A 65,807-nucleotide genomic window follows, 5' to 3' on the forward strand; every position below is an offset into this window, starting at 1 on the left:
ATGGCACCATTATACCTCAAAGAGCCGATAGTACCTTATCAACCCACTAGAGCACTGCGCTCCCAGAATTCAGGCGTACTTGTCGTCCCTAAAGTCACTAAAAGTAGAGTAGGAGCCAGAGCTTTCAGCTATCAAGCTCCTCTCCTATGGAATCATCTCCCACTTTCAGTTCGGGAGGTGGACACCATCTGTACGTTTAAGAGTAGGCTTAAAACCTTCCTTTTTGATAAAGCTTATAGTTAGAGCTGGTCCAGGCTTGTCTTAGACCTGCTCTTAGTTAGGCTGCTATAGGTCTAGAAGGTCGGGGGACACATGACACACGGAGCTTCTCTTTCCAGCTTCTCCTTCCTCTTCTCAATCGTTATCACATCAAAGTAATTCATATCCCATCAATACATGTTACTGACTTGACTTCTTCCCCGGAGTCCCTTTGCCTTATCGTCCGCAGATCCAGGGCCGCGGCTGTGGCCACATCATGGATTAGGATCTGTGGATCACGTATCAGAGGTCGTAATGGTGGATCCAGTATGGCGGATTCTGCATCGTGCTGGCTGATCGTGATAATAAAGGCAGATCCTTTATCGTGTTGGCATCAGATACTGGTGGTGGACCACGACCGAGGTGGCAGCTGATGATGGATCCTAATGGCGGCAGTGGACAATGACTGTGGACTATAGTGGCAACCGATCTTGATGGTGGATCATGATCTTGCTGGCTGCTGACCATAGACTATGATTGCAGCAGGACTGCTCGATACATAGTATTTCTCCTCAGACACTTGACCATTAATGACATTAATCCACCAATTCACTGACCTTCAGTTATACTTCAAAATGTTTACCCTTATCAATGCTGCTAAAACCTTTATCTTGATGATGTTCTCCTTTACACTTGACATCTATTGCACTTCTGTCCGTCCTGGGAGAGGGATCCCTCACATGTGGCTCTCTCTGAGGTTTCTACCTTCTTTTTACCCTGTTAAAAGGGTTTTTAGTAGTTTTTCCTTACTCTTGTTGAGGGTTAAGGGCAGAGGATGTCACACCATGTTAAAGCCCTATGAGACAAATTGTGATTTGTGAATATGGGCTATACAAATAAAATTTGATTGATTGATTGATTAAAAATCGCATTACTGCCATGCATCATGACAGTTCAAGAAGAACATATTGAAAACGACTTCTGCACTTGTTTAATGTTAATGTATGTATACACGTGGTGTGTTTGCACGTGTTGATTGGACATTTATTTTGCACTTGTTCTAGTTTCCAGTGCTTGTTTTTATTGAGCGTGCCTTTAGAGGCCAAGCATACATAAAGAACATACATATTGTTTGCAAACAGTTACAAACAGTTAAGCTGAATATATAACCACTTGTATTAGAAAGTACATGTCATCATGTCATCTGAGAATGGGAGTTGTAGATGTGACTTTGTCACTATTGTTATGCATAGATGATGCGAAACGTTAATAAAGTTATTGTTATTAACTAAAAGAATGTATGTCGGTCATCATACTTCAAGAAAACTGGAACTTTTTAAGCAACCTGAGCAACTGGACTGTTGTTCTTTCTGGTTCTATCCATGTTGCAGACCTGCCCGCCTGTACATGTACCGGTCATCAAAATACATAGGTGCGATTTGTCACTCTACAGTCTGCAAAAAGCTGGTGCCACCTTGGTAATTTGACCAATTATGCAGTCCTCAAGCCTATTTCAATGAGCGTGTATATCAATGGCAGTCCTCTGACTGAGCTTTAGCATTCCTGGCTTAATGTCGTCGAATTTTTGTTCTACCCTACTTGGAGAAATATGTGTTGTGTGTGCTCCTCCCTCCTGTATACAGAAGTTCTGCATCAGGTAGTTCATAATAATTTACAATCTTTTCTCCCATTTTGGAACGCAGGTCTGGTGTTTGTCATACCTGTTGAATATCAATTGGGAAACCAGTATTCAATTTTAAAATTATCTTTATTACAACATGCATTCAATCATCATCATCAAGTGAAAGAGCAGCAGCAAATACAATTAATGTAAAAGCAGTTGCAAATTCCACTTGGACCAATACATATAAAATGTCTGTAAATACATAAATGAATATATACACAAAATCATAATTCTCAACTTTTAGCGATCAGAATGATCTTGAATATGGATGCATTGTGTAGATGGACTGTGTGGGATTTTTAAGGCCTCAGTGGGCTGGACTGGAGAGGAGATGTGTGAATGTGTGCAGGAGAAGCAGCAAGCCTAATGTCTTAAAGCATGGTAATCATCCATTATGTTTATTGACTATTTAATCCTTTATTTGCCCAGCAACTATATTTTAGAATCGAAATCAGATCTATTTCAAAGGAAAGTTTACACCTGGGAGTCTGGATTATTATATTTAATGTTAATGCAATGTTAAAAACAATCTTGTCAGCAACACTAATCAACAGTGGTGATGTGTGTGTGTGAGAGACACTGTGTATCTGCGTGTGTGGTGTAGCACACCTCTTTCATAAGCCTCCTCCCCTTGCCACCATCAGTTAACAGTCAGACAGTAGCTTCACCTGGATTCTTTTGGTTAACTGTGGATAGTTGGACATTTCTCCAGTCATGATTACAGTTTCTTCACCCGTGTTTGCGCTGCTACTGTTTGTGGTAAGTGCTGAAGGAGTCTCCTGTGTCTTTGTGTTTTCCCAGTAATATAATTTGAAATGTGAGTTTAGAAACTGTAAGTTTATTTTGTCTGGTGGTATATCAGGTCTCTGTGGAAAAATCGTGTTAATGTTTCTAAATTAACACACTCAGAAATGAACAACTCTACTTATTTTAGGCCATGGTTCATGTAGGCTCATGGGCAGTTTAGACATATTAGATTTAGCCATAAGACTAGAAATGATTTGCAATTGTTGTTGTTCCTGCTTGTTCTCATTGTTCCTGGATGTTTAATCATGATTTCTAATATTTCAATGTCAGGCAGATCATAAACCTGTTCAAACATAATCTTATGATAAAACACAGAGTTTGGGGTTGTTTACCCTTCGCACCATAGGTCAAGTATCTTCTTTATGTCGATCCTAACAAATATATGGCTGGTATGACAACACAGCCGCCTGTACTGTTGGACACACGGCAAAATATATCATCCCATAATGTCCCATGCCCCATTTTAAATGCGAGTAATATATTTAATCATCAGTTTAACAAAAAATATTTAAAAAAATCATAAAATGTTAATATATAAAAGATCATATTATATAATTTTCATCCGCATATTAAATATAAGCCTCCTTGTACTCTTGGTTTTAAATCATATTGCATTATGCATTAAGACATTGTTATAAACAATGTCATTGAGTAATTATTAACAATAGGTTATGACTTCTGAGTTCTGAATTCTGAGGATATTAGGTCAGCTTGTGTTGTAAATTGTGTAAATGTCTCAGTTGGATTTCGTATGCAGATTACAATTCATTATCAAGTCTGATTAAGTTGTTCCACCTTTCTTATATGACCAACCAGTTCTTCAGGAACTCAATGGATGATTCTAACCAGAACAAGTCAGGACAGCAACTTTGTTGCCCAAGGCCTTATTTCTGAGCTAAACTGGCTCTCAGCCATGTTCTTCTTCAACTTAATTTTACTTCCTTTCAATGATTCATCACTGAATAACTATTCAAGTGAGAGAAGGGTAGCAACAACCATATTTTCTCAGATGAAGAGTGAAGACAAAAAGTATCTATCACTAGTGTTGACATTACATTCTTTGTGCTCAGCAGTTTTTAATTAATGTGGTTGTGAGTCATACTGCGTTATTTTAGAGACGCCACTCCCTTTTCTCTTCTTCTCTACATAGCTCCTTTGTTATTTTGGCATGCCCATAGATACATGTCCTAGGAGTGGTAGGGTGTGACCATAAGCAGCTACACAGTACCAGACAGGTGGCTGCTTTCACACACGCCCTAGCAGTATCTGTTCTGGTAGAAAAGAAAGAAACACTTCCTTAATTTCAGCCTCCCATCTGAAATTACAGGGGTACATTTATTTCTGATACCCTTTTCCCACGGGAGTCCCCGTAAGCAGTTCAGTAAAAATAAAATGCAGTTGAACACTATGGCTAAATCTAATATCTCTAATATGACACAGGTTGAAAAACATAATTTGCTGCTCAGGTTAAAATTCTTAGATTTTTTTGTATAACTGAATTATTATGGAAAATAAAAACAGCAGAGTAGGAAGGCTGCTGCATGACACCAAAACCCTCCAGTCTGCATCCTGAAGTATCTTTGGCAAGATACTGAGCCCTAAATTGCCCGTCAGAATGTGAATAATGTTTGATAGAAAAGCAATGCTTATAGAATGGCTGTATGAATGTTTGTTTTTGAAAGTGACTTATAGCACTTTGAGTGGTTGTTCTAATAACACAAAAACAGCATCTAAATGCAATCCATACTGATGACAACAACAGCTCAGTGTTTGATAAAAGTGCATGTATGCTAATTTTGACATGCCAATCTCAGTTTAGCAGCTCATGCGACTCTGCTCTTGGTGACCATCAATTCTAGGTTACACTTCTGCAGGTACTACATGGTGGTGGAGTAGACAGTAAAGTCAGAAATTTGCTTTGCATTACATAAAGGTTCTGGAGACAAGTATTGGCCTAAACTAAATTATTTGATAATTCAAATAATCAAATCAACCAATAGACATTAATCAAACTTTGAAGATCTCTAATGGTTCCAAAAACCTCAACTGTTATGTTACTTAAAAATCCCAAATCCCTGAAAAATGAGAGCAAAACCTTTAGGGATTCCCTCTACACTTGCTAAAAAGGTATTATATTAAATTGTTATATTATCCAAACCATACGATAACATTTGGCTCTTTTATATGTCATGGAACCTTATACTTAACCACTATTACATCCCTCAGTAGTTCTTAATTTTTTTATTTGAGCATGGAAACTGTTCTCAAATAATACTGATAATGTACTTTTCTGGAAACAAAGTCAAATAATTTACTCAGTCAAATAGAAACCTATCCAATTTTTGTATTATGTATGTATTGTTCCAGGTTGTTCCTGTGGTGAGGGCCAACTCTGGAGACAATCTGGCAAGAAAAAGAAGAGAATGGATTCTCCCTCCAAAGCCTCTGAAAGAAAATGTAAACTACACTCATCAGGAATCTATAGTCAAGGTGAGTTGCTGATCTCCAGTTAATTTTAACTCTACCCATTAACACTGAAGCAGAAGATGACAAACAAAACAGGCTGACATTGAGAATCACAATGTCTTCAGTGAGTGACACACAAATTCACTGGATTTTGCACGAGGGTTAGTCATTTAGAGCCATTGTTTATTACTTTTATTTCTACTATTGATTTATTTAGTATTGATAAGCACCAACAATGTATTTGATTATGAAAGGCAGATGATAAAAGGTGTAACAATTTGTTAAGAATGATATTATTATTATTATTATTATCATTATTACATGGAGGGGCAGCTAATTCAATCAATCAGTCAGAAAATGCACTGCATAACAGTTCATTTAGATTCTAAAGATGTCATTACCCTCTGCACTCCAAAAATGAAAACAGACATCAGTTCCATTTGTCTTCAGGAAATTGTGTCACTACATTTTGGTGAGCAAATATTAAATAACCATCATCAGCCACTAGAGAGAAGTATTGCAACAGCAAAGAGTGGTCATTATTTTGTTAGTTTTTCTTAGTAAGTATTTCTTGAGCAATGAAGTCATCAGGTGTTCTGCTTTGTTGGTTTGTTCTGTTTCTTGTTTCAGATCCGATCAGATGTACTTGATTCAGGCATTTTGTACTCCCTTGAGGGCATTGGTGCAAACCAATTTCCCTTCAATGTATTTGTCGTTAACCCTAAAACTGGATTCATTCGTGTGACCCAAGTGCTTGACAGGGAGTATATTGATACATACAATGTGAGTGATCTTTGACTTTATTCTATTTTCATGTACTTTATGAATTTCATGTCACGTTTCCTGTGTTCAATTCAATTTCTGTTTTTCATATTTGGTACCAAAATCTTTAGCAATATTTGCTACACAGCAATGACAAAGGTGATCATGTTTGTGAACATAACTCTTGTTTCAGCTGTCAGGTGTTGCTACAAAAAGTAATGGCCTTGACGCAGAAAGAAAAATCGACATACGAATCAAGGTTGTAGATGAAAATGACAATGCTCCAAAGTTTGGAGTGATCAAGAACGGGGAGGTGGATGAGCTCAGTCTTGCAGGTTAGTCTTCCTTCTTTTGTGATTAGTTTAAAACTTTTAGAATTGCTGCCTTCACTCCCCACCTCAATCACAAGAATAGTGGTGCATGAAGGGGTGAATGACACGTCCCATTTGGAGTCTTAGCAAAAAACAATTTTAATCTCCTATTTAATGTTTTAAATGACTTTGGGAAGTTTTTATTTATTGCTGGTCTCATTCCCACACTTGGTTGTGGAGCTGAGTCTTTTTAAATTTAAATAGCTGCACGCCAACACAGCCCCTCACATCCCTCTATTAGTTCCTAAATTACAGTTCATTTTATACCATTCAAAGAAGCTCACAAAATGATTTACCTGACACAAGAAAACTGAACAAAACCAAATGACACATATCATTGTATTTTCTCAACATACTGGATTTAATCGTTTTTTTTTTTTTAATATGTTTGTTTTAGATTATTTGGTATCTTTGTTGAGATTGTTCCATAAACTGATTCCTTTCACTATAATGCAACGTCCAATCAACTTGTTTCTGAATCTCGTTTTTTTAAAGAGCTCTGTTCTTTTTTTAAGTTAAAATGGCTTTCTCTTTTTTCAGATATTTTCTGGATGTTGGTAGGCAAAGTTTTCTTATGAGCTTTATACATAATTTGCAGAATACTGTAGTCTAATAGTTCCTGAAATTTTAACAACTTTAACTAAATGAATAATGGTTTTGATGGATCTATATATCGACTTCTACAGATGATTCTTATGGCTCTTTTGTGTAAAATGAAAAATAAATATATATATGTTTTGCAAGCACTTCCCCAACCTTCAACACATTAGGTCAGATAGGGATGCTTGATTATCTTATGAATCATTTACTTTGTGTAACAGAGCTATTGTTTTAGATATTTTCACCTTTGTGTAATTTCTATGTGATTTCCAGTTCAAATTCTCATCTATCATGACAGCTAGAAACATAGTTTCCCCTTGTTGTAGGCGTGTTCGCTTTACATTCGTTACTCTTTAACTGAGTTCATCCACTCCCGCCCTCCACGGCTTTATTATATGGACTTCCCCTTGCTGTATATTGCGGTATATACAATAACTGTCTTTTTATTCCAAAAGTCATACAGAAAGCAAGGGGAAGTCCATATAATAAAGCCGTAGAAAGCGGGAGTGGATGAAAGAGTAACCGCCCGCACGGGAGGCTCTGAACATACTTGAAAACTCACAAAACTTCGCGGGCGCGGGCGCTATTGTGGAGTATTTGGAAATGGGCGTGGAAAAATAACAGCGCCCCCTAAAACGCAGCAATTCCTAATGGTTTAACCGATCTAAACAAAATTCAGTACACACAAATAGTCAACGCCACCAATTTGATTAACGCAACAGGAAGTTGGCCATTTTGGATTTAGTGGTCATATTGGCCAATTTACAAGTTGTATATTTTAACGAACTCCTCCTAAAGCTTTTATCAGATCAACTTCAACCTCGGTGAGTGTCATTTTGACTCCTTGGAGATTAAAACTAACTCAAATTGAGAGTGTTTTTGTCACACGATGTGGCCATGGCTTGATGTCAAATTTGTACGATTCGCCATCATTCTGCTTTACAAAATACAGCTCAAATGAGCTCAGACAAGTCATGAGACCTTCATGGTCAGAATTATGAAGTTTTTCAAACTGTGTCAACATTCCGGTGCGGTGAAGGTTGACCCTTCGCCCAAAGCAGGCAAAGTTGTCATAACTCCACTGTGTATTGTCCAATCAGCACCAAAAAATATGTCGCATGATCAGAGTCCAGGCCCGAACAGCTCAATATGACAATATCAACTCAAAGTCATAGCACCACCTACTGATTACCCTGAAAATTAACTTGTTTTTAACTCCATTGTGCATTCTCCAGACAACCCCAAAATTCTGACCTAAAAGACCTATTAGTTTGTATGTAGTGATTGTGATAGCACCACCTACTGATAAGTGTCAAAATTAAGTTGTTGTAACTCCACTGTTTATTGTCAAATCGGCCCCAAATTGCTCACGCTTCATCAGAACCCCGACCTGAATAGATCTATTAGTCTGTATGTTGAGATAGTCATAGTGCCACCTACTGACAAAAGGAACTTTTACTTCACTTTAACCATTTTTTATGATGCATCATTTAAGTGGTTTGAGGACTGTGCATAGATGCCTTAGGGCTAAATTCAGAGGTTTTACGATAAAAAGAAAATGTGTACCACAATGCTTTATTCTAGGGCAGTTGTTGTTTACATTGTAAATTAATAATTGATGATGATACAAACTGTGTCATTTCTTAGGTATACATTTGACTGTGTGCAAAAATTCAGATCTGAAAGATCAAAAGTTTGTCTTAAATGAGTCAAAAACTGAATTTATGCTATTTACAAGAGTGAAGCTACCTAGAAGAAACAGAGACAAGCATGAGTATCAAAATAAAACAGGGAGTGACGTAGAACATGCAGCAGGAAATGGTGAGTGTGTGTGTGTGTAACCATGACAGTGTGTCTCCAATTACAAATATCTAGGTATTTGGCTGGATGATGAACTTTCATTAAAAACACGTGCTTGAGCTCACAAAGAAGGTGAGAATTAAACTTGGTGCCCTTGCAGGATTCAGTCTTACTTCTCATTTGAGAACAGGGTAACGATTCTCAAATCAACCATCATGTCAGTCTTAGATTATGATGATATAGTGTATATGCATGCAGCCTCATCCACATTGAAATCACAGTGTCTTACATTTTATTACTGGGGATGGTTTAGAACTCATCACTGTAAATTATACAAGGATCTTGGATGGTCTTCCCACAGTGATCGAAGGGAAAGACACTGCTTCTTACTTAATTACAAGGCGGAAATCCGTGTATCATCATACATGCTCAGGAATTTATATCCCTTGAAACTCCTCTGAATAAAACTAAACTCGGAAAACTAGCATTTAGGTTTTTTGCACCAAACAAATAGAATAAAGTGCAGGAAGTAATGAAATTAGACAGGTAAGTCAGTGAATAGTTGTAAGGGTCTACTCGACAAGCTGGTTGTTTTACATTGTTCCGGCTGTGGTTGATCTGTAGACAGGGTTGTTATTTATTGTTTTTAGTTAACCTTGTGTATTGTTTTACTATTGCTATAAATCTTTTTATTTGATCCATCTGTTATTGATGTTTCATTGACATTTTACATATTTTACTGTTATATCATTGTTTTATATCTTTCTTGGCAGACTTGCTTGTTATTACTTTTGTGACTTTTCATTCTTTTACTGCTCTTACTATTATATATCATTCTTGCTAGTCATGTCTGCTTTTAATTGTTTTCTGTTTGATTTTCATTTATCTTCCTGCTTGTGTGAATGTAATCTCAGGGCATTGCTGAAAGAGAGCTTAATAATCAGTCAATTTCCCTCAATACATATTGGTATATATATAGTTTTCACAAATCCTCATCCTGATATGTGATGGCTAAATAATCCTACCTGGATTCATCATGTATAGAGCAAAACAATCATAGTTTTGTATCTGCAAGGGAGTCAATTTTAAATAGTTTTCATCGTAAAAGACCTATAGGAGCAAACAAGATAAAGTTTAAAGCCAATAATATCTCCATGTTTTCTGCTGGTTTTTGTCTCCTGTCTTAACATCCCGAAACAATTTTTTGCATTTTCTTAAACTAGCATTTCTCCATGTAAGAATGACAGGAATACATAGCTGTTATTTTGAGTTACTCAGAGGCTCTGAAATGAAACTGTGTGCATAGCCTTGACATTGCTTGCTCTTCGATCGTGTGGAGCTGGGCAATAGTAAATGCTTATAATAGTATAGTATAGTAATTACACCACATTCTTTGAGTACAGCCTTTGTCATAAGTTATTTTGAATGCAGTAGGCTCTACCTGCATTCACTATTCAGTTTGATGACCGTTTCACTTTATCCTGTTTTTACAGGGACATCAGTAATGAAAATCACTGCAACTGATGCTGATGAACCAGGGAATCCAAACTCTCAGATTGCCTATAGCATCATAGATCAGAATCCACCCAATGACATGTTTCACATTACCAAAGATGGGACAATCCTCGTTAACAACCCCCTGGATCGAGAGGTGCTGTATCAACGACAGCAACAGTGTCTATTTTTAACATAGCCTGACTGACTTCAACTTGGTTTTATGATTTTGTTATGATTATTAATTTCAGAAAGCGGATCAGTACACTTTGACGGTGAAAGGTCAAGACCTAAATGGCCAATCAGAGGGAAAAAGTGCAACTAGTACTGTTACCATTAATGTGCGGGACGTGAATGACAATCTTCCGACTCTGGAAAAAGAGGAGGTAGTTTTCTTTCTCTCAGTCTTCAATACAAGCATATCATGGGTGATATGGGCAAGAATGAAATGTGTTCTTGATGGTTTCCATAGTTTTTAGTGTTGATAAGAAAAAAAAAGGAATACGTTGACATATAGATGAGCTCATGTCAAGGATGACTACTCAACTTTGAAATTAGCAATGTTATTTTCATTTCATCTGTTTTACTTGCAGTATGAGGGCAGCATTGAGGAGAACACAGAAGGCGTGGAGGTGATGAGAATCAAAGCAAAGGACCTAGACCAGGAAGCCACAGACAACTGGGAAGCTGTGTTTGATATTATTAAAGGCAATGAGGCTGAATACTTTAGCATTAGAACAGACCCCAAGACCAATGAGGGCATCCTAATGCTTGACAAGGTAGGTTTTTGTTTGTATTTCACGGCATACAGTGAGATAGCGAGCAGATCCTTGGCTCAAATTCGTGTGTCACATTCTACAGCTCACTTCAGCAGTCCACTTGCTTAAGTGTTGGGCAAGTCTGAACTGCACATCATTCACTGTTGTGCACTGTCAGATTGCTGCACGATTGCCCCCCCCCATTGTTCATATTCTTATCCCAAATTTCTCCTTCATTTGTTTGTACAGTGTTTTTTGGGTGATCTTACACTGGCATGTTTTCTGCTGGTGCTGTATCAGTACACCTTCCATTGTCATATCATACAATATGCAGCAGGCAAAAATAATCTAGCGTGTAGAGTAACCACCAGCAGTATCAAGGCACATCAAATTGACCATTACACGCGTTTACATTGTACGATTGTGCATATGAGTTTCTCTCAGCTGGAGATGGTTTAGTGAATAGCGAATAGTAGTAAAAATAGTGCATTGTAGGTAAATGATCTGAAAATAGCTTACATTGTGACAGTTAACATATGCGAAGTCCAGCCACCCATCTCTGTGTGCACCTTGTGCAAGATGCAACTGTACAATTTTGCTGTTGTTGTTTGTAATGTGTTTGTTTGTGCCATTTTACAGGCAGTGGACTATGAAGATGTGAAGGACCTTGACCTAGGACTAGTTGTAAGAAACAAGGCTCCATTTTTTAATGGATCAGGGGTCAATACTGGAGCTGGTATAGGTTTCTCAGGTGGAGGAGGAGAAGCTGGTGGAGCAGGTGGGGGAGGTGGGGGAGGGGCAGGTGGGGGAGGTGGGGGAGGTGCAGGTGGGGGAGGTGGGGGAGGGTCAGGTGGGGGAGGTGCAGGTGGGGGAGGTGGGGGAGGGTCAGGTGGTGGAGGCGGGGGAGGGGGAGGGGGAGGGGGGGCAGGTGGCTCTGGTGCAGGAGGTGTGTCTGGAGGATCATCATGGCAAAGTGGGTCTACATTTAAAACTTATCCAATCAAAATCAATGTGAAGGATAAGCAGGAGGGGCCACATTTTCACCCTAAAGTCAAAGCCATCCCAATCTCAGAGGAAGGCCACTCCATTAACATGAAAGATGCTATTGCCCACTACTTTGCATTAGATGGAGACACTGGGAAACCTGCTGAGAATGTCAGGTCAGTGCATACGCAAACACATGCACATTAAAGGTTCTCCAGTTAAATCGACAAAATCAGCTTAATAATAACTGACACAATGTATTCCTTGGATAGGTATGCCAAAGGCTCAGACCCTGACAACTGGCTAAACATCGACCCAGAAACAGCCAAGATCACACTAAACAAGATACCTGACAGAGAATCTCCATACTTGGTCAATGGGACATACATTGCTAAAGTACTCTGCATTACAAATGGTACACTTGATCTTCTATTATATATAATTGCCCCAGTGTCAGATGCTTTATGTGTTAAACTAGTAGTCTTCATGAAAAGTAGATGTGAATAGATCCTAAACATAAAAGCCCATGTTTACCCCATACATCCTAACAAGGATATCATATGAAACAACACTGGGAATTATTTTGGTAATCATTCAGTCTTGCCAACAGAGGAGCTGAAAAGTAAAGTTGTGCTTTAAGGATGGCTTTTTCATGGCCGGAATTTTTTACATGAAATAGGAGGTAAACACAGGTGTTACTTAACACATTTATTAATCCTCTATCTAAATAGAGCACAACCTTAATTGATGTGATTAGTAACACCTGTGTTTGCCTACTATTTCATGTCAAAATGGCTTCTGTGAAAAGGCTCTATTGAACAAAACTAGGCAAGTAAAGTAAGGTAGGGTACTGGGAGTGCTTTTCATGCATTGTCTAAGGAGAGGCCCACAGTCTGAATTATTCATTCCTGAATAATAATAATCTTCCAGGAAGAAAGAGATAACATGTTTTACAGTTATCCCTTTACATAATCAGTTTTGGTTTACTGTTCACATTTCCAGCAAATTAAATCAAAATCAAGATACCTGTTTTCAGTTTCTTCTGTAGTAAAAAGTTTTAGGGAGCTCATATCATAATCTGGGGTTCATGAAGAGTACATAGTCAGTTAAAAAATATAAGTTTTAGCATAAGCCAGTATCCAGCTACATCTATCATCTGTATGGACTGTGCAAGGACTAAAGAAGTCAAATTTATGAAGTGAGGAGAAATTTAGCACCATCAACCTCACATCGTTAGTATGGTAACCAGTTGTGTCTCTCATTTTGTGTCTGACAAAATGAAAGAAAAATGAATAAAATGCTGAATGAACTGTTCATAATTGTATTTTTCTAACAGACATGCCAAGTAAGACAGCCACTGGCACTGTAGCCATCCAGGTGGAAGACGTTAATGACCACTGTCCCACCCTGACCAATAATATCCAAACAATCTGTACCACGGTTGATGCTGTCATTGTGAGTGCTAAAGATGAGGATGCATTCCCTAATGGACCTCCTTTTGACTTCATTATTGTCCCAGAAGGAACTAAGGGCAAGTGGCAGGTGGAGCATCTCAATGGTGAGGAGAATACTGCAGAATACTAGAGACTGGGGCAGGCATGGGGACTCATTTGAACAACAAAAATTGCCACTTTAATTTGTCCATTTAGGGACTTCTTGGGATATTTCCCTTCAACCAACAGAACAAAACTTACATCTATAACCCATACTGCTGCCAGGATAATAGGTCTTTCCACACCTAACCTCTCTGAGCTCAATTGTAAGGTCATTATTCGCATCGCAAACTCAATAGCACAGGAAATAACTCATCTACTCACTTGTCAACATCTTGAGTTTGGTTTGGTAAAGTCGGTATTGTGCAGTGTTGCACCTGTCATTACACTTAGCAGTGATGTCACAGAGTCTTGGAGTCGATCTATCTGTGCAGCAAAGTCAGTTTTTGAACCATTCGAATCAGCAAACCCAACAGTATCAGGTTGCATTTAATTACGCTTTAAAGTTTGCTCTTAGCATTAACTTCTCATGTTTATACTGTTAAAAAGCAGGCATTGATTTTACAGTTTGACAATAAAGTAAAGAAAAATGGGGCACATGGGGCGAAAAGAGAATGACATGTAATCAAAGTCCTGAACTTGAATAGCTACTGGAATTTGTTGAATGCATCTTAGACGAGTGGGATTCCAGAATGTCCAGAACCCTTTGACCTGTTAGCTGTTAGCTTTTGAGGGACTCATGTTGATTTTCAACATGTTTCATATGTTCGTCTTTTTTCATGCAGATACTGCAGCTATCCTTAGGGTTCAGGAGTCCGTGTGGCCTGGTTTCTATGAAGTGAAGCTTGTAGTGAAGGATGAACAGGGCAAGGCCTGTCCAGAACCACAGATGGTAAAGGTCCAAGTTTGTACCTGTGAGGATGGAATGGTGTGTGCAAAACACGGTGCCAATGGAGGAGCAGACTTTGGGGCTGCAGGCATCGGATTGCTGTTCCTGGGCCTGCTGCTGTTAGCACGTAAGTTGTTTGAAGGGTCTTGGGATAAAGTGAAGGCTAGCAGGCTACTTTTAAGCATCATTAATACAAAGGATGTGAACTAAATAACTACGACAAATAGTCACATTGGCAATGGTGTACTGGGTATACTTTTCATACTTTAATACTTGACAGATGCAGCTTGTAGCTTTGACCAGGTAAGATCTGAGTTTCAATGGACAGAATTGAAAGCCAAAGCCTTGGATGTCAGCTAAGTCGTCTTATTAAAGGTCTCACCATTAAATGCACCCTCTGACTGGCAGCTTTTCACAGATGTATATCCATCTATATTAACTTGGTCAATACGTCAAGTATGTCTCAATACAATGGATCACATTTTTGGGGGTCTAAACATGAAAAGTCATGAAAGTCATCACACACATCAGAAATGGCACAAATTTACTCCAATATTGGTCTTGCATATGGCCTTGGCAAAATGGTTTGATAACACCTCCTATAATATTTCAACGAAGCAGCCTCGACGTATGTGTACGTATGAAAATCAGAAGGTATATGTACCATGTCCAGACTAACAAAAAAACTTCTTGGACCCATATGCTAGCCCCAAAAAGTAACCCATATTGAATTTAATGTACGGGTTTACCCATTTGCATGCATTGTACATTAGCGAACTCCTCCTAGATGATTAATTGGATTGGCTTCATATTGGGTCAGTGTAATCTACTCTTCATGAGGTTTCATTGAATGGCGCGACATCAAAGTTTCCCCTTGAAACAGGAAGTTCTTCCAATTTGACTATATATTGTCCGATCTGCACCAAACTTCACAAGACCAGCCCCAGCTGACATTTGGTCCAAAGAGTGTGTATGAGACATCTTGTGACTGTTTCGTAGAATGCTGCTGTGGCAATACGACAAATGCATATGTCTATTTTTTTACAGTTGGAGGCTAAACATACATATATTATATGTATTATATGTACATATAATTACTGCTTTGTCATTTGTCATTTTCATGCATTTTAGTTTAATGAACTCCTCCTAGAGGATTAATCACACTGGCCTAGGTCAGTGTAATCTAAACACCTTCAAGATGAAAAGTTGTGCTCCTTTTGAGGTTTCGTTGAACAGCATGTCTGAGTCGTGACGGGACCATATCGCCATGAAACAGGAGGTTCCACTAATTTGACTATACATTGTCCAATCGGCACAAAACGTAACATGTTTGATGACCTGTCATGAGCACATTTACATGCTAGAATTCAACATAATCATAGCAACACCTACAAGCAACAGGATGCACACCTCAACAGGATGTGACTTTGCATAACTCATAACAGAATAATAAGCCATTTCAACCAACCTCCAGCAACCTACTCCGTAGCTGTGGCAAATTCTGATACACTCGGACTGCGAGGGCCAGACCATCACTGCTTGCAGCTTTAATTAGGGGCCGGGTCAATGTGCTGCCAGTCATAGCAAAATTCATAGCAAATCAAGCGTAAGTGCTAGAACATTGCAACTTTCACCAAATTTTAGGCCTAATTAAGCAGAAACTCTGACATCTTTTATTTTTTAAGCAATCATGAAGTCAACAAATAATTAATCCTATCTCCTATAACAATTTTAGATCAATTGAGAGCAAATTTGTTAACCTGCAGCTTCAGACCATCTTCCACAAACGATTAAGCCAGATTAGCCCAGAGAGCATTCAAATGGTTTACTGTAAACTGGAAATTCTCAATTAAAAAATGTCCAATGTTCACAAACATAAATGACTAAATGTTTGTCTTGGTTGATGCAGCGGGGAAAATTTCAGAATTTTATCTCAAAGAAATGGGGGGGGGGGGGGGGCGGACACGGACAAAAAAACTTGTGTGTGCGCGCACGTGTCAGTGTGTGTGTGTGCGCGCACGTGTCTGTATGTGCGTGTGTGCGCATCGGGAAGGAACTCCGTCGTGCGCAATACAGAGAGCAGAGGAGAAATCTAAACGCGCGAGAGACAGAGACAGAAATGACATGCCGTCGTGTAAATAAGATAAATAAGATAAGGCCATTTAGTTTGTTTAATAAAAGAGCAAGCTATAGACCTGTTTTATAGGAAAGGTAACCTTAAATGACTTATGTTGAGATCTGGCGCTATATTAAAAAAAAAATAATAATAATAATTAACTTGACCTTCCAGGGGGGGCGGGGGGTGCCGTTGGGGGGGTGGGGTGCCCCCCTAATATAATGGTAGGGGAAACACTGACATCTCTACACTATCTACATGAAGTAAAGAAATAATCAAAATGTTTTCTTTATAATGTTTTACAGTAGTCGTAGTGAAATATGACTTTAAATGCAGCCCTGCAAACAGCCTTTAGTTATAGTGTGAAGCTAGTAGGTGGCTCATCGAGGTCATGACTTGCGCTTAGTGTCTAAGGTTGTCAGTTCAAACCCCAGGTGATGTACAACAACTCTGGTGATGTCTATTCAAGCAAAATGCTTCCTGCAGTAGAAACATGACTAAACTCAACTGGCATTTTAGGCTAATAGCCCTGATGGTGGTGCTGCCTTTACATGTCACCCTGCTGATTCCCTTTAGTCATTGTGTGAATCTACACAATGAGTTTGGCAATCCCATTTGGCAAGTAGCTCATCAAGTTCATGACTGGCCTTCAATGACCTAGGTTATGAGTTCAGGTTACGAAAGCAATTAAAGGAAAATTACCCCCAGAGTCAGTGAGAGTGGCGGCGGAGGACAACTCACTAACAGACCAAACGGCTAATGACCCTGGAATAGAAACGACAAAGAGGAAGGCAAGCACAATACAAGAAACTAACACGAAGAAGAAGTGCTTGATCGCAAGAGAGAAGGGATCTCGCATTGATCAGTAATTTCTAAGAAGTCAATCAAGTCAGTCGAGTGAAGTCCAGCGACCAGACTCAATCCAAGGTTCGCAGGACATCAGCCCCCCTGTATCTGAAGAAGTTAAATCAAGCACAGAGACAGTTTCAGAAGAGGGTATAGAGCCCACTCAGCCAGGTAAACCAAAAAGGGAGAAGAAACCTTTACAAACCAAACCAAAGGGGAACTGTCCTGGAGCTTCAGAAAAAGCTAAATGGGAGGCCATCATTGCAGACCTTAACAGTATCCTTGAAAAGATAATGGGCACAATTGAGACGAATTGAGACATTTGTCCACTACCACCTTAACAACGGACTTGATACTCTCGTCTAACACCCTGCCCGTTGTCTACTTTGTAGAATTGAGTGAGGGTACTGTTGATAGAGCAAATGAGAGGAAAATGCTACAGTATGCAGACATGGCATTTGAGGCAGAGCAACATGGCTGGAAAGCAATAGTTTGCCCTGTGGAGGTTGGCTGTAGGGGTTTCCCTGAAACATCCACCATCAGGTTGCTCAACGATCTGGGGATCCACGGACAAGCCCTGCACCAGACCATAAAACAAACAATCACACACTGCAGAACGCTGCAGCCAATGGCTTTGGATCATGAGGAAAGATCCCAACTGGGCCCCAAGATGCTAGGGACATGCACCCAGGTCTGATCACCCTGTGATGGGCCTGCCTTAGAAGAGGGTCTATATACATCTTCCAAACAAGAGCGGAAGATAAATAGTTGAAGAGAAAAAATAAAGGAACAAGAGAGGGTAGCAGGGGCTCACTATCATCATTTTGGTACTTTGACTCAATTTTTTATTGAGACCTCAAGGAGCTATGTCAAATCGTGGAAAAGTACATAATGTGAATTTTTTTAAACATGCAATGATGACGAAAAGTCCACAGCAAAGAAGTCAACAATATGGATCTGGATACACAGAAGATTATTGGTCTAATGCACATGCTGACAGTCAAACCAAAAGTTTCAAGTGCAATAGAAACATTTCAGTATTATACCAAATTAGAGGGAACATATAGCAGTCTACGTCACAATCATGTCACAATCACAGAGTCATGATAAGATGCCTATTATCATCATGAGATACAGACTCTCAAGGTTCACCTTACCAGAGACAGGATGGCAACTCATAACACATTGTGATAGAAATCTGAGAATACAAGAAGCTTGAATACCAAATTGGTCTTTGTGTATTTTAAAAGGGGCTTTGTCCAGAAAGCATCCACACAGAGAGTCACAGGGATCTCAGAGTGTTAATGGAGAACTGTCAAATGCAAGGGTCTTATGTAGGAGAACTAAGGTTGTTTGTCTGAGCCAGTTCAGACTAGTTCTGTAGGTGCAGTTTGAGACAGGAATTAAGACACAGGAAACTGATTTGCATATGTTTCCTTTGAAGATAAAGCAGGGACAAATTAAGTCCTTGGACAGTCAATAAGTAATATAAAGTTCATAAAGGTATTAGAAAGGCCATACAGGTTTCAGGTCACAAACAGTTTAAGTCTCAGACAGCAAAAGTTACTTTTCAGCTACAAAATATTTTCCCACCACTCTTAGATATTTTCCACTACAACATCTTATCTAAAATATTCCTGCAGAGGCCTCAGACCTCTCAGGTCAACCACCTGTGAAACATAATTCAGGTTCGGGCAAAATATAAGTCATACAAAAGTGTGCACGAGTGTGCCTAAGTAACAAATTTGGTGAAATGCAACATAAATACAAATGGTTTTATAAACTCCTTTTGTTTTAAAAGGTAAATGGTGTGTATTAATATAGCACTAAAATGCTATGTGCCTTTCTAGTCTTGATGACCACTCAAAGCGATTTACAGTACAGTTTTTCCATTCACCCAGTACATCTATGGGCAGCACTTTTTTCTATGAGGGGCCATTCGGCATGCAGACGGGGAAGACTGGGATCGACAGCCGCCGACCTTCTGGTTGGAGGACGACCCTTCTACCCCCTCAGACACAGCCACCCTAAATATAACTGAATTGATGCCCATTACCAGTTGTGCAGTAGTAGTACAAGTAGTGCAGTCCCCAAACCACACTACACTTAACTAAACTAAAGTTTGTGTTATTTTTACAGTCATTCCTCTGTTGCTGCTCTTCTGCCAATGTGGGGGGGCTGCAGGTGTTTCAGGAGGCTTTACTGAGATGCCTTTTGACACCAAATCACACCTCATTAACTATCACACTGAGGGCCAGGGAGAAAACACGGTAAGACTGACAAATTAACCATTTAAATACAACTGCTAAGGAAATGAATAATGGCATAAACACTGGTCAAGTGCTATTTAGATGTCTGTGTGAAAGCTGAATTAATATGTTCTTACATTTGGATCCTTGCTATAGGAGGTACCACTGCTGAATATGCTACCACAAATGGAAGGAGATATGTTCAACATGGGTATAGGCATGGTTGGCAAAACTTCAGCAATGGCGCCCAGGGCAACTTTTGATTTTCAGAAGTCAGTCACTTCCATGGATGGGATTAACAGGGTCCATCAAGATGGATTTGCCGGTGACCACAGAGAAGAAACCTGGGGGATGATGAACCAGCCGAGCGCCAGTGGCTTCCACTCTGAGTTTGAAGGCAGAGAATCAGGAGGAGGTGGAGGAATTTATGATGGCATGGCTCTGCCAGACCACTTTCTGGAACAGTACTACACTCAGGTGAGGACTGGTGTAAATATGTTTGCGTTATAATTGTCTGTCACCCAAGTATGCTTGGGTTGGAGCACTTAAAGCTCCCAACATCCTTGTGGGCTTGTATGTATATATCATACATTTCTGGGATTTCTACTGACTAATAATGAGATTGACAATTATTATTTTATTTTAATTTAAGAGATATTACAGCATTCATAAAACGCCTAAGCAAGTACAACTAGTGTCATGAATGGCACAAAAAATGACTATTACACAACAAAAAAAAACATTGGTAATGAGCTCTTTTACTCTTTAACAGAAGCTGGACAATGGAAACAAGAACCTTGCAGTGAAGAACAGTCTGTTGGTTTATGATTATGAAGGCCAGGGTTCCTCTGCTGGCTCTGTGGGATGCTGCAGCCTCCTGGAGTCTGATGATGACCTGCATTTCCTTGATGATCTTGGACCAAAGTTTAAGACCCTGGCTGAGGTGTGCGGAGGCAAGCAAATTCTAACTGAAGTTAAACAAGTGTTCACTCCTGCCGCAATGAACACACAGACCTCAGTATCAAGGTTTGTGAATGAACCACAGCTGCCCCCTCCAACCCAGCTGCAGCCAACTGTCTCCAACATAGAACAGACTGTAGTCAGGGATATATCTGAGCGTTCAGATCAGATGATCAATGAGACCATGACCACAAAGAGACGAGAGATGGCAAATCAAGATCAGATGCTCTTGGTACAGCAGCAGCAGCCTGTGTACTACACCACAACTCCACGGCTGCAGCCAACGCACTACGTTGTCCAGCCACAGATTCAGAACACTATGCTACTAGCTGAGGCACCAGCCAACAACTTACAGGGCATGGTACTGGTTAACAGCACCCAGACTGGACCTTCCCCATGTATGGTCGTTCAGGGTCAGGTAGTAATGTCTAGTGGACAGTACCAGGGCCCCCATGTGATGCTCGTGGAAAGTAATGGAATCCAGGTAGATGGCACTGACCGGATCTATGCTGGAAACATCTGTGGCTCCCAGATCATGATGGTTGAAGAGGACAAGGTCCCTGCAAAGTCAATGAAAGTGGTGAAAGGGATCCAGACCTGCCACATTCCGGGAGGCACTCGACAGCCAGGAGGGCTTTTGAGATCTCAGAGAGGCCTGGTGGTTGGAGGGCCAACAAGCAATGGAGGGCAGCTGGTCCAGGAGGCAGAAGGAGTGTCTGAAAAGTGTGATGTATCTGGTTCTATGAGAGTCCTTTGCAGCGAGAGCAGCACATCCTCTGGCTCTCAGAACCGTGTGGTGGGTTCCTCTATCATGTCGAGTGCAACCCCCACTTACCGCAAAATGGTGATCCAGCAGACCAGAGAAATTCAATGAAGTGTTATGTGAGAAATGACATGGTTAAATGCAGCTCATACTGTCATGGCAGTGTGTCAAGATTTGTTATGAGCAGCGCTCTGCATGTGTATGTCAGTTTATTGGTGGAGGGTGTGCTACAGCAGCTTGTCCTAGGAATTAAGCAACATGTGCCTGCATGTTCATAGTATAGCTTCAGCTTGACATTGATGGTTGCAGTTAAACAACCTCTGTTTGAAGACAGGCAAATACCAGGCTTTTTGATAGGACAGATGAAAAAAAAATTGTTGATCCCAAAGTTTTACTCAATATGACCCACAATCAGTCCTTATTACTCATTTTGCAAACACACTGTAAGCTCTATACTCAGTGTTCAATATTATAAGTAGACATAATGTTAAAAAATACATTTGTGTAATAACCTGACAGAGTAAGACACTAGAGGGCATAAGCAGAGCTTATGTACTAAACAGAATGAACACAAATGTATCTTCTATGCAAACAACTAGATGGTATGTTTAGCCTTAGCTAAAGCAACAGATTGTCCCTAATTAAATTTAGAGAAACTATGCATATCTCAACTTACACAAAAATGGGGAAAACATCACAATATCAGTGGTTATCCAACCAACACTAGAAAGAAACAGTACTTAGACAGCTCCATTGAACAACTGACTGTGTTATATTTACTTTTAACATCGTTAAACAAACTATGACCATATAGCCAATAAAAAAGTTTTTAAGGGTTTCAGTTTTATATTATTCCTGACCTGGAAAAAGCTGGAAAGAGTTGTGAGTCAACGTAGAAGGTTGTTTCCAATCAGCTGCAATTGTCTTGAAGTCAAAATGTGTGGTCCCCATACATGAGAAAACATATTGACTATTATGATTGATGATTATTATTCAGCTGGAAAAATACAAATAAACACTTTACATCAACTGCATATGCATAACATTTCAGTGCATATTTGATTTATAGTGTTTTTGTTTTAAGTAAGCCCTATATCACTTATCTGAGAAAGACAACAGCATTAATTAACTTGTTCTGCTTTTTGAAAGTGAAACCATACCCACAAAGCTAAAATAGTTTTGGCCAGATTTGGCCCACAACAAACACTGTCATAAGTTGTCCAGCAGAATGCACTCCGACCGATGTTGTTTATGATGCTCTCAGCACTGTAGATGGTAGTCATTTAGAGCAGGCTTGTAATGGTCTTTGTTTATAATATCCTGGGTGTTTGGAGCGAGCACACAGGGACACTGCGGTGGACCAATGGGTTACTCGTGTTACACGGGGTTCAGGCACATACCAATTATATAACTTGCCAGTTTGTTTATTTTTTTAAAGACATAAAATTGGTTTGGTTAATTTTGTGTATCAGTGGTAGCACCCATTTCACCATGAGCAATACCTAGTCTGAAGCTGCAATTATAAAGTGAAAGAGTCTGCTCTGCACAGCAGCAGAGTGGAGGTGACTCGAGCTGCATTTTTCTGTCCAACCCCACCAGAACCTTACCGCCGTTTTGTAACGCACAGGCCACAGATGCGGAATGGCTTGCTTTTCATTTTGCTGCCCTGGCATGTGCACACATTGACATCAAAGGGGGCTTGAGCCCATGCCCTTTTTCTTCCTTGACGGAAAGTCCCCTTTTCCTGGGGTGCTTTTTTTACTTTTACTAAATTAATATTATATTCCTGTTTGCGCACAGCTTCCCTGTCAAACAAATATACTGATTGAATAAAAAATCTAAATATCAGGGCGGGAGATTAGATTTAGTCTCTACCCTCCCTCCCTCCATGTCTCACAGTGGTGAGCACTAGAGCTGTAGACATTTCTCGATTCTTAGATTACCTTACATTTCATTAAGCTGATGCTTTTATCCAAAGTGAATTACAATAAGTGCATTCAACCATGAGGGTACAAACCCAGAACAACAAGAATCAAGAAAGTACAATTTGACGTGGACTCTGCTGCATAATGATAACCGCCGCTGCTTCACAATCAGGACAGACGCACATTAAAGGTTCGATTGTCCTGTATGTGGTAGAATCTCTGTCGGCGTCTGCATCCTCCTCACTCCCCTGCTGACCTGCGCTCACTTTACACTTTTTGTTATTAGGACACAAACAGTACTGACATTTACTTTGTGTTTGTTTGATTCGCTCTAGAGTTTATGAGACACATGTTTAAACCTGCTACACAACACAAGGTGTAACCTGACAAGCACAGCCAGGACATCAGGGTTAAGGTGACCAGAACTTCACACATACACACATACTCCTGCAGACAGAAATTCTTCCCGCAGAGGGGGGGGGGGGGGGGGGGGGGGGGGGGGGGGGGGCAGGCAGAGCCACCTTGATACAGTGAAGGCTATAATCAGAGTTTTTACTTTAAGCCTTAGGTGCAGAAAACAAGTCTAAACTGAATTAATGTCAAATCAGTGTGGAGAGCACTGACTACTGTCATAGACTTACTGTTGTAGTCTGATTTTTTTATTGAAAACCTTATTTTGTATATTACAACACAATTGTAATAACATTAACAGTCTATAATACTTTTTAAAGCACTTTCTAAATAAAAATGGAAGTTATATATATTTGACTGACTGATTGTATTAATTGATGAAAAGCACCTATGTGAAGTAATATAGGAAATTGTGGATGTGATACATTGAAATGCACCAAGTTGCAATCGAATCATTAGGCTAGTAAAGGTGCACACCTCTAGTGACACATACACTGTATTTTATTGATATTAAATTATCACATCTTTGCATCATGAAACAAACTTATCTTTATAAAAACAAATGCTGTATGTACCTCAGTCAAAAATGTTACAACAGTTCAGACAGTGAAAAGGTAAGGATACACCTCAGGCAGACTGAGCCTACAAAACTTTGAACAGGAAATACTTGTTTTGCATGTCACAGCAAAGGGGAATACAAGAAAAGACAGGTAGAGAAGAATTTAGGGCAGTCTGAAGCCAAAAACTGTTAATAATTTCTCTAAATCACAACAATGTGAACATTTTAAGTGCTTTAGAATCCTTTCTTTCACAAGTCAATTTGATGAATGAAAACAAATATCAGTAGTATTTACCAAGGCAGTAGTCATGAATGGAACTTTGGGGGTGACCAAAATCTCACAACTCATTATTAATACACAAGATTATTTTTTATGTATTTTGCTATTTAAAACAATGTTTAATACTGTATTGTAAGTCTAATGTGTGATTTGTAATATAAACATATTTATGTGTATTATATATAACTTGATATATTCATTTATTGTATTTTTTAAAATACAATTACACAAGTATATTAAATGATAAATAACATACATAAATATGTAAAATATTGATATTCAAATTATAGCTGTCAAAGTTAACACTACAATAACGAGTTAACGCAAATTCCTTTTAACGCCACACATTTTTTTGACGGGCGATTAACGCGTGCACGTTCTGTGATTATGACCCTCGGCCTGCACCGTAGTTTGTGAAATCAGGAAGCGATGGAGCAGTAACGTTGTGGATGGCAAGCAGAAACAAGCCTCAAATGGATAAAGAAAAGGATCTTTTGAATGGCAAGTTCAGCTTCAAAGCCTTTCCAAAAACTTTCATCAGGGATAGCTAAATGGGTGGCTACAGCTTGAAGGCAGATTATTATTGCCAATATTCCCATCTGTTGTTTCTTGTTGGGTTTGAGTTTGCCATGTTATGCTTTCAGTACCTTTGAGGGTATTCTGGAGAATATTCTGGACAGCATTTGTCTTTGTTTTCGATTGTTGCAAAAATAATAAACATACATTTTGTATAAATGAAGCATATTTATCCACTCCCATGTTGATAAGAGTATTAAAAAGTACATTTAGACTGGATAAAAAATGCGATTAATTTGTGATTAATCCGAGAAAACTATGGACAATCGTACGATTACATATTTTAATCGATTGGCAACCCTAATATAAATACATGTCGGTCAAGTCTGTATATTCGGATTAGACTGGTATGATGTCCTTATTTGGTTTTAATCATCAACATAAACCTTTTCTCACTCACCTCCATGTCACCTGCTGTCCCTGCCCTGACAGCATCCTCATTCTCTCCTTCTCTCTCTCTCTTTACTCTGAACGCACCACAGTGAACATGAAAGAAATATTATCAGTAAAGAGGTGGTGTTTTTGGCCATTATGTTCCGGAATGAATCATTTAAAATTTCTGATGTGAATAGCAATGATTATTGAAGTTACATCAAGAAGTATTAACACATCTTGTGCACTAGTAATCCGCTTACTGGAACTCATTTCCACACTGTTCTCAACTCACTTTTCTTGTTTTTAGTGTCCAAAAAAACATCTGAATATCACCAGCACCCTTTCTCTTCGACATGATGGCACTTACTTAAATCATTGATAAAAAGACAACATTAATATTTTAACTTATGCGCATGACTGTTGGTTGCTGCGTGAATGAGTGGCTGCAAATACGCCCGGTGCACAAGATGGCGTCTCTCAACTTCCGGGTATGCAGGGTGAGATTAACTGTTTCCGGTGGAAAGACCTGGATCGCGATAGCGGTAGCATATTTTTTTGTCTTGTCTCTCATCGGCGTCCTGAACCAGAAACGGTTGTTCACCCCGTCCGCAAACCAGAAGTAGTAAAACTGCGTTCTACGTTAATGATGTTAATGTAAAGTGCATTTCTGAGAGTTAATTGCCGTCCGTAGCGATCGCAAAAAGCAGCAAAAATATGCTGGACCAGTTGTGTTTGGATGTGTCTGTATGCTCGAAAACAGAAAAGCGAAGCCACAAGCAACACTCATTAAAATACGATGTATCCACCGCTATTTTTGTTGTTGTGGTTGAAGTTATCACTAGCATTAGCTGGGAGAGCGGAGCCGTATACAGAGACGTCATGACATTGCTCTTTGAATGGCACTGGCCTGTGGAAAAGCAACTGCGAACCAGCACTAGCACCAGCCCAGAACTGGAACCTGCTTCGTGGGATAGGGGATATTGGACAAATCGCATGCAGAGCTGCCAGAAAAAGTAAATGAGCTGCACTAAACTGTAATTCCTTAATCGTTCAAAGTTTCATAGTGACTATTTCGGACAGCGGTGCTTTTTGCTTGTCGTCTTAACATAACAGCTTTATTATTATTATTCATCGGCCAGTTTACAATTCAGTTTATTTGGGGGGACAATTTGACCATATTTAAACATTGGGGGGGGGGACTATTATGACTTCGATCCCAGTCTTCCCCACTGCGCATGCTGCCTTGGGCAAGATACTAAATCCAAAATTGCTCCCTTTCATAATGAAAGTGCTGCATATAGACGCACTGTATGAATGTGTGTGTGGGGGGAATGCGTTAATCAGTCTTCTTTTAAAACAATTCTTAAAATGCACTTTTATGATTATTATTATTATTAGAATATTGCATTCATATTCACTGTAGTGTGTTCAGAGTAAATAGAGAGATGGAGATAATTTGGTTGCTGAGTAGGTGACATGGAGGTGAGTTAGACTGAGTACACATGTAAGTAAGATTATATGCTCGCTGGTCAACTTCCTGAGAAAGTTGATTCAGAGTTTTACATATGTACTTGATAATTAATGTTAAACATTTTGTCTCAGCTAAGACCTTAGTGTCATATAGAGGAAGAGGGAACTTCTCTGTGTATTAAGAAAATGTAAATAAAATAAGAGAAAATATTTCCTTCTACATTGGCCAGTCATCCTTATGGGTAAGGACATTTTTGTGGTCCCCAAACACTTTCTCCTTCACAACTGTTTCATTAACATAGTCTTCTAGCAGTGCCACTGCAGCTATCATGCTGCATTATCAATCGATCATCAATCACAATTTATTTATATAGCCCATATTCACAAATCACAATTTGTCTGATAGGGCTTAACAAGGTGTGACATCCTCTGCCCTTAACCCTCAACAAGAGTAAGGAAAAACTACCCCAAAAAAACCTATTAACAGGGAAAGAAAACGTAGAAACCTCAGAGAGCCACATGTGAGGATCCCTCTCCTAGGATGGAAAGAAGTGCAATAGTTGCCACGTGTAACGGAGAACATCAGCAAAATTAATACAAAATAATTGTATGTGCAACATTGATTAGAATAAACAGTTTGTAACATAATGGAAAGTAAATGAATTTAGGAGTTATTGTCAGTAATGCTATCTCAGCAGGTATATTGTATATCAAGCCATCTTGTTGTAATCATAGACTACGATCAGCTGCCACCACGATCAGATGCCACCATAATCCACAATCCATCGTCATGATCCACTGCCGCCATCAGGATCCACCATCAACTGCAGCCTTGATTATGGTCCACCACCACTATCCACGATCAGCTGCCAACATGATACAGGAACCGACAATAAGATCACCATCAGCTAACACAATACAGGATCCGCTTATACGATCACGATCTCTGATTTGCGATCCTGGATCTGCAAATGATAAAGCACAAGGACTCCGGGGAAGAAGTCAAGTCAGTTACATGTATTGATGAGACATCAATGTCTTTAATGTGATAAAGAGGGAGAAGAGGAAAGAGAAGCTCCATGTGACATGTTTCTGTCGACATTCTAGACCTATAGCAGCATAACTAAGAGCAGGTCCAAGACAAGCCTAAACCAGCCCCTACTATAAGCTTTATCATAAAGGAAGGTTTTAAGCCTACTCTTAAATGTACAGAGGGTGTCTGCCTCACGAATTGAAAGTGGGAGTTGATTCCACAGGAGAGGAGCTTGATAGCTGAAAGCTCTGGCTCCTACTCTACTTTTAGAGACTTTAGGGACAACAAGTAAGCCTGAATTCTGGGAGCGCAGTGCTCTAGTGGGTTGATAAGGTACTATCAGCTCTTTGAGGTATAATGGTGCCATATTATTAAGGGCTTTGTAGGTGAGGAGAATTCTAAATTCTATTCCAAATTTAACCGGGAGCCAGTGCAGTGAAGCTAATACAGGAGAAATGTGATCTCTTTTCCTGGTTTTTGTCAGGACATTGCATCATTTTGGACAAGTTGCAGAGTCTTTAACAACTTCCTGCTGGAGCCTGATAATAAAGAATAGTCCAAGTCTGGATGGAACAAAGGCATACACAAGTTTTTCTCCTTCTTTTTTACACAGAACATGTCAGATTTTTTAGATGTTAGTGAAGGAAGGCAGTCCTAGAAATGTGTTTTAAGTAAGAATCAAAGGACAAATCGGGATCAAAGATGACTCCCAAACCTGCAGCCTGCAGACTCCATCTTGGGCTTGGTCAACACTGTAAAGTGGCCACAAAAAAGTTAAGAAAATTCTTACCATTATTAAATTTATAGTCTCACTCAGACCCACGAGCAGTAAGTAGCATCTAAAACTCTCCAGAAAAGAACCTTAATACTTTGTGCAATGTGATAATTAATTGATTGATAACTGAGAGGCTTGCAGGGGGGTCCACTCACGCAAACCAGTCCCGAAATGGGGATTGACGATCTCTCTGGTAGACACAGCTGAAAGTCATGCTGTTATGTTTGGATACAGCTATAGAAGACCAGCCACATATTCAAAGTCGGTTACAACAGGATGTTTCTGAATGGTAAGTTACACCGTCCTCATGTTTGTTCACGTTTTAGCAGGACAGTCGGCCAATGTAGGAGTAAGTCCCGAGTTACAGTACTGAGTTTCAGAACGGAGTTTCAGTACGGTGTAACATCTTCATTACTCCGTACTGAGCACAGCGACACGGCACGTCAGAAGAAATAAAGTGTAACCGCTGGTCTTGAACAGTAACGTTCTTAGGAGGAATGTGCACAGACACATTCTCTTCCTTGCATCTCTCCACGCTGCAGTGTTTCTTCAGTGTTGTTTGTTGTGGTTAGCCTGTGGTAGCTAACAAGCTGCTAATTCAGCAACATGTCTGCTTGGTGTCGCGTTCGGTGAGGGGAGGAGGGGTGCTGGTGGTGGTGGTGGTGGTTGGGAGCAGGTGTGGTATATTCAGCTAACATAGATTGTTAATGACATATTCATGGTTAGGGGGCCCCTCATTTCCTGACTCTCAGAGGAATCTAATTATTATTCGATATGATACTCGTTAAGTTCTCTGTGACCCGGAGAAACTCTCTTTGACCTGTTAGATAGAGGGGTTTCCATCTTTAAGTAGGAAGTAGATAGAGGGGTTTCCATCTTTAAGTAGGAAGCATGTTTTGTATTAGAGGCCCCTATGTATGACGTCATTTTATCTTATTTCCTGGGCGGAAACAACTTCCCTATATGAAGGCTTGTCCGGCACCGGCGAGGTAGACTTCTGAATTGGCCGAGAACGTCTCCGGGTGTGCCGGTACCCGTCCTGACCTGTAAACTTCTGTGTAATAAACCTTATTATACAAGCAAGAACGGTGTCCGCGGAAATTCCTTCATCATCATCTTCAACATCACTGCTGCTTAAATATACGACAAATTTGGCATCACGAACTCTGGACGTGCTGTGGCCTGCGGCATCTCCAAGACCTTCACACACGGTGAGCATTTCTCACTTGACTGGACGCTGGTTCATTCATTGAAGCTGTTGTGTGCCTGCTGTCTGGTCACACCGTAAAGAACCTTTTCTTTTTTATGGACATGTCATGTTGTGTTGATGTTTGAAGTGAAGCTCCGTGCTAAATTTGATTTTATTTGCGTAGTGCACTACGCAAATAAAGGGGGGATTATTATAAGAGAAGATAAAAAGTGAAGAAAGGAAATAACATAAATACAAGAGATGTATTGTATGTGTAGAATAGCTTCATTGTAACGATAAGGTGAGCTAAATAACATTGTGCAAGATTAATGAAGATTGGGCCCTCAACTTCTTAACGGTAAGACATGTGTAGATTAGTCACTGCGTGACAGTTGGCTTTGACATAGTCAGGAATTGAGTTAAAAAAAGAAAATTGGGATAATCCTGGATCCAGGAAATTTGAATAAATAAATGTAAACAGTGATAAGGGACAGAGTAATGAGAGAGAAATAGGATCAAAGAGATGATCAGGGAAAGACGCCGCAGAATCTGGATATAGAAGCCCTCAGGAAGAGGAGCTGTTAGAATGGGCCGCAAATCCTCACCACAGGTCAGTTTAATAAACTGGAGATTGTAGAATAAAAATTCGATTGTATGTTCCCACTCTGAACATTTGTTGACGAACAGTGTCTGATGCAGCCTCTCATCGAATATTTACATCTCATAGGTAGCATAAATTTAAAAGAATAAGAGAGAAAAGAGCGTGGCAAAAAGCATGCTATATGAATGTATGGTATGAATGAGTTGTTTTGGGGAATATAAGATGAGTGCTGTTTGTGTTTTTGGGTTGAATTTGCAGTGTTTTTCATTGTGTGGCAATGTGTGTGCGTTCATGAACAGGGAGACATCTCCCAACCGTATCCTGTGTGTGTGTGTGAAGCGTGGTCATTACTGTGTTCCAGCTGTGTGTGACAAACTGTAGAGGGGTTGGTCCTTGTGGGTTAGGTTAATAAAAAAGATTTTATGATTGAATAAACATATATAGGTTGTGGTTGAGAACGGGAAATTTGATAACTTATAAGGAAAGATATTTTGCTTTCTGTATTTAATAAAACAATGAGCCTCTTCAAGAGGATGTAATGAATCATTTGGGTCTAGCTTTCCCTCCCTCCACTCGCCCCCACCTTCCCCATGTGCCGCACTGGTGTGTGTGTGTGACAGGCTCTCTCGCTCTCTCTCTCTCGAGTATAGAGAAAAAAAAAAAGAAAAAAAAAAGAAAAAAACCCTCTGTGATTAACACCCTCTTGTGAGACGCAGGGGCAGAGTCACAAAGTTTTTAAAACCAATTCTTTAATGGGGTTTAGTTTAAGCTAAAAAAGACAATTTGTTTGTTTGTTTGTGGGACAGCGAGATTGTGCAGACAGTATTAGGAAATATTATTGTTTGTTTGATTCAGCTAGATTGGATATGTTTGTAGTTCTAAAATTTCTTTAATCGCTAAAGCTTTTTGATTAATTTGGTTTTCATTAAATTCTACAATGCTTGGTTAGGGGTTTAATTTGGGAACAAATTGAGTTTAAATTGACATTTTTTACTTTAAATACTGGATAATGATAATTTTGATAGAAGGAGAGATAGTTAGAATTTTGTTTTAAGGTGATAACGAGAGGAAATTGGTTGCATTGACTAGAGAATACAAAAATGCTGGTATCAAGAGTGTCCACATCTACACTACGGGCTGGTATAAATAAGAATAACATATCTGTTTTTCCTCACTGGGACTGACACATGTGCTGTGTGCAGGCAGAAAGACATACAGATATATTGGTTTACGAAAGGACTGTTGAGTTATTAATACAGCCGTGAATAAATAATAAACTATTGAGAACTTTAAAGATATTATTAGAGTGAAATAAACTAAATTATATATTGATGATGCATGGTATGGGATTATAACTGGTATTTAAAGGAGAAAAACATCTGTTGACCTAAATGCTGGCAGATAACGTGTGCAAATGTGTGCAAATCATACTGAATCGCTTATGATGCTGTTCAAAGGACCTAATGGGTTCATAGGATACTAAATCATTGCCTGTTTCTTTCCCTTATCCATTTACGGTGAGTGGGAATTGAGGCAGGAAGACGAGAAGGCAGCTGGCCGGTGCATCACACAGATTGAGGCTTGCTGACATCTGCGTGTGCAGCTCCTGTCTCCAGTCTGATCAAGGCCGGTACAGTTTATCCAAAAATAAATAAATAAATAAATAAATAAATAAATAAATAAATAAATAAAAGGCTTGGCAACGGACTGACCAGTTAATACATTTAACTAATTAATAGAATATGATTGTTTGGTCTAAACTCTGCTGTCAGTTGCAGATGTGAGTTTTATTGTTTGTGCGTGGTTTATTCTGATCTGTGCTGTGTTGGAGATTCACTATTGTGACTGTTTGACGATTTGAGGTGAATATTGGGTGATAATTAGGTGATTGTCTTGCTGCGACTAAGAGCGCATTTGGTGACAGTGAGTCACTTGTGAGAGTGTGATCTTTTTGTCAAATATTATAAGCGGACTTTGGGTTGTGCTATTACATCAATGAGCTTTTGATTCCTTTGGAGTTGGCAAATCAATTTCATTTTTATTATTGGCTGTGGTGTCTTAATGGTTGTAATACATGAATTGATGAATTGATTAAATTGTTAGTTGGTTGATTGATTGATTGAGTGCTTGATTGATTTGTTGATTGATTAATTGGTTAGTTGACTGATTTATTAATTGTTTGATTGATTTGTTAATTGTTTAATTGATTGATTGTTTAATTGGTTGATTGATTGAAAAGTAATAAGTAATCTAAATAGCTTTAAGTAGTTTTAATCTTAGCAATTACTTTTTAATTTACAATAAGGGAACATAAGGAAGCTGTTACAATGTGGAAAAAGTAACTACTCCTGTTGATGTAGTACAGAAGAATAATCCTTTAGTTAAAGGCATCGCAAACATTGCAAAAAATATCGGAAAAATGGCATAAATTCTGGCCTGAAATTGACCAACCATGGCCAGTAGAGGGGACTCTTAACCCAGATGTAATTATAATAATGGAGGTACTTGTGTCCACATACAAGGCAGAGAAGGAAAAGATGGAAAATGAGAAGGTGGACAAGGAAAAGATGGAAAATGAGAAGCTGGACAAGGAAAAGATGGAAAATGAGAAGGTAGACAAGGAAAGGATGGAAAATGAGAAGGTGGAGAAGGAAAGGATGGAAAAGAGAGGAGATGATACCACTAAATGACAGTGAGAATGGAGACAGCGATGAAGATTTGGAGACCAGGACTCCTTCATCTTCAAGAAAGTTTTGTCCTGCGACATTCAGTACTGAAATAGAAGAGGATGTACGGAGGACTTTAAGAGAGGTCGAAAGAAGTATGGACCGATGCTCCTATGACTTGGGAAAAACTAGTAGTCCAGAAAGACAAAGAACACTGGAGAACCAGTTAGAGGAGTTGCAGATACGGAGGGATGAGCTGCAGAAAGAAGTCTCCCAACTATTGGGCATGAAAAATGCATTGCGCTCAAGAAAACAGTTGACACTCAAGAAGCAGAGAAATACTCTAGGCTTAGATCAGATTTACAAGCCCTCCCATTGCGTGAGGCGGACCTGGAGTATTGGACTGATGGGTCCTGTTATCGTGTGGGCGATAAATTGAGTGCTGGCTATGCAGTAGTAAAAGCCCAAGGAACTGGATTTGTTATTGAGAAGGCTGAAGTGATACCACAGCCTGCATCTGCACAGCTTGCTGAGCTTGTGGGGCTAACTGAAGCGTGTTTGTTGGCAGAAGGTAAGCGAGTGACAATATATACCGACTCTGCATATGCACATAATGTGTGCCACTTGTTTGGATCGGTGTGGAAGAACCGAGGGTTTAAGAAAACGGATGGTTCTCCAATACAGCATCACGCCCAAATCATGAAATTGTTACATGCTATGATGAAGCCTAAAGAAATAGCAATAGCTAAATGCACGGCACATAAGATTGATGCGTCAAAGGTTTCATAAGGGAATAGAGCGGCTGATGAAGCTGCAAAAGCAGTCACTGGAGCAGATAAATTGGGCAAAGTTCTTCTGGTCACTCATGAAGTGAACTTGGAAGACAAAATTACGCTTAAGGATGTGATTTTAATTCAGGAAGCTGCTCCTGAAATGGATAAACAGTTGTGGCTAGACCGAGGTGCCACCCGAGATTCTACTGGACTTTGGAGAAATCATGAGGGGCTGATAATAGCACCTCCAGACTTGTTGGGTCTAATGATTCAGGAGGCGCATGGGTTGGCTCACGTTGCAAGGGGGGAAGTTAGGAGAAAAATTACAAAGGAGTATGGTTTTTGGGCACCATGTTTGCTTGAACAGATTGATTATGTCATAGGCAGGTGCACTATCTGTCTGAAAAACAATGTTCGGAGGGGAGTGATGGTTCCTCCTGGTCACATTCCAACTCAGAGGGGTCCTATGCGTGAACTAGTTGTGGACAATGTTGATGATTCTGTGCACATTTCTGATGATGCTAGAAATGACTTCGCAGTTAATGAACAGGAAAGAAGATTTAGTGACATTGTCTTTCAACATGTCCCAGACACAGCAGGACCTATTTCAGTTGCCTGCGAAGCGCCAGAGATATCAAAGGGCTGTGACTCCGCTGCAGGACAACTCAGGGATCCAGTTAGACCAAGGAGCCCGAGACCAGTTAGGAAAAGGGTTAAACCAAACCGTTACTAGAACCAGGGTTGAAGTAACCTTGGGGAAGTCAGTTCAGCTTCCATGTCAGTGTACAGGAGAAAATAGTGGTGAAGGGAAACTTAGAGTTGAGTGGAAAGATAGCCATGGTAGGGTTCTAGTTCTGTTAGGGACATCACCATTAAGGAAGTATACGTTAATTAATGATAAAAGGAGACTGAAGGTTGAGGGAGATTGTAGTCTTTATGTATATAGGCCTCAACAGGAAGATCAAGGTGATTATAGGTGTTCTTTTTATGATCCACGTTTTGGAAGTGAGCGGTCCGAGTTGGGATTTAGAGTTCGTATAGTGTCTCTAGTGATAATAGGTGAGAATAAGAATATAGACCTCCAAGATGTTGGGGAAACAAGAGAATTGACGACGATGACATCAACTCCCCAGACGAAAGCTGGGAAAATGGAAGGGAAATCTACCCTTTTAGTGTTAAAAGTTATTGAAGGTATAAATGTATCGCATTTAACTACAGTGGCGCCTCAGATGATTTCTATAACGCCACCTCCTTTGAATACTGTGATCAGAGTTAAGTTAGGAGGAACAGCTTACCTTCCTTGTCGATGTGGAAGGTGGAATGTTGGTAGTAACATTCCTCCCAAGTGGGAAAATAGTCGTGGTGAAGATGTGTTGTTGACAAGACCTGAAGTTGATATTGTGCCTCGTGATCAAAGGAAGTATGTTTTGTATAATGACATGAGGTGGTTGAAAATTAAAGATGATTGTTCACTTGTCCTGCGTAAAGTTACATGGGAAGACCAAGGGGAATACATGTGTACTTATTTAGAACCGGAGTTTAAATTTGTTCCATATCAAAATTATTGGATAAAAGGTCATATAACTCGTAAAGTGACACTCATGATAAAAGATTTGAGTCCTATTGGAGTTTTCACGGTTACTAAAGGGGTTCAGGAACAATTTACCACAGTAATCACTCCAAGGCTGAATAGTACACAGATGAAGCTTGTTACTTTAGCTCCAGAAACAACTAAGAGTGTTCATACATCAACTCAGGCTACTACTCTAGCTATGACTTTGAAGGGGATGAATGCTACAACAGTGACGACATCTTTGACGTCTACGACATTTGTAAATGTGACGCAGACATCTGACATGACACCTTTGACATTTAAGGATGTGGTTAATGTAACCCAGAAGCTAATGTTAAAGATAGAGCCTAGGGTGAACAGTAGTAATGAGATTGTTGAAGTTAGAGAACAGATGATGGAAGAGAATGATGCAGATTCATCTGTGACAGCTCAGAGGACTATTTCAGACGTAGATAATTACTTTTTTGACTCTGATCGGACACCAGAACACATGACTGATCAATACCATACATTACAAAAGAGAGAAACTAAATGGAAGGCGTTTGGGTTTGATCCTTCAGTATTACAAATTGCAGACCCATGGGCAAGTAGGAACTTATGGTTCCAGCAATTAACGCATTCCGTAAGATCGGTTATGAATTGGAATGGTCCATGTGTGGTAAAGATTCCATCGCCGAACTCATGGCCTTCAATTTTAGAGACTGTACCAGAACCACTAACCGCTATATGCCAAAGTTATGCACTATCGTGGCTGTTGTATCAGCAGCAGTCAGCAGAAGATATAGTGATGGCTTGGTCAGTACATCTGTTTAGGCCTAGATCTACTTGTTCTTGGTTGGGGGAATTACCATATGTAAATTTACTTGATCAGCATGAAGATATCACAACGGCGGTCCCTGATATAATGGAAGTGACATCAGTGAGAGCTAACAGCTGTTTTTGTTCAAATAATACTCATGATGGGCCGGGAATGTTTATGGGGATATCAGACTGTGACAAATATATGATGGACTTGGGTAAGCGTGGACATAAGATGAGTAATGATTCGTATGAAGTAACTTTTGATGTACCACATCACAGACAGAATATAACTTTAAGGGTGCAGATCCAAAGTTTGCCTGGGAATGTGACTATAGGGAATTTCAAGGATATTTGGTGGGTTTGTGGTGATAAGGCATATATATTTCTACCGTATGGGTGGACAGGATGCTGTTATATGGCAACGTTGAAACTCCCATATGAGGTTTTTACTATGCAGAAGGGAAAAGGGCCAGATGAGGTCCAATCTAATGTCGTTTCCGGAAGTAGGAAGAAACGGGAGATGGCACAGTTTAACAATTTGGAATCGTACCATTGGAGAATAAGTCTAGCAGAGAAGTGGGCTATAGGATTATTTCCATGGTATGGGGTGACATTCTTGGCAGATCACATTGATAATATTACCTACACCCTACAGGGTTTTGCAAACGAAACCATAAAAGGTTTTGAATATTTGTCAAATACTCAGAAAAGCCACAGACTGACGTTGCTAAAACATGACATGGCTCTTGACTATATTTTGGCCAAACAAGGTGGCCTATGTGTGGCTTTGAACTTAACTGGGAATGCTTGCTATACTTTGATTCCTGATAGTTCTGATAATATGACTAGTGTTATAGATGCATTGAAGCTTATAAGGGATGCGTTTGGCCCGTCGGAAAACGCTGGATGGTCTGCAAATGCTTGGTTGCAAGACAATTTAGGGCCAGTAGGAGCAGTGTTAGTTCAGGTTTTGGCAGCACTTGTTCTAACGTTGAGTGTGATGTTTTGTTTTTGTACGCTGTTGTTGACCTTTGCGAAGGTTATGATATTGAGATGGGTTGGAGTTGTGATGCCCGGTGATCAAACTCAGATGCCATTATTATGTGGTGCTGACATTTGACATTGATGAGGACGACGTGATAAGGGTGGATATATATCCATTTTGAATATCTGATGTTATTATAATCCTAACATTTACCTCTGTTATTGCTTAGTTATTTTGTAGTTTCTTCTTATATTAGTGGTGTGTTACAGGGGGGAAATGGACAATATGACTTATACTTTCACATTTACTGATAGAGTGTTAATCTATATTTGATGTTTAATTTGTATCTGTTTTGTATGCAAAAGATACTGGTTTTCTTTTCTTTCATTCTAGAACATATTGGGGGAAGACCACTGTGAGGGTGGTTGATTGTTCAGGGACTCCGATGTGTTGAATGGATTCAGACACTTCAAACAGGACAATACGAATGGACTGAAGGATTCTGAACAAGGACGTATGATACGATATCCAGATTCAACACGTCATCGATACTACAACTGAGAATCAATGCTGCTGAGAAACTACAGTGTTATACATTCTTATGTTTTCTCTTATATATTGCATGAGTAATATTAAAATTGAACTATATTCTCTGTGTGTTAATTGCTAGGAAAATTATGTTTTCTGTTATTGGGTAAATATACTGGGACCTCAGATGTTTTCTTTTTCTTGGTGTTTAGGGATAGAGGGGCTAGGCAGGAAAAGGTCCGTTGGAAGGTGCGATGGGTCGACCAGCCTGACTTTGGACATTTGTTTTGTTTTGATTTGCTGAGGGTTCCATATGTATTTGCTTAAGTCATTTCCTTACACAATTTGCTAAAATTCCTCATTTCATTGGTATGGAGTACTATGTATGGTCGCCTAGGCAGAGGGGCCGTGAGAGAATTTTCCTGTCTAGTTTGTTTGATGGATATTTCAGGAAAGATAGCTGCCTGACGGGTTTTTCACTCTCACTTTTATACTCCATACAGTTGCTTTATTGTTACAATTATGTTACAGGACGGATTGTTATTTTTGTCATGATTATACACCTGTATGTTTTCTTCTTTTGTTGTTTCGAGACTTTGTGAAGTCTCGAAGGGGGGAAATATGTGGTATATTCAGCTAACATAGATTGTTAATGACATATTCATGGTTAGGGGGCCCCTCATTTCCTGACTCTCAGAGGAATCTAATTATTATTCGATATGATACTCGTTAAGTTCTCTGTGACCCGGAGAAACTCTCTTTGACCTGTTAGATAGAGGGGTTTCCATCTTTAAGTAGGAAGTAGATAGAGGGGTTTCCATCTTTAAGTAGGAAGCATGTTTTGTATTAGAGGCCCCTATGTATGACGTCATTTTATCTTATTTCCTGGGCGGAAACAACTTCCCTATATGAAGGCTTGTCCGGCACCGGCGAGGTAGACTTCTGAATTGGCCGAGAACGTCTCCGGGTGTGCCGGTACCCGTCCTGACCTGTAAACTTCTGTGTAATAAACCTTATTATACAAGCAAGAACGGTGTCCGCGGAAATTCCTTCATCATCATCTTCAACATCACTGCTGCTTAAATATACGACACAGGGGTAGTGGGTTCGGAGGCTGGACTGGTACCGGCTGGGTGGGCCAGGAGAAAAGTGCGATTCCATTATGACATCATACGGAGAGGAAGTACGAAACGCTACGTTTCAATAACATATTTCTTAGAATGGACTGAGTGAAAACGTCCGCGGAGTGACTGTTTTCATACTTTAAGGGGACCTACTGACCCCCTTCAAGTAATTACGGATAGTAAAAACCCAGAAAATGGATTTTACACAATATGGGCCCTTTAATTCCACTACGCCAAGACAGCCCGTACTTGTACTTGTTCAGGGAAGGTATGATGGTGTATTCAGCAGTAGTAAAACATGACCAGATGACCTGCGCCTGCCTGGTGGCAGCACACTCCTACCCTCGTCGCTCTTACTCTATTTTGCTGTTGCAGAGACTTCCTGAATGTGGTCACAGAGCATCTCTGGCTAAACTACAGATCTGCTGTAACCTGCTCGCCAGAGGTTACATATTTGGGAAACGTGCTGAGAGATGGACAGAGCCTTTTGTTGCCTGAGAGAGTATAAGTCTTGAACAATGTGCCTCCACCTAAGAAGAAAAAAAAGGAAATTCTCTCATTCTTGGAATGGCGAGCTATTCTAGACACTGAATCTACGAGTAAGCTGCCATGGACTCCATCGTGTGCACTGCCACGCTGCAGGCTGTGCCGAGCACAGAACAATGGACAGAGGAGATGGCCCTCAAAAGGGCCAGCGCCCCCTGCCTTGGATTTCCAGACTACAGGCAGCCATTTTGCCTGTAGGTTTTTGAGAAGAACAGTTCAGTCAGACAATTCACGTTCAAAAGTTTATTGCAACAGTAGAACAGGTTTAGTGTTTGGCATCTAGGCTCCAACTTAATTACTCCCCCATATGATTACACAGGAATGATTGGAGTGATGAGCAAAAACTACAGGTTGATGCTAGGGTGGAAGGGCTGAAGCATTTGATGTATGTCACATGATTGGAGTAGCACAGCTCGAGTTGGCTGCTTGAACTAGCTCGCAGGCGTTGCTCCATTTATGCCACAGAAACATCCTCGTGCAGAAACACAAGTCCCATAAAATGGTGTGCCTTTCGGCATTCAATAAATTTGGTTATCAAAATAAAATATTAAATATTAATATTTTATTATTAATATTAAATAATGACTTGAATTGATTAAAGTTACCTCGGGGGACCACCCTTCAAAGGAAGGGAAAAGTCAGCCAATTTATTGATTAAGTCTCATAAAAGTACTAACTACAAATTTTGAACTCTGATTAACAATTAAATTAATAACTATAATCAAAATTACCATATAGATAGTTAGCTAAGTTGAAGGATATGGAGTTCTTGACAGTATAGAGGTTGGCAAAATTCACTTATGCAACATTAATGAAAAAACATTTGTGAAAGGAAAACATTTATTATGAATATAATAAAGTATAAAAACTAGGGCTGGGCAACGATTAAAAGTTTTAATCGTGATTAATCGCATGATTTCCCTGATTAATTACGATTAATCGCATTTGTATACGCAAAATCCAATAATGAATTCAAAAGTAGTGTATAGCGCACTTTTATTTTAAATGTTCTGCCATATGAACGAAAGTGCCATAACATTTGTTGTGCAAACACTTTTAACATCAGCATTTTAATACAGTAGCAGTTAAATAAAATATTCAGTGTAAATCTCAACTTAAACAATGTTATCAAAGCAAATACAAAATTAAAGCTCATTGCCACTGCCAGGGCATTAATGTTATCCTGTTCGTTATGAAAAAGAAAAAAACTGGCCACAAAATCCTGAGCCACAATCATATCATTAAAACAGGCAATTTCTGAGGTAACAGCAGAAACATTTTACTTTCTTCAGGGAGCAGCATAACCAGTCTAGTACCAAATGTCCCTGTTAAAGTGAGACACCAGAAAACACTTTCTGTGCAGTTTGTCAATTCCTAGAACTTGACACTGTTATTTTAAATGTACTGCCATATAAACTAAAGTGCCATAACATTTGTTGTGCAAACAAACACTTAACATCAGCATTTGTATATAGTAGCAGTTAAATAAAATAAATACTTTGTGTAAATCTCAACTTAAGCAATGTTATCAAAACAAAACACAAAACTAAAGCTTATTGCCACTGCCAGGGCATTAATGTTAGAGTGTGGTGAAGCACCAAAAAGTTCACTGCTGGCATTTACTGTGCAGAGGACTAGTCTGTAAAGTCCATGTTTATACTGGATTTCCTTGTGTCAAAAAAGAACCAGAAAACACTTTCAGTGCAGTTTGTAGATTCCTAAAACTTGATGTTTTTTACTCCTCTGCACTAAGCCAGTTGCTAAGGCACACCAGATTATTTACATTTTCAGATGATAAAGAAGCTCTCTTCTTCTGGACAATATGACCAGCAAGAGAAAACAACCTTTCGCAGGGGACGGAGGTTGCCGGTGTGGCCAAGTACTTCTGTGCATAGGGGGCCAGCCTGCTGTGTGAGCCTGCATGTTTGGACCACCACTCTAATGGACAGGAATCTGAACTGATGGCGGGCTCTGCTCTGTATCGACGCACACTGTTCTCAATTGAGTCTTCTTCCTGTTCAGAATCAGACTCAGATGAAACAGCCAATAGGGTTAACTTTTTCTTTGGTGGCTCTGAGTTTTTTTCTTCCCTAGGTTTCTCTGCAATAACCCTCTGTTCCTTGACTAAGTTGGTGACTGAGGCCCACACCTCACTCCTCTCAGCTCTGGGTATACACTTGAGGTCCTTGAATCTAGGGTCCAATGCAGTAGCAATCTTCAGATATGCAATGTTGGCATTTCCCTTGCGTGTCTCCATGTTGTTTCTGAATGTAGACTTGAACTTGGTCACGTAGGCAGGGTCATCATCTGAGCTCTCCATCACCCGGGACAGATGGCAAAAAGCAGGCAGAGCCACAGAGCATGAGACATACTTTTCTCCTCCCAAAAGTTCAGTCAAATACCTGCACAGGAAAATCAACTCCACTTCAGTCAAAAATAAATTGCATTCACTTACGGTATACACAAAAAATATCCTCTACATATTCATGCTGCATTTACACATTTACACTATTTCTCTCTTACATGCACTCAGACAGGATAGTGAGAAATATGATGTAAAACATACCTGCAAGGCTCCAGTAGCGTTTCCAACCTTCCAACCATTTCAGCTGTAGTTGGCATCACAATCTTGGTGTTTGTGGTGAGGACGTCCCTCAGTGGTTGTTCGTTTCTGCGGATGCTTTTTATCATGTCCAGAGTAGAATTCCATCTGGTTTGAACGTCTTGCATAAGCGACTCCTTCTTCTGTCCATGTTCAACTTGTTGTTGCTCTAATTCTGCTGCACTTGCTGGACTGTGTTTAAAGTGCCCCACAACCTTTCTGCACTTGGCCAGGACATTGTCAAACGCACTGTTATGCAGAGATACTGTGACAGAACGCTGGAGACTGTGCGCGAAGCAGGGGACATGATCAAAAGGCAGTTGTCTCGCAGCAGCGATCATATTTCGTGCACTATCTGTGCTAAGTGTGGTGACTTTATTTGACACATTCCACTGCTGTGCAACGTCAGTAAAGTGTCCCGCGCACGTTTCAGCATAATGTCTTTCCTCTGTTTTCATCACAGTCAGAGCATGTGAATGCAGCGCCCACTTTTCATCAATATAATGCACTGTAACTCCGAGGTAATTGTGGTTACCGAGTGATGTCCAGTAGTCCCCAGTGAGAGCAACAGCGGGTGCACGTTGTAAAGTTGTCGCTTTTGCAGTCCTCTCCTTTTCATACAACTCGTGTATTCTTCGTGTGATGGTGCGTCTTGAGGGCATCTCATACCTGCCGTCATTTGTTGCGATTCTCAAAATGTTTCTCAGACTGACGTCTTCCACAATACTAATCGGCCTGCAGTCTGTAGCTATCCACTTCGCTATGGCATTTGTTAGCTTCTCTTGCCTTTGTTTATCTATACTCCTCCCTGCATCTAACGTAGTCTGCCGAAGCCTCGCTCCACTGTCTGTTTCGTTGAATGATTTGCTGGTATCAACTGTGTGTTTTGCATTTAGGTGATATTTTAGACTGGAAGTACTCCGGTGATAAGAAAATTCAACTTGGCAGTGGTTACAAATAACTTTGGTTCTGTCGACTCCGCCGTCTGGAAGAACATGAAAATGGCCATGTAAAAGCTCTGTACCCTTCTCCATGTTTGTTTATTCGCCAATTCTTTTCTTTTCCGGTTCCGCAGCAGTCAGCAACAGACTTTCACAAAATAAAAGCCTGTGAGCAACAGACTTTTACAATAATACAATAAATAATAAAACCTGCACTAATGCGCGATAAAATAATTGTTGGCGTTAAATAATTGATGAGTTAACGCAATTATAACGAGTTAACTTGCCCAGCCCTAATAAAAACACAAATTACTAACGGTGTAATTACTAAACAAAGATGTGTATATGAGTATACGTGTGTGTGTCTGTGTGTCTGCGTGCTTCCAAAATGGCGGCTGGCCACTTTGAAATAACACCCTTCCCCCCTATTGGAATGTTTACGACATGTAGAGATAATTAGGTGAAGATTTATGCGTGTGTCTGTGTGTGTATTTGTGCCAAGTTAGAGAAAGAGTGTAATGCACAGAAAGTCTGTGAAGAGCATAACAAACATTAACTTTACTTTCGAATAACTTATAACCAAAATATCACAACACAAATCAAACTTATAAACATCACACAGAATCGAATAAACAGTCTTGCTTAGCCTAGTATAATTATTAAACCCAGTTGTGTTACCCGTCCGTGGAAAGGGGAAAAAGAGTTGCTGTGCAGTTCGCAGTTTTGTGAAGTCGTCTTGCTGGTTTGTGGCTCCTGCTTTAGTGATTCTGTTGGGCTCAGTTGCTGTTTGAAGTTCTCCAGCAGGACATCGCTTCGCTGCTTGAAGGGTTGGTAGAGCTTGGAGTGCGAGGAGGTTGCCTTGGTGAGATGAGCTGGAAGCTGCACCTTTGTGCTCCTCTCGAAGAGTTGGATGGAAAGAGAAGATGTGAGCTGGATAAGCCAGGCTTCCCCCTCGGCGATGCAGGAAAAGAGGCTCGGCAGCCTTCTCTCCTTGGAGGGATTGTAGAAAATAGAAAATAGGGGGAACAGGCCTTATATTAGCCCGGTGACCTCACAGGTCATGGGGTCCAGAGTTACCAAGGGGAGTTTAAACCTGTGTCCCTGGGGGGGGTTTCACACCTCTGTGTGACGTTGCCGCACCCTGGGAGGCCTTGCTCTGGTTTTCTCCAGGACAAAGAACATGTGCTCAAGGCTTTTGACTACCCATGTAGGCAGAAGTGTGGTCTCACAAAAACCAGGTCCCAACACCGCTGTTGCTCTCAAGATTGAAAAAGTTTAAAAGAAAACGAATTTCACCCATTGTTTTGGATCATGATTATGTGGTTCATGTTCCCTATTCAGTTGTGCATATCTTGAACATTTCTGCTACTCAGCAAATGACACCAGCTTGTCACTCTGGCTATGAGGTGATCATTCTCAAGCCCCCACCTAAAACTAAAGTGCTTACCACATCTAAACCAAGACACTCTTCTTCCAATTATGGATTAAGTTGATGAACATGAATGTGTTGAGGTTATTGAAAACCCTAGACCAGACTTGTTGAAGAAACCAATACCAAATTCTGATTTGATTCTCTACATGGATGGGTCAGAAAACAGGCCGTCTAACACAAAAAAATCTCACTGGCTACGCTGCAATAACTAATTAAAAAGTCTTGGATGCACGAGCGTTACCTTCTGGTACCTCTGCTCAAGCTATGGTATTGTACCCCCTTACAAGAACTTGCATTCTGACATAAGAACAAAGTTGCAACCATTTACACAAATTCTACATATTTTGGTTTTGATTTAAGTAAATTCTAAAGATAAGAGGTTGTCCAGTCTTTGCACAATCCCTTTTGTTCCCCTTTCTCACTGTCACGAGTGGACCATCACAGGTGGGCAAAGGGGGGATCAATGAAATAATAACTTTTCAGCAAACTAGGAGAAAGTACAGCACAGTTGAACTAATATAATAGATACTTTGTTACTTACATCTGGTCCTTTTATAAATATAGAAATAGATTTTGTACATATGCAAAGTTGTTAGAGCTACAAATACTTGCTACTAATTGTAGACCAGTTTTTTAAGTAGGTCAAAGCTTTCCCAAGTAAATTTTTTTTTTCATTAAGTGCCCTTAAAGGTCCAGTGTGTAAGATTTAGGTGAAAGGGATCTATTGACAGAAATTTTATATAAAATAATTCTTGTGATGTTTTCATTTGTTCATGTTTCATTTACCTTACAATGGGCCCTTTATATTTAAATACTTTATATTTACATCAGGGGGGTCCTCTCTATGGAGGCCGCCATGTTTCTTGTAGTAGCCCAGACTGGACAAACTAAACACCCTTTGAGTTTTTATGAAAACTGAAGGCTACCACAGGTTCTCTTTCATTTTTGGAAGGGGAGGATGAGGTGAGGGGATCAGCTGCAACAAGCAACTTCACCACTTTATGTCACTAAATTCTACAAACTGCAACTTTAAGTGGAGGCTTTTAGCTATAAATACCTCAGGTCAGGTTGAGAGAATGAAATCCACAATAAAAGAAACACTGACCAAAACAATGATGACCACTGGTTTGAAGTAGCCACACACATTGCCTATTGTGCTTTATTCCATTTAAAGCACACCTAGTGCCCAGTACCCATAAAAAAACTGTGCTTTGGACTGATGAGTATATGTTAATACAACTAACTTACAACTAACTAACTAACCTAAACTAAAACTGGTTTCATTTACAGGTATCAAGCAGACTGCCAAAACCTACGAATTAACCCATTCATCCCTTTCATGTAGGAGATTATGTACTAATCAAATTTGAAAAGTGTTTCTATCTCATATAGGTGAAAAGGCCCGTTCCAGGTACTGTTAACAATCAGAACAGCCTGAATGGATCCATGCTTCAAGATACACATGCTAGCCCTTCCCCCAGACACCCATGAGGAGGTGATACAGAGGGAAAGAGGGAGTGGTTCTTCATCCTTCTCCTAATGAGTAGTCTTGAGAGGAGGAGCTTGTTCTGGTAACTTAAATGTTCCACACACAAGAAACACCATTCAAAGTGCACATGAAAATAATAAAAATAACTAAATTAACTGCTAGGCAGAATGACTGATTACAATCACACTGACATGGTTAAGAGGGGACGAGACGAAAACAAGGCAGACTTCACTAAAACCATGCACCTCTGAGTTCCTTATGAGCAAAGAGAAACACGCAGATATTGACCTTTGACTGGATCTGTTAAAATATGCTGAGTTTGATGCATTCTCCAATGTTTAATCCCACTTTTTGAATAAGGCTGATTACAGACCTCCAAGTATGTAAGTGTGGCTGATGAGATACCCGACCCAAAGCCTGATACGGATTAGACATTTCACAGGTAAAGGTAAAGGTAAAGGTAAATTAAATTAATCTTTCTGAGAAGACGATAGAGATAGCAGGACTTCACCCCTGTGGGTGGGGCCATCAATGTTTGTTTCTATCTGTAGACAAATCCCTAATGCTTTCCATGATTTCCGTTTCCATGTGATTTCTAGTAATAGACAGTGAATTTTTTGTCTAATAAGTGTGCTTCTGTTGCTATAATTCCCTAGATAATTAAGAAATTATAAATGATTTACAGGACTGCTACCTTTTTGCGATTAATCATATATAACAATTTGTACTCAATTCAAATATGTAATTCCCAGTTTCACTATATGTTTGAGCTTGTCTTTTGTTTTAACTCATTTTAGTGTTCCTATTTGATGTCATTATTCAAGTGTTGTTATCCCAACAGTGTGAAGGTTTAAAGCTCTGGGTCAGTTGGGGTGGTGGTGGGGAGCAGGGGTGGTGGGTTCAGAGGCTGGACTGGTACAGGCATGGTGGGCCGAGAGAAGAGTGTGATTCCATGATGACATCATACGGAGAGGAAGTACCAAACACTACGTTTCAATAACATATTTCTTAGAATGGACTGAGTGAAAAAGTCTGCGGTGTTGTCCCGTACATTATGAGTGTTTGGATTTAAAATATTCAATTAGAGCAGGGATGGGGAACGTCCAGCAAGACTGTTTGATCCAGCCTGTGAGGCAATTTATAAGAACACACACATACACACACACACACATACATACATACATACATACATACATACCTACACACATATACAGACACACACACACGCACACAAACATACACACACATACACACACACATACACACACAAACCCACAAACAGACACGATAGAGGAAAAGCTGGAATACTAACCTAATACATCCCATCAACATTTACTGGTCAGGTAATATATATCCTGTGCCAAATGTTTAATATTTATCTGTTGTTTTAGTTGTACGTGGTTTATATTATTTGTTTTATTCTTCAAAGATATTTTAATATTTCTGATTCAAATTTCAGATTGAACATTCTTACAATTAAGTTCATTGCTCTTTGAAAAGGTGAACTTGCATGATTATGCTATAAATCATATTTTTTATCAGTGCTTTAAAATGGTTTAAAAGATATGACAATAATATAATTTATCGCAATCATTTCTGATAAAATATATTGTCCAACAAAATTTGGTATTGTGACTGTCCTACCATAATATTTTTTCAAAATGCCCCTCGTTACAGGTTTCCTTGCATAGTTACACATATCCAAGCAAAATTCAAGACCTTGTGAATTGGAATTGATTAATAATAAACAAATACTTACTATGGCCCTCATTAAAACATTAACATTAACATTAAAATGGCCGTTGATAAAAAAAGATTTAAATAAAAAACAAATTAAATAAAATAAAGGGTCCACAAATTGGACTGATTGAATAACAAAGGTTTGAATGTGATTATGGGTTTTAAATGTTGATGTATGTTGATTTATATTGTGTGTTTCAATATACGTAGTAGCTCCCTTTATGTATCACTGGCCTTAATACATAATGAATACTTATCATTGATGATCATTGATATTTAATGATATTTAACAGAGGGCAGCCCTGGTGGTTTAAAAACCCACTGGTGATGAGCGGATGACAGAAGAAGAAGACAGAAGAAATCCTGGTGTTGTTACAATTTCCCTGATTAAAATTTAGGTATATGTAATCAGATTTTTTCAAGAAATATGTCCCACTTGACCTCTTTATGATTGTTATATTATCATGTATTCTTTGAATAACATCTAGAAAACTAGGGCTACATTGTAGCACTAACGGGCCCGAGCACACGCAACTCGGGACCTGTTGCGGTTGGTGGAGAAAGTGATCGGCGACCGGGCACACGGCTCTGCGTTGCATGCGTTTTGCGTACTGCGAGAAGGATAAACGCTTCACTTCCTGCGTCCGCCACGAAACGTCGATCCTTGCCTGCTAATTGCGCATTACGGTCCACGCTATCTATTGCAGATCACACAGTGAAAATTTTATGTAAATCGAATGATAGTTGTAAAACAAAGCTTACTTCCTGTTGCCAGTAGGTGGCACCATCACTATTATTACATACAGACTAATAGATCTGTTCAAGTAGGGGCTCTGATGTAGTGTGAGCAATTTTAAGTCAATTGGACAATGTTACAACAACTTCATTTTCACACTGATCAGTAGGTGGCGCTATGACCCTGAACTAATATTAATATATGGAGCTGTTCAGGTCAGGATTGTGATCATAGGTCAGTAGTTCGGAGCCGGTTGGATAGTGCAGAGTAGATTTACAAAGTACTTCCTGTTTTATGGCGAATCAGTAGGTGGCGCTATGACACTGAGGAAATATTGACACATAGAGCCGTTCAGGCTTGGTCTCTGATCATGAGACAGCAGTTTGGTGGTGGTAAGACAATGCACACTGGAGTTATGACAACATCGTCTCCTTTGACATTGAGGTGCGGCGAAGGATCATCCTTCGCCGCACCTCAATGTTTACACAGTTTGAGGAAATGTCACAATTCTGACCATGGTCCAATGACTTGACTGAGATCTTTTGAGCTGTATATTGTAAAGCAGCCAGGAGCAGTTCATCAAAGTATAAAACATGTCACTTCCTGAAGCCAGCAGGTGGCACTGTGATTTTAAGTCATGATTTCTGTGGCAGTGGATCAGGAGGAATACATCCAAGTGTAAGACATGCAAAAAACAAGACATTTCCTGTTTCCACCAGGGGGCGCTGTGATTTGAAGTCATAGTTTCTGTGTCATAATTTCTCTGATGTCATCAGGCCGGGACTCTTGTCTTACATGTCTAGTTTGAACTCGATTGGACCATGTATGTCCGAGATACAGAACCTCGTGTTTTGATGGCGTGTAATCAAACTTTGAGGCCACGCCACGGTCACACCGTGTGACGAAAAATCGATCTTTGAGGTAGTTTTCATCTCCATCTTGCTGTGATGACACGCATCTCCATATGAAGTTGATCTGATGAAAGCCGTGGGACAAGTACATCAAAGTAAAAATGTGGAAAATGGCCAATATGGCCACTAAAGTCAAAATGGCGGTCTTCCTGTTGCTTTTTTCCAATTGCACCTCTGACCTTTTTTGTTTGTCTGGTCATGATACACCTGGGCTACGATTTTTGTGAAGATCGGTGAAAGCTAACTGAGGGGCTTTTCCTTAGATGGCGCTGTTGAGCCATTTTTCCACGCCCATTTCAAATTACTCCAGAATACAATTACTTTTTGGGGTTTTGAATTCCCTGCAAACTTTGGTAACAATTTGAGCATGTCTAGGCCCTGAAAAAGCCCCAAAAGGGAAATATAAATCCTTCGAAATACAATAGGGCCTCCCACCGTCGGTGCTCGGGCCCTAATAAGCAGAAGGGCTAATTGGTTGATGCAGAGCCTTTACTCAAATTGGCCGAGAGATGTTTGCCTGCGACACCCCCCTTTAAGAGGGGGGGGGGGGGGCAAATTAATGCTTGATGTGTGAGACCTTCATGTTGAATTTACACTGTGTTTTATCAATTGTATCGTACAGCTTTTTTCATTCCTCTGGCGAACAGATGTCCAACGTTTTTTATTCTGATAGTCGTCTTTGCGTTGATCTCATGATCGATGTTAGAGAATTTTTGACCATCCTCATATGGTAAATCTTTTCACCATGAAGAGACTACAGCCAGACTCATTCCACAGATACTCGCTTCTCTCTAACCAGTACCCAAGGTCAGGTTATAGATAAAGGGCCAACTAGCAGTACATTGTAGTATCTATCTACACTCATGGACTTTCATATCTACACGAGACGAAAAGCCGAATTATCGTCACTGCAAACGTCTGCAAACTCGCCTAATTCCTTGCAGTAAGTGCCCGTTTACAGGAGGCGAATTCCACGGTCGTCCGTGACCCAAACTGACCCAAACCGGCTGAAACATACCCCCGCTTTCGAAGTGGTGGGGGCTGGAGAAGGGGGCGTGCCGCCGTGGAGTCGCGGAGCGAAGGTGTTATCTAATTAGCATATGAATCGCAGCAAAATCGCTTGTTAGAACTTATCTCACTTCACCATTGGATGAAACCACAGACCTTTGAAACGAAAAGTCACTTGTGATTGGCTGGTAGATCTGTTGCTATTGGTCACCCTGGGTCATTATAATACACACGTGGGTAAACCCCTCCCACACAATATTAATAATCGATGGTGTGGGATCATGTCTGCGTGTCGCTCCGCTCATTTTAACACTGAGTCCTGACTGAGAGCAGAGTGGAGGAGGACACAGAAACTCCAGCTCGTTACAAACCAACTGCAGCTTCTGCTCTGATCATGATGCAGCGGTGCTGATCACTGAGCAGCTGTGACCAGAGAAACTCTGTATTTCATTGTTCTTCTACAAAGTCACTTACCGGCTGCTTCACGTGCACAAGCTCTGATCTCACTGCGTGTGTCGCTCTGAGCCGGTGAGTCGGGGCAGGTATAGGTACATAAAGCGGGTCATTCTGCGCATGCGTTAATGCGTTAATGCGTAAAAAAAAATTCTGCGTTAATTCCACAAATGAATCATACCGCGAAAAAATTTGTGAAATTAACGCAGACATTTTTTTTACGCACAAGATTATTCACAAAAAACTTCAATTGTCTAAGAATGTCACTCCTCAACGGACATAGCCCCTACAAAGCGGTTTGGGAGTGGTCCAAAGCAGGGAGAATACACAAAAATGAAAAATACAAATTAAGAAATAACAAAGGGGAGGGGGGGGGGGGGGACCCATATCGCCTATCCTCTGCCAAGTGCCACACCTCATCGCTGAAGAGATGCATATTAATTACTATGATGGTTTTTAATGATACTATATATTATAACAGCTATTATTATATATTATATGTTGTGCAATAGTAGGTAGACTTGATGTTGGCTAATTATTAATAATCATAAAATATGATTATTAAAATAATAAAATTATTTATTAAAAATAATAAGATTATTAATTAAAAACGATAAAGTTATCAATCAAGAATAATGAAATTATTAATGAAAAAATAAAATTATCAATTAAGAATAATAAAATCTGTAATTATAATTTATAAAAGACGGGGCACCACCCTGGTATCAGGGACCAACAATCAATCTGTAAAGATCAGTCTCATAAAATCTCAATATTTACTATTAATGATTATAAAATGAACAGTGAAGGTTAAAGTTCAAGCACTGGCTATCATGTTCCAGCTGTATTCACATACATATGCACAAATAATCACACAATACCGGTACTTTAAATACAATAGAATTTATTAAAGATAATAACATCAATGTTAATTAATGACTATTATCCTAACAAGAATCCACTATATCAAAGATCACAACACTAGCACTTAACACGATTTATAACACACATGCAATACCTGTGTGTGTGTGTGTGTGTGTGTGTGTGTGTGTGTGTGTGTGTGTGTGTGTGTGTGTGTGTGTGTGTGTGTGAGAGAAAAGGGGGAGTCAAGATGGCGTACAAAGTCACGGGGGTGACGTCGTATTACTGAATTCAAGATGGCGGTCTAACCGCGTGGTGTTGTGTTACTGAATTCAAGATGGCGGTCTAACCGCGTGGTGTCGTGTTACTGAATTCAAGATGGCGGTCTAGCCGCGTGGTGTCGTGTTACTATACGGTACCCAAGCGGACGAACTAAGATCCGTCCAGCTGTGTACCGATCTTTTAATGGGTTAAAATCTCCGCAAAATTGGTCTAACGGTAAACAGTGCCGCGATGTGGCCGGAAACGCAGATTCGTCACGACACGCTGGCACAAAACAAAGGGACTCGGCGGTCCTATAGAAATATACACTCAAATAATAACACGCTAATGTTTAAACTAGTCTCTGCCCAGACATAAGCCTCTTACTTGTTGCTGGTCCACGGTTCGTTGATGTGCGAGCGGCGCGTTCCGGGAAGACAAGTGAATTGTGTTCATGGCCTCTAGAACAGCTGATTCGCGTGGTGGCAGCGGGGATTGAGCTGGGCCGGATAGGAGAGAATTCGTCTCGTTCTCCTTGGCGAATGTGTCTTGCCCTTCGTGGCGAATGTGTCTTGCCCTTCATGGCGAATGTGTCTTGCCCTTCGTGGCGAATGTGTCTTGCCTTTCGTGGCGAATGTTTCTTGCCCTTCTGCAGGTATGAACAGCTGAGGAGCAGCTGTGGTTGTGGATCCGGAAAAAAAGTCTGGGGAACTCAGCCGGCGAGTGAAAGACTTTGCCCTGGTCGTTTCAAAATAAAGTTCAGGTAAAAAAGGAAGTTCACAAAAAGGGGAAGAATGAACTTAAGTTAAAAAATAAAAATACAAACGTTTGGATTGGTTGCTCCCTTTAAGTGTCTGGATCATCTGGAGGAACCGGGAGAGGTTCTGGTCCTATCTTCAGCGCACGGGAAAAAAGCAATGAATTGAAGGGATTCTCCGTATTTATTACCTGAGAAGTGTCCGGCCTCCCTCCAGGGGGGACCGTGGGGTCTGTTGGCTCTCAGCCAATGGAAGGCCCGAGTTTGACCTCGGGCGGCGGTCAAAAAAACATGGATGCCCCAAAAGGATTCTGGGTGCTCTTCGGCCTCACAGCAGGAAACAACTCGAGGCAGGCTCTTAAAGGCCCTTGTAGGCCTCATCATTCCTTTGTCTGGACCCGATCCCCAACATATATTATACTATATTATAGGGTTAAAGTCCTTCCTCTACTGTCTGGCCATTTCATCTCCTCCTGCCCCACTTGCCCAGTAAAAGAGATGGCTCACCAGTAATGGGAGAAATACTGGTGAGCCAAGCAGCTAATTTGTCTCCCCCTCGCCTGCAGCTCCACGCCTCCCTCCAGTGGCATCCCAATCATCCCCCCTTCTTGCATTTATTGACTCTGGAGCAGATGAGAGTTTCATTGACTGTAATGTTGTCTGCCAAATGCAGCTTGAGGCTGAACCCTTGGTCCCTTCTCTCAATAATATAGCTTTAAATGGACAGCTGCTTGCACGGGTGGCCCACCAAACTGTTCCCATTACTCTCAGAATATCAGGAAATCATCAGCCCAGATCTCCAGCCTAGGGCTCCCCTTCCCAACAGTCGGCTCTACAACCTTTCCTGTCCTGAACACAAGGCCATGGTAAAATACATACAGGATACTTCTGCTTTTGCCCCTGTTCATGGAGCAATTGTTTTTTCTAAATTATATCTGCGAAATGCCTACCACCTCGCCCGAATTCATGAGGGTGAGGAATGGAAAACAGTCTTTAACACTCCACTGGGACACTTTGAGGACCTGGTAATGCCTTTCGGCTTGACTAATGTCCGTGCTTTCTTCTAGGCCCTTGTGAACGATGTCCCTCGTAACATGCTCTAAAGTGATGTCTATTTGGATGACATCGTGATTTTCTCAAAAACCATCTCTGAGCATGAACAGCATGTGCGTCTGGTCCTTCAGTGCCTCATGGAGAACAAACCTTAGGTAAAAGCTAAGAAATGTAAATTTAATTTTCCTAAAATCTCCTTTCTTGGTTACATATTTCCTCAGTGAGAGGTGCAGATGGATCCTGCCAAAGTAGCTGCTCCCTTTCCCACTAATTGCAAACTACTCGTCAATTTCTACAGGAGATTTATAAAGAACCACAGCTGCCTCCCTGCTCCCCTCACTGCTCTCACCTCCACTTTATTCACTTTCCAATGGACTGTGGAGGCTGAGGCCACTTTGAAGGAGGTCAAGTCTTGTTTAGCCTCGGCTCCAATCCTGGTCCAGCCTTATTTGGCCCGTAAGTTTATAGTGGAGGTGAAGATTCTGATACTGGGGTAGGTACAATTCTGTCATAACTAGTGCTGCAGATGATTAACTCCACCCATGTGCATTCTTCTTTTGCAACTCTCCCCGGCTGAGAGGAAATATGATAAATATCGCAATTGGGACCTCGTCACTGTTAAACTAGCCCTGGAAGAGTGGCACCACTAGCTGGAGGGAGCGGCCGAACCTTTCATGGTATGGACGGACCACAAGTTTCTCTCCAATGCGCTGAACTCCCGGCAAGCCGTGTGGGCTCTTTATTTACCTTCACCCTAACCTATCGTCCAGCTTCCCGAAACATCAAGCCTGATGCGCTTTCACGCCAGTTCTCTGCAAAAGAGACCAGTTCTGATCCCGAGCCCATCTTGCCATCCACCTGTTTTGATGCAGCCGTCACCTGGGAAATAGAATCACTGATAAAACAGGCCCAGAATCAACAAACCTTCCAAACCGCCCCTCGTCACACATCGCTGTGGATTTAGTCACTTGGCAGCCTTCTTCCAATGGTAAAACTTATTCTTACCATCATTGACCATTTTTCTAAGTCAGTCCATTCCGTTGCAGAGTCTAAACTTCCCTCTTCCAGGAGATCACTGACATTCTTGTGGAACATGTCTTGGCCTCCATGGCCTGCCTTCAGACATTGTTTCTGACAGAGGCCCCCAGTTCACCTTGCAGGTCTGGAGAGCTTTCTTCTCCACCCTGGGAGCCGCTGCCAGTCTATCCTCAAGGTACCATCCTCAGACTAACGGCCAAAGGGAGAAAGCCAATCAGGAGAGGGAGGTCCGCCCTTCGCTTTAAACACACCGCAAATCCATCCTCCTTAAGCTCCCTGCTTCCCTGGGTGGAATATGCCCACAACACCTTGCCCAACGCCTCTTCCAGTATGTCATGTTTTCTATGTTCCCTTTGTTATCAACCCACATTGTTGCCAAAACAAGAACAGGAACTGGCTGTCCCATCTATTCAAGCCCATATGCATCGCTGCTTCAGGTTCTGGAGACAGGCCAGGACCGCTCTGCTCCGCTCCTACACCAGAATGCAGAGACAGGCTAATCGCCACTGCAACCGCTGAAACTCCAAAAGTGTTTTGTGGACTCAAACACTTCACTCACCATCGGCATAGTGGTGAGTAGATAATGAGGGAATTTTAATTTTTGGGTGAACTGTACCTATAGGGTAAGGTTCATGCATAAGGGTGTAACAATTTGCCTTGGTTAGGATGAAAGGGGAAAATTACAATGCTATTTTAAAGGAGCACGGGCTGTCACGCTGTGTATGGGCGCCGCCGCCTGACCAATTTACAATAAACGAATAATATTTTATAAGACCGATAACCTTGTCATCTGGCCCCACCACATATGAAATAATATATGTAATAACGAAATAAACCCAGAACGTTGCATTCAATTATCTGTATTGACAATAAACCTAATCATACACACGTAACACCTGGACGTGTGCCCGCAAACAAAGACGGGAATGTGAACACAACCACACAATTTAAACAAATCCCATACATCAATATTTCCCAAACCCCAGGTTCATACAGTCCCTTATAGTGGTGAATCACCCAAAAACGTCCCAAAGCAACGTTTACGCAGGTGTGGCGTGGTGAGATGCCGCAGTTTGCACGTTATGTTGGAGCTTTAGACATTCAACCAGTCAGCCTTTGGTTGTTTTTGTTTTCGTTGGCATGCTAACACACTATATTCTTGTTAGTAGGCTAGTGTATAAACTGATTACGTACCATCACATGATTTCCACCGTTTTGGGCTGACAAAGTAAACAGTGCCATAGTAATAGTAATATGACTGCCGTTCCTCGTCATTTGGAAGGCAAACAAAGCCTGGATGTAGGGTCAGGAATGGGCAACTGCCTCCAAAGGAGACACAGGTGTTTCATTTTCGTTCATCTGTTGGAGGGAAGTAATGAGGGGTCGTGGTACAGTGGGTAGGGGCACACCTCCATTCCATCTGTGGTGCTAAGGCTATTTAGCTCTCACTGTTGAAAAAACACTCTGTGTCCTCTCAGCTGAATGTAAAAATGATTAAATTATAGACATGTAAAGGTAGCGATAAGTATGTGGCCCTATGTAACGGATTATACCGTTTTTTTTTCATCTTGAATGTAATTGAGTAAAAAGTAAAAAGTATTCTGCAAAACAACTACTTTCAGGGGAACAATTCATTAAAAAAACTACCGAAGTACATAAACTCGTAACCAAGTAAATGTGGTTACCTCTGCCCTTTCCCCCACCAGTCCCACTGGTGGTGTGGAGTAATTCTTTTATGGGGCACTGTCCTCTCTGTTGCACTCACTGCATTAACCGTGGTAAAGAGACCTTGTGAGACTTCTGGAATAAAGAGATCTGAGAATAATAGTCTTTTAAGTAGTGGTGCACCGATGTATCGGCCGTATATCGGTAGCGGCCGGTGTAAACCCGGCGTTACACACCAAGAAGGCCACATGCAAGTAATAAACAAATATCGGTATCGGCTATCGGCTAGATTGTTGTTTTAAATATCGGTATCGGCCAAGAATTTCCATATCGGTGCATCCCTACTTTTAAGTATACTTTATTCCTTGCAAGGAAGGTCAGATAATCACACAGCATGTGAAGAGCATTCTGCAGAGGGAATGACAAAGAAACATTCGTAGGCATGTGCTTTTATGCAGATTTAGTAAAGAGGTGAAAATGTGTGTGTGAAGAGGTGAAATAGGTGTGGGTGTGTGAACTGAGAGAAAAGTAAAATCCCAGGAGATAAGACATAGGCTAAAGGCCTCTTTGAGGTCCTAGACACAGACACAGGCGGAAGGCCTCTTCGAGGTCTTGGTGGGGGGAGACGAGCACAGTCTCAGATTTGTGGCTCTGATGTCATCTTGGCAGTTACACAAGCAGAAATAGTATGCATACCCAGAGATAATATATAGTGTGGTATAATGGTATAATTTTCCATTACACTCCACCCTTTTGATCATACAATGATCATAACAGTAGATACAAAACACCATACTGGACATCAGACTCAGAAATTCACAAAGATTCAATTCAATTCCTGTTTTCCTGCCGCTGGTGGTGGTCGCTCTCTCTGAACTAGCTCCTCTGCTAACACAGCTATTTATCTATATTACTACGGCTAAAATCGCCGGTCTATAGTTAAAAATCCACACATACCAACCCCTACTCTTTGGTGCTTTAAGCGATTCTGTGTCTTTCCATCTGCGTGTCACCGGATTCTTCTGTTTGAGCTCACCCTCGTACTCTAACAGGCTAATATAGCAGCGATGGCTTCTCTCCCTCCCTCTTGCTCCACTGCTCTCTCCTGCTCCGAGTGTCTCATGTTTACTTACTCCTCCGCCTCCTTTAACAGTAGTGGTAATAAATGTAGTGTATTGGTAGCGATGGAGGCGAGGCTTAGCGACTTAGAAGCTCGGCTCCGCAGCTTAGAACCTCCGTTAGCTGTAGTTAGCCAGCCCCCGCTAGCCGCTGCGGAGCCACCTATCTTAGCACGTAGCTTAGCCTCAGCTAGCAGTCCCTCGACTTGTCCCGTGCAGCCGGGAGCCCAGGGCGGCTGGGTGACTGTCCGGAGGGGGCATAGTGCTACCCTTAAAAAGCCCACGATTAAAGACCCACCAGCTCACGTTTCAAATAGATTCTCTCCACTCAGCAACGCACCCGTTGAGAAGCAAACTCTGGTCATTGGCGACTCGGTTCTGAGAAACGTGAGGTTAGCGACACCAGTGACCATAGTCAATTGCATTCCAGGGACCAGAGCCGGCGACATCGAATCCAAACTGAAGCTGCTGGCTAAAACTAAACGTAAATACAGTAAGATCATAATTCACGCCGGCAGCAACGACTCCCGGCTTCGCATGTCGGAGGTCACTAAAGTTGATGTGGAGTCGGTGTGTGCTTTTGCAAAAACGATGTCGGACACAGTAATTTTCTCTGGACCTCCCCCTAACACAACAGGTGATGACATGTTTAGCCGCATGTTGCCTTTTAACCGCTGGCTGTCAAGGTGGTGTCCTGTAAATGGTGTGGGCATTGTAGATAATTGGCAAACTTTTTGGAGGAAACCTGGTCTTGTTAGGAGAGACGGCGTTCATCCCACTTGGGATGGGGCATCTCTCTTATCTAGGAATATTACCCAGTCTATTAAATGACAACCCAGAGTTGGGACCAGGAAGCAGAGCTGCAGTGCTACACACTTCTCTGCGCTCCCTCTGGATCAGTCGCACAACCACAAACCCATAGAGATTGTGTCTGTCCACCGTCCCATTACATTATTTAAATCAAACAATAACAGAGGGAGAATTCCACACAAAAATCTAATACAAATTAACACAACCTCTGCAACAACTCAGGAAACAAAGACTTTTAAATGTGGTCTGTTAAACATAAGATCATTATCATCAAAGGCTATTTTAGTTAATGAACTAGTCTCAGATCATAAAATAGATTTATTGTCCCTCACTGAGACCTGGCTGCATCTCGATGAATATGTCAGTCTAAATCAGGGGTGGGCATTGTACGGCCCGCGGGCTGTCCGTGACCGGCCCGTGTGAGGTTGATTGGAAATTACAAAGTAAACATTTTTTTCTAATTTTACCTCATGCATGGACTAAAGCTGCAGTGCTTTTATTTTGAAGTGTTTTATTCACGTAATGACGCAAAACGTAAATCAAATACGTGCGCATGATTGAATCAAGTGTACGAGCAGTCACAACTCACACGACGACTTTAGCCCTCAAAAATGTTTGCTCATGCTAAAAAAAGAAAGGTAGACACCGAATGCAGGGTTTTCAACAAAAAATGGACTGCTAAGTATTTTTTTACTGAAGTCGGAGGTAAAGCCGTGTGTTTAGTTTGCGGAGAGCAGATCGCGCGGTGTTTAAGGATTTCAATTTGAGTCGGCATTACGAGACGAAGCACGCGGAGAAATACAAAAGCTTGACTGAGGCTGAAAAGGCAGGGACATCGGAAGCTTTGCTAGCTAAGCTACAAAAGCAGCAAGGCTTTTTTACCAAGCTTCACACATCCAGGGATGCAGCAACCAAGACCAGCTTTGTGATATCCCACAAAATCGCTAAAACAGTAAGCCATTCTCGGAGGGGGAGTTTGTCAAAGAGTGCTTGGTGGACTCTGCAGCACTAATATGCCCTGAAAAAAAAGAAGCGTTTGAGCAAGTCCCGCTATCCAGGCGAACCGTGACGAGAAGGATCGAGGACATTGCAGGGAATCTGGAGCTTCAGCTGCAACGTGAAGTGGCAAGTTTTGACTTTTTCTCCTTGGCTTTGGACGAGAGCTGCGATGTCCGTGACACAGCCCAGTTACTCGTATTCGTCCGTGGGATAAAGGACTTCAAGATTACGGAGGAGCTGGCAGCACTGCGGTCAATGAAAGGGACAACGACAGGGAGCGATCTATTCACGGAGGTAGATGCATGCATGAACACGCTGGGTCTGAAATGGGACAGACTGGCAGGTGTCACAACGGACGGCTGTCCAAGTCTGACCGGCAAAAATGTCGGACTTTTGAAACGTATGCAAGATAAAGTGACTGAAATCGACCCAGATCAGAAATTGGTATTTTTGCATTGTATAATACATCAGCATGTGTTGTGCAAGTCAGTGCTAAAAATGAACCATGTTATTGATGTTGTCACTAAAATAGTTAACTTCATCAGCACGAGCATTGAACCATAGACAGTTTGTTTCACTTTTGGAGGAGCATGAGACTGAACATGGTGACATAGGCTACCACACAGCTGTCAGATGGCTCAGCCTGGGCAAAATGCTAAAAAGAGTATGGGAGCTGAAAGCAGAGATTCGAGAGTTCTGCAAAAAGAAAGGCAAGGACATCCCAGAGCTCTCAGATGAGGACTGGATGGCAGATTTTGCATTTGCTGTTGATGTGACTGCACTGATGAATGAACTGAACACCAAACTGCAAGGCAAGGGCCTATTTGTTCATGAAATGCACAGCCTGGTGAAGGCTTTCATGAGAAAGTTGCAGTTATTTTCAAGCCAACTGGAGAGCAACAATCTCACTCACATGCAAACCCTGAAAGAAGTCACACCATCAGCTGATCACCTTTGCAGGTACTCATCCATGCTAGGAGCACTGCATGGTGAGTTTTCAAGGCGATTTGAAGATCTGATCGAGGATGATCGAGGATGAAATGCACATGATTTCCTCTCCCTTTACCTGTAGTGTGGATAATGCACCCAGTGATGTTCAGCTGGAACTCATTGACCTGCAGTCTGATGCGGTACTCGCAGAGCATTTTAAGTCAGGATCACTGCTGGATTTTTACTCTTTCCAACTTCCCAAACATAAGGAGACATGCTCAGAAGATGTTGCCACTATGTGGCCCCATGGAAAAAATAATTGCCCACCCCTGGTCTAAATGAATCTACTCCCCCCAGTCATGTAAATTCACACGTTCCCAGAGAATTCGGCCAAGGAGGTGGAGTTGCTGCTATTTTTAACTCCAGTCTATTAATTAATCCTAAACCTAAACTAAGCTACAACTCATTTGAATGTCTTGTTCTTAGTCTTCCACACCAATCCAAGAAACAGCCAATCATACTTGCTGTAGTTTACGTGCTCCTGGGGCTTATTCTGAATTTTTAATGGAATTCCCTGAGTTTTTATCAAACCTAGTCCTAAAGACCGATAAAATTATTATTGTTGGTGACTTTAATATTCATGTTGACAATAATAATGATAGCCTTAGCGTAGCATTTATTTCAATACTAGACTCAATAGGTTTCTATACCACAGTTTTCTTATGAGGTGGAGCTGCAACTGGGGAAGGCCAATTAGGAATATTGGAAAAATGGCACCTTCCTGAACCCAAGCCCAAAACTCAAGTCTGCCATTTTAGAGTCATTGGCTTCAGAAATAATTAAGTACAAAGCTTACCCTTCAAGTGCAGAGTTCGATAATGTAGCAGACGCTTTGATTAAAAAGCATGCATGCCTAAAGGAGCAAGGTTCTGTCACAGGATTCTATGGTTGGAAGATCAGTTTAAAGTACAAAATGGCGAATTATCAGATGGCCAGCTCTTTTTACCGAACGTGAGGTAAGTCAGAATTAAGTGTCCAACTCTTAACACGACTCACAAATAATTATTATTGTAAAAATATTGTATCAGAATTTGGAATGTAAAAAATTGATATTTCCATTATTGGAGCCCTACTGAAGATACAAATTTTCTTTATGCAGCTTTTTATTATTTCTGTATTGCCAAATTGCTAAAAGTTGTTTTCTGTCTCCCCTCCCCAACTCTTCTTTCCAGATATGCGCAGAATTCACACGTATTACCACCATCCCACTAATGTCCAAGTTTATGTCAGAACTTGACCACCACTCCACCAAGCTGTCCAGAGTTTGCCGTAAGAAGGGAGGTGCAGCAGGACGCAACATCGCAGAGATCATGGCTGTCATTGACGAGGTTTGTGATTAGTTTTGTGGAGTGTTTCAGTCTTGCTGATTTTACACTCGAGACAACATCTGAAAAGATATTACAGTTTTTGACGAATGTCTGAGTCAGGATAAAATCACTCCATAATCTCTGCGCTCCTGTCACCACAGTTAATGGAAACTACAAAACTCAGTTGGAGATGTCTTAATGCTGTTTTTTTCTCATTATGACAATTGGGGGGAAAAATTGAAAATGTTTAATATTGCTAGTGCATGTGCCAAATCTTGCATCAATTAATCTGCTTTTGACTGTCTTGATTGGAGAAAAAGGACTTCTCAGACGATAGAGTCTAGCATGCCATTCTTTCCATTGGGATGTTGTGGGGCATCCCAGACATCTTATCGCTGTCTTTGGATTATGTCAAACTACAAGGGGCAAAGATGCATGTTTATTGGTTTCGATATTCATAATCGGGCATGATACTGAAAATGGGTCAGCCATGATGAAATTGCGTCAAAACAGACTGAATTTGCATAGTCTGATCCCGGAATTAGTTGCACCGAAGCACTTCTGTCTAGTCGTAACCAGGATCTGCGATGAACTGGTAGTGGATCGTGGGCTGGAGTGGCTGCTGAGTCAAATGTACACCTAGTTATAAAATTCAGTATTATGTCCGGTGAAGTTTTTTCAAAAAACCAACCAGTTAGAAACATTTAAACTGGCCCAAATCTACTCTCTTTAACCAAGTCACACAAATTTGGCCTATTCTATGTGGTCTCGTTTTGATAACTAATATAATTAATAAATGTAATATCTTTTTCACTTACATTCACTAAGCCTCCACTAAAACTCTCCCTGGGGAGGCCTCCCACTTTGAAAACCTATGCTCCAATGTATGGGGGGCTTAATTCTTACTTTCTTCTCTTACATGACAGTGAAGTGTTGTACAGTGACATTTCCTTCTTTTACAGAATGACACCATTGCTACAAGGAGGGCTTGCAACCTTAAATCACTTGCTGTGTATTTCAATGAAGACCCAGAGAAGCTCATAAAGGAATATCTGGTAAGTGTAAGAAAATGTCCCATTAACAGTGTAGAATTAGTATGTTAAAGAGGAACGGTGGTGGCAATGATACAAGTCCTAGTAGCAATAATATGGCAGAATGGATCACATAATTATATACATTGCATATCATTTACTGATAGAGATTAAAAGAGATGATAACTTTTAAGCTTTGGTTAGCAGGGATATTTTGACCTAAATCTGTTCCCCATAAAATACACAAGCTAATGGTGGGAGTAAAGGAAGAAAGAATAGATTTACCTGTTCAACACAGGTCTTCTTATGTTCAATAAAATGTCTCTTTTTGGTCTGTGATTTAGGATGTGAACTTTGAGGATGCCCAGAGACCAATGGATGGGACTGCCATCGGGATCTACGTCATCAAACATGAGGGTGCAGATGCCTCCGATCCACCAGAAGATGTAGGGATCATAGTTGAGGATGTCGCTGTGCTCCAGGACATTGGAGATGCTGCCAGTGCCACTGCTCTGCTGTTAGGGGTCATCTATAACATGAACTTGAGCTACCCGCCTGAACTCAAGAACACGTTTGAATTTCTTCAAAAAGTCCTGATGGGAATTGATACCCACCGCCTTTCAAACAAGGTCCAGGTACTTAAGAATAAACTTTATGAATGAGGTGAGAGATCTTTGAGCCATGGGGAGAAGATGTTTTATTGACTGTTCAACTGTTCGTATTCTCTGTCAAGTTGCTTGATTCTGTGCGATGTCTATGTTCTGTTCTATGCACTTAAGCTTTTCATTTGAAAGTATGTAAGTAAATATTTTTTAAATATGTTCTGTGCAATATTTTGTATTCATCAGGTTTTGCTGTACTTGCTGGGTTTTACTGTTAAACACTAAATGGGATAGTTCCTGAGAGGTGACTAAAGTTCCCAAACTGCAATTTGCGGCAAAATAAATGCAGTTTTGTTGTGACGACAGTGTGTGTGTGAGATGACTTTTTAACATACTTTTAACATAACAATATTAAGTAGGTTCAATGAAAGAATATTACATAAAAGTTAACTAATATAGTTAAATTGAATGTACTCAATTTACTTGTGTAACTTTAATTAGTTGAACATAACAGTATTAAGTAGGTTCAATGAAAGAATATTACATAAAAATTAACTAATCGAGTTCAATTTAATATACTCAATTCCCTTGTGTATAATGTATTTGATTTCATTTAGTCCATATTACAAAATAATGTACCTTAGCAGTTACTTAACACAGTTGTGTGGAACCACTTGACATAACTATTTTAAGTAAATCCAAAAATAATTTTTTTTGAGTGCAGCTGCTGGGTTGATGCCCTTCTATGGCCCTGTCCAGCTCTCCTTGTGCAACAGCCGGTCTCCTGGTATCTCGTCCATGCTTTTGAGACTGTGCTGGAAGACACAGAAAACCTTCTTGCGACCGCACTTATGGATGTGCCATCCTTTAGGAGCTGGAGTACGTGTTCATCCTGATTGGGCTGCAGATACTGCCTTATGCTACCAGTAGTGACAAAGACACTAGCGGAACACTAAACTAGAGAAGAAGCAGTCAGGGCAATTGTCTTTGGCCACCACATGTAAAACCATTCCCTTTTTGGGGGTTGTCTTGCTTTTGCCTCTCCACCTGTTGTCACTTTCATTTGCACCAAACCAGCTGAAATGATTCACAATCACTTGTGCTTCCTAAACGGACAGATTGATATCCCTGAAGTTTAACAGACTTACTGTGACGATTAAGTGTTCCCTTCATTTATTTTTTGCAGTGTATTATGCTAAACATGACAAACGACATTGCTATTTCAACACTACCAAACAGACAACGCAACACAATGCTCTGTTATTCTCAACAATACAGTATTAACTCAAATGTTACCATATCTGTCTAACTGTGATGCTTATGCTGAAGATACATTTGTAAAATAAATTGCTTATTTAAACCTAGCCTATAACTCACCCTATCATTGATGAGCAGCATCTGTGCCGCTTCGTAAATTGTGTAGAATTGTGTAGAGTTTTTATGTGTTTCTATTTTTGCATTTTTATATTTGGAGCATAACCATGTTCTATTCACAGTACTTTGGTTCAGTGGATGAAAATGTTTGTGATGTCGTTGTGATGAGAATCAAAGCTCTGGATAAAGACCTTGAAAACACAGACAACTGGGTCACTGTCTTTACATTTGCAAAAGGAAATGAAGATAATCTCTTCTCCATTGAGACAGACAAAGAAACGAATGAGGGCATCCTTAGGCTGATCAAGGTATTTAGACTCGCACAATTACATTAATTCGTCAATTAATATATTTTGGTAATTTACATTTTTTATTGTCATTACTAAAACTAGTTTTGGGGTAGGCTCTATTGCAACTTCTTATTTCTTGCTGTCTTGTCTTTAAACCTTTACCATGACCTGGACCTGAACCAATAGCCTGTGGATTTTGAAGAAGTCCAAAATCTTGATCTTGGCCTACTCATTGAGAACATAGCTCCTTTTGTGGAAGGTGGTGCTATTCGGATGGATGTGGATGTTCGGGCTAGAAAGGGAAGTCCTCTGGCTCCTGGTGCTGGTGCTGGCACTGGAGTTGAAGCTGGTGTGAGTGCAGTGGTAGAGTTGAAAGTAGAAGAAGAGGTGGAAGCAAACACTGAAGTGGAGGGGGGTGGGGACATAGGACCTAATTCTGGGGCAGGTCTTGCCCCTGGACTTTGGCCTGGAGTAGGTGGACATAAGCCGGGTGTCAAACCAGGACCAGGGACAAAGCCACATGCACCAACAAAAACTTATCCCATTAAGATAGCAGTGAATAATGTGCCAGAGGGTCAAGTATTCATACCTGATACTAAGACTGTTCCTGTATCAGAAGATCAAAAAGAAGGTCCTGAGGACGGTGTGATCACAGTGTTTGCTGCTTTTGATCCAGACACAGGAATACCAGCTGAAGATGTAAGGTTAGTTAAACTGCACAAGCTACAGGTACATTAAACAAGGAGATTTTACAGCCAACCTAGCAGCTAAGGCTGAAAAGATTGTAAATCATTTTGCAGGAATTAACTCATGAAGTTGACTGGACATATTGAAATGACGATCTGATCATCCTGATCCAATAGTTTTAAAGACATTTCACTCAATACCAAAACTCCTAACCTAGTAATT

General features: G+C 40.6%; 3 protein-coding genes across 3 annotated transcripts; all 3 read left to right on the forward strand.

Annotated features, from left to right (window-relative positions):
• The first annotated feature begins 2,538 nt into the window (after positions 1-2,538).
• LOC117760406 (desmoglein-2-like) lies at positions 2,539-21,581 on the forward strand. Its single transcript, XM_034583413.1, has 14 exons — positions 2,539-2,641; positions 5,057-5,179; positions 5,786-5,938; positions 6,111-6,252; positions 10,182-10,339; positions 10,434-10,568; positions 10,776-10,961; positions 11,580-12,100; positions 12,197-12,339; positions 13,261-13,482; positions 14,203-14,433; positions 19,408-19,538; positions 19,674-19,994; positions 20,290-21,581. Exons 1-14 carry the CDS (start codon positions 2,597-2,599, stop codon positions 21,349-21,351), a joined length of 3,573 nt encoding a protein of 1,190 aa, XP_034439304.1. The 5' UTR covers positions 2,539-2,596; the 3' UTR covers positions 21,352-21,581.
• Positions 21,582-57,429: 35,848 nt separating this feature from the next.
• On the forward strand, positions 57,430-58,302 carry LOC117760775 (the record flags this gene model as incomplete). The annotated part of the gene is made up of 1 exon (XM_034584081.1): positions 57,430-58,302. A coding segment is annotated over exon 1 (858 nt), but the record flags the coding sequence as incomplete, so codon positions are not given.
• Positions 58,303-59,610: 1,308 nt separating this feature from the next.
• Positions 59,611-60,343, forward strand: LOC117760522 (general transcription factor II-I repeat domain-containing protein 2B-like). Its single transcript, XM_034583626.1, is given in 2 exon segments — positions 59,611-59,846; positions 59,848-60,343. Coding segments are annotated over 2 exon segments (732 nt in total).
• Positions 60,344-65,807: the final 5,464 nt, after the last annotated feature.

The sequence above is a fragment of the Hippoglossus hippoglossus genome, chromosome 4 (assembly GCF_009819705.1).
Source record: "Hippoglossus hippoglossus isolate fHipHip1 chromosome 4, fHipHip1.pri, whole genome shotgun sequence".
Taxonomy (NCBI): domain Eukaryota; kingdom Metazoa; phylum Chordata; class Actinopteri; order Pleuronectiformes; family Pleuronectidae; genus Hippoglossus; species Hippoglossus hippoglossus.

Excerpts from the sequence above, each read along its gene's own strand:
- LOC117760406 (XM_034583413.1), top strand. The coding sequence starts at position 2,597 with ATGATTACAGTTTCTTCACCCGTGTTTGCGCTGCTACTGTTTGTG. Across the intron at positions 10,569-10,775 it reads CGACTCTGGAAAAAGAGGAG|TATGAGGGCAGCATTGAGGA; the intron begins GTAGTTTTCTTT and ends TTTTACTTGCAG. Across the intron at positions 19,539-19,673 it reads AGGGCCAGGGAGAAAACACG|GAGGTACCACTGCTGAATAT; the intron begins GTAAGACTGACA and ends TCCTTGCTATAG.